This window comes from Silurus meridionalis, chromosome 7 (assembly GCF_014805685.1).
Source record: "Silurus meridionalis isolate SWU-2019-XX chromosome 7, ASM1480568v1, whole genome shotgun sequence".
Classification (NCBI taxonomy): Eukaryota; Metazoa; Chordata; class Actinopteri; order Siluriformes; family Siluridae; genus Silurus; species Silurus meridionalis.
The window spans coordinates 24,964,534-25,036,622 of NC_060890.1; the positions used below are offsets into that span (position 1 = coordinate 24,964,534).

Genomic DNA, 72,089 nt, shown 5'->3' on the forward strand with positions numbered 1-72,089 from the left:
CTCTCTCTCTCTCTCTCATTTTCTCTCTCTCTCTCTCTCTCTCTCTCTCTCTCTCTCTCTCTCTCTCTCTCTCTCTCTCTCTCTCTCTCTCTCTCTCTCTCTCTCTCTCTCCCTCTCTCTCTCTCCCTCTCTCTCTCTCTCTCTCTCCCTCTCTCATGGTTTTACAGTGCTGAGGGTCAATGCTGGAGAATGTGGAGGCCCAAAGCTAAACCCAGTTTATGAAGATGAGAAGAGCACCGATGGAGAGAAGTTACAGCTTCATGCAGAAATTCAGAGACTCACAGAGCTCCTGCACAACATCACTACAGGTTTCTCCCACTTTCTCATTTTAATCAATAAATATAAAAAAACAACACACAATAGAATCAACAGAAAAATCACTGTTTTTATGACTGCCTCATTCTTTCGATTTTTTTACAAGCCCTTTTTGAATGGTGCCAATATTTTTGCTGCTGATTTAAACATTTTAAAACTCTGGTGGGTCCATGTGTTTTTCACAAAGACCCTCTTCCTCTCAAGTCTACACACACACACACACACACACACACACACACACACACACACACACAGATAGATAGATAGATAGATAGATAGATAGATAGATAGATAGATAGATAGATAGATAGATAGATAGATAGATAGATAGATAGATAGATAAAATTGATACTAACCCCAGCCCTAAGCTCCAACCTGTACCCTACACTTTTAACCCTAACCCTATCTAAAATCCCCTAAAACTAACCCCTCGGTTCGATAAACCTCTAACCTCAACACTGTTTTAAACCTAATCCTAACCCTAAACCAACCATTTTTCCTTCTATCTACCCAAACCAGACGCTGTGATTCACTCACAAACCGTTAAACAGCATCTATATTTTCTCTCGGTCGTCTAGACTCTCGATGCCAGCTTTGCCCCAAGACATGGCACAGATATAAGGGTCACTGCTACTTCATCTCAGCAGGACTGGAGGAAGACCGTAAGTGGGTGGAAAGTGTGGAGTACTGTGCTGAGCACAACGCCAGCCTGGCCGTCTTCCAGCATGAAGCCGAGATGGTGAGAATGGCGTTTGTGTTAGAGATCAAAATGAAAGAAGGATTACAGTTTTTCTCAGTTGCTTTGGAGCGTTTTTCAAATCATCCTTAATATTTGCACACCAATCGATTTCGATTTCCATTCGATTCAACACAATGCGATTCAGTGGGAAGAAATACGATGCTATACAATTCGATATGGTACAGTGTACTTTTATTTCTTTGCTTCAGACAGACAGCAAATCATCAATTTACTTAAGAGCCTTCTAACTTCTAATGCATGGCCTTTTCACAAACAAGGAAAAAGATAAACCAGACATTCTTTTCCTGTTCTGTCTCCAGGAAGATGCAGCTCTACCTCTGCCATGTTAATCTGTATTCTATGTGACTCTGTTGTGATACGTCACATTCACGTAGCAGCAGCAGTGTGGAAAGAAAAATTGAGAAATTTTGAGAAAAAAATCGATCTACATAGAAAATATTGTTCACAAATTATTGGTCACTTTCTAAACCATTATATAGAAAATGTTCTATATAAAAGTATAGAACATTTACTAATAATGATCAATAAATAAATCAGTTTGTACTGATAGAAATTTGTTGTAAAAACGAAGCATGGCGATACAAATGCCACAATGCACAATTATTTTGCATCACATTGTTACCTTTTCAACGGGTTTCTATTATTCAAATTAAATAAATTCAAATCTTTTTTATGATAGGAGTTTATCCTCAGTCTGCTGAGCAGGTTTGAAGAGATGCCATTTCTCTGGCTCGGCCTTACAGACGCTCAGGTGGAGGGGGTGTGGGCATGGCAGGATGGAACTCTGTTACAAAACCACAGGTTGTAAGTATCCTATAATGTAGTTGTCTAATTAGATTTAAATAAATTCTAATTACATTTAAATTTTTGATAGTAACACTGCACACAATGGCATGTGTGGCATCAATATGTATATACATGACATTTATACATGTCAGTAGAAGAATAAACAGATCATAACAACATGTAGTTACTTTATTATTCATTTAATTATTAAAATATTCATAAAAGGATTCTTCAGTGTCAGCGAATCGTAAAGAACAGTGGGAAGGACTGTATTAAACGCAGAGCTAAAGTCAATGAACAGTATTATAGCAAGATCTCCTGCTATAGAGCTTCAACCTGATTGAAGTTTGGGATGAATGTGAACACCGACTGCACCCCAGGCCTCCTCACCTCACCTACATCAATACCTGTCTTTATTAACACCCCTGTGTCTGAATGAATGTCACACAAATCTCCACAAAACATTTTAAAAAATCTAGTGGAACATCTTCCCAGAAGAGTGGAGGTTATTATAACAGCAACATTGGATTTTTAAAAAGCATATACCAATCTTATGGGCAGGTGTCCACAAATAAATATATATTTCAGCGCAACACGCATTTATTCACGACGTCCCGTCTTTACTCAGATATAACGGAAAAATTATAAACTCCACCAAAAATTATTTTTAATCACTAAGTATTTGTTTTACTGATGCGCCGAGTCTCAAATCAAGCACCAAAATCCGCCATGATGCACACATCCGGCAATTAAAACCGTCCGTGTGGAAACATAGAAAAAGTTTCGTTTGGTGTCCTGATGTTTTGTCATTTGAAACACCGTAATTACTTTGAAACATTTACAAGAGCGTAACGTTGTACATTACAATGTACGTTTCACTAATAATAAACGTACGTTTGCTTAAAGCATCAATATTTGCGCACGTTGATTAAAGTATTGAAACCTTGAAAAGTATTAATTTATGGTACATTTAAAACAGATAAAAATAATCATGATTAATCACAAATTAACTCATGACAATCATGTGATTAATCACAGTTAAATAGTTAAATATTTGAATCGAATATATATATATTGTGTGTGTTTTTAGCATAAAGGTGCAGTGGGACTCGGAGCACAGAGACTGTGCAGACCTGAGAGGGGATGGAAGTGTGTTTGCATCTGACTGCATGTCCTACAGTCCTTGGCTTTGTAAGAAACCCATGGTGCCACCAGAGTTTTAAAATGTTTCAATCAGCTCCAAAAATATTCGCACCATTCAAGAAAATTATATTAATATTATTAGCAAAAAAATAATGAATCAAGAATGTATTCCTGGATGAAACAACACCACAAAGGATCTTTTTATAATGTCAAATAATGCTGACTTGGTCATATAAAAATAGTCGTTTATATAAAAAGTTTTTCTGTTGGTTTGGGTGTATGTTAGGGCTCATTATGTTCAGAGTTCCATATATAGTCAAACATCAGTGATGGGCGTCCATGTTCTCCAGTACATTTTACATGGTTTTCCTCATACTGATTGTAATTATGAGCAAACTATTAGATTTATCATTTCATATGCATTCAACGTAGAGTTCCAGTTGTATTTCCAGCGACACCTGATGATGTTAAAGAGCTCGAATGTTCATCTTCTTTCTTCGCTTATAAATGAAGTGCCAATACTTCTGGAGTTGACTACACATTTTTATTTATATATCACATGGATATTGTTGGGTAGTGAGATTAGATATATGCAGAAACAGCAAATAAAGTGATCTGAAGATTAATCCCTGTGTGTCATGCTTCATCTTTTTTATTTTTAAGCCAGTTCCAATCAGGAAAAAGCCATGAACTTTTGAACTTTTGATCACACCCTAAAATCATTTCAATGTCCAAATCCCATGGTCACAAATCCCTCTTTCACAGCACTGATATATAGTTAGCTTGGATTTTTACATCCGCTTTCAAAAAAGGGTAGAGATGCTCGCTTTATTGTTTTACTTTTAAAAAATTAAATGCTATTTTATTTATTTCAATAGTCTATAATATGTCTTGACGTGTATATTTCCCATTATATACCTTATGCTGAATATATATATATATATATATATATATATATATATATATATATATATATATATATATATATATATATACATAATACACATGTACACATGCAAATGCCATTCAATAATAATAAATCGAAGAGATTTCTAATAAAAACAAAACTCTGCTATCGTTCTCTTTATCGTGCTCCTCCTCAATATGTAAAATAGGATTTCTTTTATTAAAAAAAATTTCGACAGATATTTTGACTCACCATTGTGCAATAAATGCTCAATTTAACACATGAAGAGACAATAATCGCAAAATAAAGTGCAGTTCAGCAGCAATTAGTTCACAAACAAACAGGAATAGGAAGAAAAAGTATAGTAAATGCCTACACAGACCTGTGAAAAGCGTAAAAAAAACTGAGTCGTGGCTTATGGTTTTTGAGAGACACATGCATGTTCCTTTTTTTGATGCAACAAAGGCAAAACCACACACTGAACCGTCAATGAGTAAAAGAAAGTTGTGTGGAGTCTAACAGAAGAACTTGTGTGAGATGGAGAAGAGGAGAGAAGATGTGATCAGACTCCCTCACCCCCACACTTACACATGGAGGTGAAAGTTTAATGGTTTGGGGTTGTTTTGGAGCAGTGAAGATTCCGGAAAAGTGAAAGAAATCCTTAACCAACATGGCTGCCATTCCACACTTCAACACCATGCAGTTCCGTCTCAGCTGCGGCTCATTGGAACCGACTTCAGCGACTCACAGGACGATGAGCCGAAGCGCACGTCTGAGTTCTGTAAGTTCCTATAAGACAAACAGTCGTCTGGAGTGATAACTATCATAGGACAAGCTGCCCAGTCACCACACCTAAATCCTACTGAACTGCTCTGGGATGAACTAAGGAATGTTTGGAGAAATGAACTGTCCGATATGCAGAGTGTGTGTGAAGCTGTGAAGCTAATCATCATGCTAAGGGAGGATTTTTAAATGAAAATAAAGTCTGTACATTTATATATTTGTTTTGGCGAAAAAACAAAAGGAACATGCATATGTCTCTCAAAATCCATAAACGACTCAGTGTTTCCAGACCTTTCACAGTACAATATTTTAAGAAAATAAAACTAACAGCATAAATATATTAAATAATGCTACAATCTATGCAAAAATCTATTATAATTTAGGCGCAGGCCAATAAAGTGTTCAGTCTTATATGTAATAAGTTATTCAGTGCTGTAGTCTGTAGGACCAGACACTGTTATGACAGTCCTCCCATCCAATGGGGCAAAGAGAGGGTAGAGTTTTCCACGGAAATGCTCTGTGAAGGTGAAGATGTGTGATTTGGTCTCCACATTGTAGAAGGAGATCTGGCCCTCCTCGTAGTCGACGTATACGCCCATCTTCTTGGGCACCAGTGTCAGAGGAAGCGGCGTCTCGGGGTCCGTGCAGGCGTAGAATTGTCTTGTGCTCCTCCACAGCGTCCAGTAACCCTTGGAGGGCTTCATAGGAAAGCGCCCATTTCTCTTAGAGGATGATGTGGTGACTCCAACTCTCCAGTAGCCGTTGTTTGCTAAATCCACCTCCCAGTAGCTACGGCCTCTGGTGAAGCCCGTCCAGCCCAGAACACACGGCCAGCTGTCGAAGCGTTGCGGACTGTACGGCAGGTCGGCTTGCTCCAGACCCTCCTGAACCTTCTTCTGATCTTCAGAGAGAAGCAACCAGGGGTGGGCCGTCAACGGGTCGAGAGTGACATCGACTGGGGTTCGTAGACAAGAGCGTGATATTGATAAAAAATATGGTTAAAACAATATAAAGATATAATAAAACTTGATTTCTATATTGTTTTGTCAGAAACGTACCTGATGAGCTGGTGATCCAGTTCCACACTAGAACATATATGACACAAAAGATTGATGAATCCACACACACACATACCACACACACAATAATCTGCAATATCTCGTGTTTGAAACTTACCCGACTTGGGGATGTATTGTTGCATTCCTGTTTCAGGAAAAAAACAAAAAAAAAGAAAACATTTATGCACATTGTTGAAACAAACAAACAAACATTTAAAGCATAGAACTTTCATTAATTTCTGAGTCTGGCTTAGAGGATCTCAAAAATTTTGCTAGATGATTGCTAAGATGTTCTAGGTGTTGTTTCAGGTGGTTTCTTGGGTGTTCCAGGTGGTCTTTAAGGTATTTCAGGTGTGGTCTTTAAGGCAGTTAAGGTGGTTACTTGGGAGTTCCAGGTAGCTGCTTGCTGTTCCAGGTGGTTGCTCGGGTGTTCCCCTTGAATTGCTGAAGTGTTGCTTGGTAGTTTCAGGTGTTTACTTGGGTGTTCCAGGTGGTTTTTAAGGTGTTTTGCTTGATTTTTAAGGTGTTTTAGGTGGTTTCTGAGGTGTTCCAAGTGGTCACTTGGGATATGTTTTTTATGGTATCTCAGCTGGTTGCCAGGAAGTTGTGAATTAGTCTTGGAAGTCTTAATAGACTGGACTTAAAATGAATGGACTCAATCAGATCTAAACCTTCAGGCGAAAAATATTTATCTGGAGCACTTTCAGGAATTTCTGAGCAGATTTTCTTTGGATGACAGGTAATACAAAGGTCTTGCATTTTCTCACCTGCTTCCCATGAGCGCTGCTTCGCCAAAAGCCACAGCTGAGAAACCACGTCCTGGATTAATACAAGAACACAAGAACACAAAGTTTATGTAATGGTAACTTATGGTAACCTCGTTATTTCTGAGACGCTGAAATGCTTTTCTGCTCAGCACGGTTGTAAAGAGCGTTTATTTGAATTGCTATCTCCTTCCGGTCAGCTCATCCTCCTCTGAGACATAGCTCAGGTGTTTCAGCCATCTAGGATGTTTTTTGTTTTTCGCACCATTTTGTGTAAATCTGAAAATATATTCAGCTGTTTCTGGTGCCACAGTTAAAGTCACAGAGATCAGACTTTTTTCTTCATCCTGATGTTTGATATAAACACTAATTAAAGCTCAAGGTCGAGATCTGTGCTGCTACATGATGATTGTTTCTAATGAAATGGACGGTAAGTGGAATGGAATCATTTTGTTTTGTTTTAAACGACCTGCGTGATTAACGGACTGTATAAACTACAGTATCTTATCAAATATCATGCATGCGCAAAGGTCACACAGAGGTCGGTCAATCAGCCTGCATGCAGAACGACTAAACTTCGCCCAGTGTTTCCTAGTAATCAGGAGCAAACTTATCACCTCAATAAACTGTATAATAAAACTTGAATCAGCATCACTATGCTCCAACACACACACACACACACACACACACACACACACCTGTTCGCGTAGGACAGCGCTCTGGTATTCTAGGATAAAACAATAAATCTTTTAAAAAGAAATATACACACTGTTAAAACTTTTTTTTTCTAACGCTGTATTTATTAGCTGCTTTACATTTATTTAAATTATTCAATTAAATTCACCCAAATGTACTGATATTTATTAATATTTATGTAATCAATTCTTGAGGATAAATGACTCATATGGGTAAGTTTAAATTAAATATGTATAAATAAATCAATTAAAAATTATTTATAAACAATATAAATTATATAAATAAATAAAATCAGGTATTAAATGTTTATGTATTTAATAGAATTTATTACAAAGGAGATAATTAATCAGTAAATAATATCCCTCAACATTTACATTTTAATAGCAGTATTTATTTATTTATTTATTTAAACAATTGTATTACACACCAAAAACATTAATACAATAAAACATTAGACCGATATATTAACACTTTTAATGAATAATTATAATTTTTTTTGTAATTATAATTATTGATACAAATGAATGAATTAAGTCAATAACTGATGTTTTTATTCATTTGTTTATTAATGCATTATGAATAAATATCATGACACTGCTGAAATTTTTAAGTAAAAAATTTATAGTAAAAATGTACAAATATATTTTTATATAACATTTTCAGTATTTCAGCCTCGGCTTGCTGCGACCTCGGCCACAAAGACCAGGCCCCCAGCCCTCGGTGTTACCTGATGCCGGTGGCTGGGAGAGGAGACCTCGAAAGCGCTGTTCGAGGAAGCGGAAGCGCGGCAAGCGGGCGGGTGTCCGTGCTAGGCTAAATGCTAACCCTAGCCGGCCGGCTATCCCGTCCATTTTTCTTTCAAACGTCTGCTCCCTGGATAATAAACTGGACTACATCCGACTCCAGCAAACCACACGGCGAGAGTTTAGAGACTGCTGCGTCTTTGTTTTCACGGAGACGTGGCTCAGCGACAGAGTTCCGGACGCCGCCATCCAGCTCGACGGGCTAACCGTGTTTCGAGCCGACAGAAACACAGCTCTGTGCGGTAAGACTCGCGGTGGTGGCGTGTGTGTTTATATCAACACGGAATGGTGTAAGAACTCTGTGCTTGTTTCATGCTACTGCTCATCGCTAGTGGAGTTTGTGACTGTTAGATGCAGACCTTTTTATTTACCACGGGAATTCACCACTGTTTACATCGTCGGAGTGTACATTCCTCCCAGTGCTAATGCTAAGGAGGCACTGAGTGAACTCTACGGCGCTATTAGCGACCTGCAGAATGCTCACCCCGACGGATTGTTTATTATCGCCGGAGATTTCAACCATGCGAATCTCAAGACTGTGCTTCCTAAACTCCATCAGCATGTGGACTTTGCAACGAGAGGAGCGAACACGCTGGATCTTGTTTACACAAACATCCACAGCGCGTATCGTGCGGAGCCCCACCCCCATCTCGGATACTCAGACCACTGCTCTATGATGTTAATTCCAGCATTCAGACCGCTCATCAGACGCTCTAAACCGGTTCTGAAACAGGTGAAAACCTGGCCAGAAGGAGCTACTTCTGCTCTTCAGGACTGTTTTGAGTGCACTGACTGGGACATGTTTAGAGAGGCTGCAACCTACGGCGATTCCATCAACTTGGAAGAGTACACATCATCAGTGACCAGCTACATCAGCAAGTGCGTTGACGATGTGACCATCTCCAAGACCATCACTACACGCTCCAACCAGAAGCCGTGGATGACTGCAAATGTGCGTGCGCTGCTGAAACAAAGAGACTCTGCCTTCAGAACAGGGGACAAGGCGGCCTTAAAACAGCAAGGGCCAAACTGTCTCGTGCTATCAGAGAGGCGGCGCGACGCCAAGAAAATCCACGACCACTTCCAGGACAGTGGAGACACTCGGCGCATGTGGCAGGGCATCCAGGCGATCACGAATTACAAGACCACATCACCTGCTTGTGACCGTGACGCCTCCCTCCCAGATGCGCTGAACGACTTCACGCCCGGTTTGAGGTACAGAACAATGTGGTGGCGAGGAAGACCATCCCTCCTCCCACTGACCAGGTGCTCTGTCTAACCACAGCTGAAGTGAGGAAAACTCTATGCAGAGTTAACCCACGGAAGTCTGCTGGACCTGACAACATTCCTGGCAGAGTGCTCAGGGAATGTGCAGAACAGCTAGCAGATGTCCTCACTGACATCTTCAACATCTCCCTGAGCAGTAACGTTGTTCCCACGTGCCTCAAGACAACGACCATCGTTCCTGTGCCAAAGAAATCGACTGTCTCCTGCCTCAATGACTATCGTCCCGTCGCTCACTCCCATCGTGATGAAGTGCTTGAGAGGCTTGTCATGAGGCACATCAAGACACAGCTTCCACCCTCCCTGGACCCCATGCAGTTTGCGTATCGTCCAAACCGTTCCACGGACGATGCCATCTCCACAACCCTCCACCTGGCCCTCACCCACCTGGATAACAAGGACTCATATGTACGAATGCTGTTCATTGATTTCAGCTCAGCATTCAACACAATCATTCCTCAGCACCTGATCGAGAAGCTGAACCTTCTGGGCCTGAACACCTCTCTGCAACTGGATCCTGGATTTCCTGACTGGGAGACCTCAGGCAGTCCGGATCGGGAACAGCATCTCCAGCACCACCACACTGAGCACTGGAGCCCCTCAAGGCTGTGTGCTCAGTCCACTGCTGTTCACTCTGCTGACTCACGACTGTGCACCAACGCACAGCTCGAATCATATCATCAAGTTCGCTGATGACACGACCGTGGTGGGTCTAATCAGCAGGAACGATGAGTCAGCATATAGAGAAGAGGTGCAACGGTTAACTGCCTGGTGTGGAGCAAACAACCTGTCTCTGAACGTGGACAAAACGAAAGAGATGGTTGTGGACTTCAGGAGAGCACAGAGCGACCAATCTCCACTGATTATCGATGGATCCTCTGTGGAGATCGTCAAGAGCACCAAATTCCTTGGTGTTCATCTGGCGGACAACCTCACCTGGTCACTTAACACCAGCTCCATCACCAAGAAAGCCCAGCAGCGTCTCTACTTTCTGAGAAGGCTGAGGAAAGCCCACTTCCCTCCCCCCATCCTGTCCATGTTCTACAGAGGGACCATTGAGAGCATCCTGAGCAGCTGCATCACTGCCTGGTTTGGGAATTGCACCGTCTCGGATCGCAAGACCCTACAGAGGATAGTGAGGACAGCTGAGAAGATCATCGAGTCTCTCTCCCTCTATCGTGGACATTTACACCACACGCTGCATCCGCAAAGCACACAGCATTGTGGACGACCACACACACCCCTCACACACATACTTCACCCTCCTACCATCAGGAAAACGGTTCTGAAGCATTCGGGCCGTCACATCAAGACTGTGTAACAGTTTCTTTCCACAAGCCATCAGGCTTCTCAACACAAAGAACTGAACAGAACTCACACACACTCACTTACACACACACACACACACACACACACACACACACACACACTCACTCACTGTGTGTTACTGTTACCGAACTGTACAACCTGGACTAAACACAATCATCACTCATCTCGATCCACTCCACCACCATTTATATATTTATTATTATTTATACACGCACCTTATATTCAGTATAATGTTTACATGCTGTCTTTTGCACCTTTTATACTACAGTATAATGTTTACATGCTGTCTTTGCACCTCCTTGCTGCTGTTTTTTTGCACTACATTGCTCTGTTCTGTTTGTACTTTCTCCTGGGTATAGTTTTTACATTCACCTCACACAGTACTGTATATGTAAGTATACAGTAGGTTTACTAGTCGGCGCTATACTTGGTTTTTGTCTTTTGTCTTGTCTTGTGTTGTCTGTCTGCACTCTGTCTGTCTGTACTGTTCTTTTGTCTGCACTGTTTGCACCAGGCTGCACTCGATGCACTTTATGTTGTTTTGTTGTTTAGTGTAGCACCAGGGTTCCGGAGGAACGTTGTTTCGTTTTTACTGTGTACTGTGTACCACTGTGTATAGTAAAAATGACAATAAAAGCCTCTTGACTTGACTTGACTTCAGTAACTTAGTTAATTTTACTTATTTTAAATGAACCTTATAAATGAGAAATAAATGCATCCCAGGACAAATTCTGCTCTTTTAATAATTGTATATCCCAAACGGAAAACACAGGGTACATTCAGCTAAAGTTGTTATTAAGAGTGAAGGTTAATTTTCTTCATGGGGCAAACTTTCACCCCAATGCAAAATAAGTTGTTTTATACTAACGAGTAATTAGTTTGTGTAAGATGTTGAATGAAGAAGTGTACACTCTGTTGTGTTTTCTGACCTTGCTGTCGTCCTTCAGTAAGGACCAGGTGATAAACTCGAGCAGTGGCATCAAAGAAACCAGTTTTTTCTTCCTCAGGCCGAGCAGATGAAGCATCTGAGCCAGCTCATCTCCCAGCATGCCACAGCTCTGAGTGGGAACAAGTGATCAGTTTGGGATATTTGCCACATTAACTGCCGTGTTAGAGTTATAATGACCTGTACAGCTGCCAAGACTAACAGAAAGGAGTGAAGTAATTCATTACTGAGTAACTCAGTATACAGGTGAAGGGTTTCTTTAGGATATCTTTCATCTCGCTAACCTCTGACACACTCTGCAGCTCTTTGGCCCACTCCATGACTCTCTGCTGCACCACTTCTCCATGCTGTTCCTCCTTCTCCTCCTCCTCCTCCTTCTTCTTCTGCTCATCATCCTCACTGCACCTGAATCTCTCCTGCAGCCATGGGCTCGCTTTAGATACCTAGTAGACATCAGGTCTGACATTAACATCATCACCAGCATCAGTTGTCCAGCAAAACAGCATCAAAAAATTCATGTAAAAAAGAAAGTGTGAAAAGCGAGGCTGGGGCTAATTTCTTCCAAGCTCGGTTTATACACTGATTCAGCCAATCAGTGAAAGGCGTGTGGATCAGGTGATCACTCTGAGGGAAAAAATGTAATCTGGGATTTTTTTTTTTCCCTTATTTTTATTATACTTGGGTTCAGCATAAGTGCACCTAAATATGTATATATATAATATAATATAATATAATATAATATAATATTTTTTTAACAAATAAAAATTACCATCTAAATATGCTAAATAAATGCATGATTTAAGAAAATACAGAATAGAAACAAGTCAATTTTACTTAATTTAACACAGGATTTAAAGTAAAAACAAGATCTCTATTAAAATCAAGATCATGCATACATGCGTATTGTCAACAGTTATAGTAAATAAATATTGTCTTGTAACACGCAGAATTTATGATGCGAAAGCAAAAGCAAAATCATTATTTGCTGCTTCTCCAAACACAAACTCATTGCACCATAAAACATTAATGAATGTATTTTGTCGTCACTGAACACTGAAAAAAATTCAAGATGAGAAACCAAACTACAGAACAACAAAAAGAGTTTTATAATTTCTTATTAGTTTATATGTGATAATATCCTGAGCAGCTGCATCACTGCCTGGTTTGGAAACTGCACTGATCAAAAGACCCTACAGAGGATAGTGAGGACGGCCGAGAAGATCATTGGAGTCTCTCTTCCCTCTATTACAACATTAAAACCACACACTGCATCCGCAAAGCCAACAACATTGTGGACGACCCCACACACCCCTTACACACATCCCTCACACACACCCCTCACACACACTCTTCACCCCTCTACCATCAGGTAGGTACAGAAGTATTCTGGTCCTCACATCCAGACCATTTAACAGTTTCTTCCCTCAACCCACAGAACTGAACTCACATTCACACTCAATACACCCATATTATATTTTAACCATATTATAACTGTTTACATGCTTTTCTGCACTTCTCCATTGCTGTTCTTGCTGTTTTACACACATTTTGTGTTTAAGTTTGCAAAAAAACGCTTGTTAATAGTTCTCTCTTTTTGCACATTGTACTATTGAACACAGTGCTATTATGTGTCTTGTGTCCCACACTGTCTTGTATTGTCTTTTTGTCCTGCACTGTTTGAACTCGGTTGTGCACCAGGCACTTTAAGTGGCGAGGACACTTACTTCAGATCTGATCCCTCACCTGGTCGACACTCTTCAGCTCATCAGCCCATTGCAGGATGAGTTTGCGGCTCTCCTCCAGACTGCGCTCGGTTCGAGGGTCTTCCTGTCGATCACCTGAAGCACGTTCGTCTCGGCCGTCTCCTCCCTTCTGAAATCGCACAACAAACACACGCATCTAGTCAAGTCAAGTCAAGTTTATTTCTATAGCGCTTTTCACAACAGACATTGTCTCAAAGCAGCTTTACAGAATTTAACAGTGTAGGTGAATGGTGTGAATTTGTCCCTGATGAGCAGCCGTGGCGACTGTGGCAAGGAAAAACTCCCTTAGATGTAATGAGGAAGAAACCTTGAGAGGAACCAGACTCAAAAGGCGAACCCATCCTCACTTGGGTGACATCAAGAGTTTGATCATAAATCTTACAACCCTACAGAACACTGGAGAGAGAGAACTAACATGATTACTGAAGTATAAGATTATAAGTGATGTTCTTTCTACAGTCTTTGGTATAAAACTAGGAGCTACTGAGCTCAACATTTGTGATCTTTACAGATCCAGCATCAGCTTCTCCATGCCAGAGCCTTTAAACACTCCAGGAGGTCCAATGTCAAAACCACACATGTAGTGGGATCCAATTGGCACTGGAACATCTCTAGATGGTTCGGGATGTTTGCGAGTTCGGCATCTACTTCTTCAAAGGTCCATAATCTTCAGGAGGTGGGACGTGACTGGAGCTGGCCAAACCTCAGGGTGTCTCGGGATGGGGAGAGAAAGAGAAGCAGTGGAGAGGAATTAGCGTAGCTGCTGTTCATGATAATGTGCATGTGATCAGATGTTCTGGAGCACAAGGTTATGATGTGAGATTTATGTTATGTGTAGGCTTTGCTAAAAAGATATGTTTTTAATCTACACTTAAACTGGGAGAGTGTGTCTGAGTGTGTAGGAGCTATTCTAGGAACTACAAGAAGTCCAATATTTTTGCATCTGTACATTAATGTTATGTTTTTGGTTCAATTCTCCGGAAATTACCACATTATTTATTTATCTGTCTCTCTCTTTCACGATGTTTTTCTCAAACATGTCTCTTGAAAACGTGACTCGGGGATCAGAATTAGAAAAGTCTCATTTATATAGATAGAGAAATCCTCTTTTCATAATCAGCATGTTCAGCTTTTATACAACCACCAGATCATAAACGACGATATCAGTTCAGTGTCTCCAGCGAGACGGTTTATAGGTCAACTGTCATTGCACGCGAGCAATAAATGATACGCTCTGTTAATAAAACAGGTTTAACTGCTGAATAAAATATTCTTCTTCTTCTTTCATACTACTTTCGGTCACCACAGCAGATAATCTTTCTTTATATCACTCTGTCCTTTACATCTGACCGCCTGCATGTCTTCCTTCATCACATCAATAATCTTCCTCCTTCCTTCTTCCTATATAAATGCAATTTCCTTGCAAGTACTTTTATGGACCCATAGAGAACAATAATCCTTATACAGTTCTCAAACAAGCTACAGTTAGTTCAGAATGCGTCAGCAAGAGTTCTTACAAGGTCAAGAAAATATGATCACATAACCCCAATCTTATCGTCCCTACATTGGCTTCCTGTTAAGTTTCGAATTGACTACAAACTATTACTTTTTACTTATAAAGCACTAAATGGTTTGGCTCCCATGTATCTCTCCAGTCTTCTAACACGCTACAATCTGTCACGCTCCCTGAGATCTCAAAACTCTGGGCTTCTAGTAGTTCCTAGAATAGCAAAGTCCACTAAAGGTGGTAGAGCATTTTCACATTTAGCTCCTAAACTCTGGAATAGTCTTCCTGACAGTGTTCGGGGCTCAGACACACTCTCCCAGTTTAAGTGCAGATTAAAAACGTATCTTTTTAGCAAAGCCTACACATAACACACATCACATCATAACCTTGTGCTCCAGAACATCTGATCACATGCACATTATCAACTTGTGCTGTTAATATCATGAACAGCAGCTACGCTAATTCCTCTCCACTGCTTCTCTTTCTCTCCCCATCCCGAGACACCCTGAGGTTTGGCCAGCTCCAGTCACGTCCCACCTCATGAAGATTATGGACTTTAAAGAAGTAGATGCCGAACTCGCAAACATCCCGAACCATCTAGAGACGTACCAGTGCCATTTAAATCCCACTACATGTGTGGAGTTTTGACATTGGCCCTCCTGGAGTGTTTAAAGGCTCTGGCATGGAGAAGCTGATGCTGGATCTGTGATGATCAGAAATGTTGAGCTCAGTAGCTCCTAGTTTTATACCAAAAACTGTAGAAAGAACATTTACTTATAATCTTATACTCCAGTGCTCATGTTAGTTCTCACTCTCCAGTGTTCTGTATTGTTGAAAGATTTATGATCAAACTCTTGATGTCACCCAAATGATGATGGGTTCCCCTTTTGAGTCTGGTTCCTCTCAAGGTTTCTTCCTCATAACATCTAAGGGAGTTTTTCCTTGCCACAGTCACCACGGCTGCTCATCAGGGATAAATACACACCATTCACCTTCACTGTTAAATTCTGTAAAGCTGCTTTGAGACAATGTCTGTTGTGAAAAGCGCTGTAGAAATAAACTTGACTTGACTTCCTTTCTGGATGTCTAGGGCACTGGATATGGTCCATGTTCCTTCTCTTAACGAACCCCTAATGATTTCTAGACCAATCAGAATTGAGAATTCAGCTGCACTGTGGCATACGACTTTAAACACTTTACTGCCTCAAGAAATAGTTACCCCAAATACACCATCATACATTGCTAGTAAAAAGTTAGACCTCTAAAATATGTCCTCTTGCCTAGCTAGCCATAAATACTCCGGTGCAGAAGATCATAATCCAGCATTAGTGTAAATACAGAGCGTAACTGATGGACCAAATGAAGAAGAGCAACACTAATAGGACATTTAGTGTGTTTTACTTTCAGTGTTTTTTTTCTTTATCATTAAACAAATGCAAACAAATGAGATTCTTTTTTCTTTCTAAAGGTGAAATAAATATTCATCATTGTCTTATGTAGTTGTAGCTCGTGTGTAAGATCATGAAGCTATGACTAATCTACCTGGTTAACCTTTAAGGAGAAAACTGAGAAATAATGAAATGAGGAACTGACGGGGAAAACCCCAGTCATGCATGATCAGCATAGACCTTTAAGGATATGGATTTCCTGAAATAGGGGTCATGTGCTAGGGTTATTGCTCTGACTCACCATGCACACTCGTGCCACCTGTAGCTTCCAGTTGTTGAGAAAGTTGATGCACTGTTGCAGGCTGCGCAGGTCTTTCAGGCTCTGCTGATGATGTCTTTGCTACAGAGAACACAGACAAGGGCGTGGAAGAGAAGCCATTATATGACATTTACCAGGTAAAATATTCCAGTCAGATGTATTGCCATTAGATCACAAACTCTACAAAAATACTAAAATCTGATCTACATTAAAAAAGATTATGTCTGATTAAACTACATTTTTATAGACCTGGACATGTCCATGAAGTACGTTTTCTAGCTATTTCTGAAGGACCACAAATTGGTGGTGTCACAGATCCACTCGAAAACGAGAGAGAACCACAAAACCTTTGTGACGACAGCTGACTGAACCATTAGAAACCACACTGAGCTCTTGCAATAACTTAAAGAATATCTATGATACCTTTCCAAACTTCCACTTTATCAGAGTTCCTTTAGAAACCTCTTCATTCGATTAACAAATATCTATGAGGTCACAGTCACCCTGATGTACCCGTCTAGACCTCAAACCCCCTGAATGATCTGAACCCCCTGGTTTCTCTGAAGCTCCTTGATGGATTTCTACAAGACTACGTTCCCCTTTGTAAGCCTCCTTAGATCCGAAACAGATCTTGACCAGAGGAAAGAGAAATCAGGGTCCCAGTGTTCACCTGTGTGCGTGAAGAGGTGCTCTTATTGTTCTTGAAATGGCTGCTGGGAGCCGAGCTGTGAACCTGAACCGTTTCTTCAGGAAGATTCCAGCGCACAGCACAGATCGAGTGGCTCTGCCCTTCCACGTTGGCCACGGGATTCAATTCTGCCATGGACAGACGGATTATTACTATTATAGACAATGTTATTTTAATAATAGGAAACTTTGCATGCTTTAAGTTCAGGTATAATCAAAATATAAAAAATAAAATAATAATAATAATAATAATAATAATAATATTATTATTATTATTATTATTATTATTATTAATTTATTTGTATTATTATTTTCAAGTTCGATTTTATTTTATTATTAAAGGTGAAATAAATTTTCATGAAAACTAACTTTTTTTATCCTCTGGGCCTTTTCTATTTTCTCTCCAGGCAATAATGAGGATTGTTGCATGTTTGATTTTTAGCCCATAATAGGAAAAAGCTCCGCCCACCCAGAATTCAAATCAAACTCAATACTCATATTTATTCTTTTGATATTTGACTTCATCTATTTTCCTAACAAATGAATATAAATGTGCTTTATACATGTATTATATACGTATACTGTACATTTTAATAATAATTTATAATAATAATAATAATAATAATAATAATAATAATAATAATAATAATTAGTAGTAGTGTTATTATTATTATCATAATTTTTTTACACAGGAATTAAAAAACAAACGAAAACCCCAAAAGCTATCTTTCCAACTGTACAGAGTTTAATTTAGGATATAACATGTATAAATGTATAAATGTGTATATATATATATATATATATATATATATATATATATATATATATATATATATATATATAAATAATGTTATTTATACACTGAAGTTAATAGATATACAGTATGATATGAATATGTAACAGAAATCTAGTGTACGTACTCTGCGTTTTGTCTTTAAGAATCCCCTTCATCTTGTGCACTTTGAGAAGTTCTCCTAAAATATAAATAAATAAACGTTTCATTTACATGTTGCACATATGATATATAAAGTATAACGCATGCATGTCCTACATGATATTATATTTAGACATATAGACACATACTGGATTTGACATTATAGAGTGTTTTAGATAAAGAACTTCTGCATTCATGAAACACTTGATTTTCTGCATTTCTGCTCTGTGAGAAGCGAAACTCCCAGCAGGACTCACCTGTACTGTGTGACGAGGCAGGGGTTGTGTCAGGTCGAGGTGGCAGGAGAAGAAGAGCGAATGATCTCTCCGGTCTTGAGATTTTGTCTTTGAGCAGTGTGCAGCGCTGTGTGAACTCTGGACCTGTTTTATAATCCTGGTTTATTCATGCGTGAGAATCGCCTGCACTTCACTTATCTAACGTGTCATAAGACTCACAGGGCCGGAGCAGATTTACTGGAAAAGACAAGAGGTAATTCCCATAACACGTTTGTAAAAAAAAAAAAAAAAAAGCAGTAAGGCAGCTCTGAATGGGTTTAACAGCAGCAAATAAGCTGACCTTAAATATACTGCATACACTTATTATATCGGCAAAAGTATTGGGACACCTAGTTTTTCCAGCCATACTCAACTGTTACCACCAACTTGAAGGCACACAACTGTATAAGATGTCTTCAGCATGAAAAGATACGTTTTACATGGGCTGGAATGGAACATCTTTCCACTTTCCACATCTTTTAACTTTCATACAACAATAAGGACACTTAATAATCCATATCCTTCTCTTCCTGTGACCCTCTTCTCTCTCTCTCTCTCTCTCTCTCTCTCTCTCTTTCAGTCGAGTTAAACATGCTCCTGAGGCTCCAGTGACCACTGTCCGTGGATCTTCCCACTTCGTCCAGGTCTGCGCCTGGATAGTGTTCTCTTTGACTGGAGGCGACTCTGTGCAGCTCGGGACGGTTTCTCATCAACACCTTGGGTGGTTCCATGAAATTCGGGAGTAAGAACAGGAGTTTTGAGGATGATTGGACTGTAGTTAATGTCAACAGTCTCCTACACTGACTCAGGAATACAGTTCACTTCTGATCATCATCACTGTACCCCACAACATTGTATATATGCTTCAAATGGACATTTGGTGCAACCCAGATGAGGATGGGTTCCCTCTTGAGTCTGGTTCCTCTCAAGGTTTCTTCCTTATGCCATCTCGGGGAGTTTTTCCTTGCCACAGTTGCTCATCAGGGACAAACTTACTTATAAAGAACATATTTACTTTTAATCACCACATTATCTGTGTAAAGCTGCTTTGAGACAATGTTCATTGTTAAAAGCGCTTTACAAATAAAAATGAATTGAATTGAACATCTCCTGCTATAAAGGTTTGACTGATCTCATCCCTGATGAACCCCAGGCCTCTTCACCTCACCTACATAAGTACCTAATAACACACTTGTGTCTAAATGAATCTCACACATGTTCCAACAAAATCGAGAGAGAACATCTTCCCAGAAGAGTGGAGGTTATTATGGCTACTCAATGTAGAATGGGATGTTCAGAATTAGGCACATAGCAATTTTATGCTCAGGTGTCCACATACTTTTGCCCCTTTTATATATACATTTTTATAATGTGTGTAGATGGAGCACGATTTCAAGTCTATTATCATGATATACTAATTAACAATTAATAAAGCTTGGGACGTCTTTGCTCATATATGGACGCCAGAGGCATTTACGTTCCCGGGATTTGGCAGATCCAAAAACGCCTTATTATCTCATTCATACAACCGAGCATTTGAGGGTCTTTGCACAGGGGCCCGGCGATGCCAAGTTAGTGCTGATGTGATTTGAACTTATAACCTTCTGATCAGAAATCCAAGATCTTAACCCCTGAGCTATCACTTCCCCGAGCTACAGTACGATGACATGGATGTCCTATTCAGGTCACTGCATAAGTTGCAGACGTGGCAGAAATAACTGTGCTCTTGTTGCTTGAAAAAATCAAAAGTGTGTAATGTTTTTAATGATTCAGCACCTATGTTTTCCTCCTGCTCTTACTGTAAATGTAAAGCAAGCGAGGAACACCTAGATGACATTATCCAAAGGCGGTTCCTTGATTAGTAACTGCAGTCAGTTATGTAACAACGCCGGTGTGATCTTTGCTCTAGTTTCTGTTTTCTTAATGAAACGTACATGAAATATATCCTATTAAAATATTCCAATGTGAAATTGAGATCTTTTCGCTTCACCCTAGCATTCTTATGTGTCTAAAACATTGCATTTGGAAATGTTATATGGTGATATATTTAAAAATAAATCTCCATTACAGGTATAATACAAGCTGAATCGGAATGCACTGTATCACTCATACAAATTAACATTAATACATATTGAATACATATCAGTGTTAATACCTACGATTCTTTTATTTTTTTCACTTTTTTTTCCCACTCTGTGTGAGTTTCAACTGTGTGAGTGAGACTGTGTGTGTCCACACGAAACCCCCACCACACCTTCTCACACATGCAGTGAATCAGCCACTATCTCTGTTATTGTAGGCTAAATTAATAAAACCTCATTCCACTCTCTGATTCTGGGCTCTGATTGGTCAGAAAGGTGTGGATTAGTTTTCCATAACAGCATCTCAGTTTACACAGGTTTATGTTAATGCTTAATTCTGATACGGTATCGTTCCAGGGTAAGAAGTCTGGTCGATCTAAACCTGATAGTAAACTCGTTCAACAGGCGCAAGAATATTTGTGTAATTTCGATGCAATATTTTTGCTCAAGCCTTTGAATTAAAGCTATTTGGTTATACAGTGTCCAAATACTTACGAACCGGGGTGTATGTTTACACCGAGAATCAAATATACAATTTACATTTAGATCAACATGTTTTTACAGTTTATATATATATATATATATATAAACATTTATTTTAAAAAAAGTTTATAAGTTTATAATGTATTATAATAATATTTTTTGTATATTTTAAATATTATAATACATATAAATATTTATAAATAAATATAAACATTTATTTAAATAAATGTTTATTTATAAATATTTATATGTATTATAATATTTTTGGTATATTTTAAATATTATAATACATATAATTATTTATAAATAAACTTTTTATAATATAATATATAAATATTTATAAATAAATACAAACTTTTATTTAAATAAATGTTTATTTATAAATATTTATATGTATTATAATATTTTTTGTATATTTTAAATATTATAATACATATAATTATTTATAAATAAACTTTTTATAATATAATATAATATATAAATATTTATAAATAAATACAAACTTTTATTTAAATAAATGTTTATTTATAAATATTTATATGTATTATAATAATATTTTATGTATATTTAAAACATTATATACATATATATATATACACAAACTTTCTGCACACACTTGTAAATAATTATAACTTTATTCCTCATTTTTACTATTTTTACTTATTTCTTCTTCTCTTCATTGTTTAATATCGTTTACTGTTTAATATTTGCTGTAGTTTGCTGTAGTTTGCTGTAGTTTGCTGTAGTTTGCTGTAGTTTGCCTGCAGCCTCAATTAAGCCTCAATTTTATTTTTATCACTGACATCTGTACATATGACAAATAAACTAAAAACTTGAAACTATATTTTTGGGACCTATGCAAGTGATTTATTACATAACAAACAAAAAATAAACAAAACACATACAAACAAAAACCACTGTACATAAGAGACGACTACTACAAGTTCGAGGGTGAGTGCTGCAGCAGTGTTCGTCCTAAATGATACCCGAGATTAGTATATTTATATTCCAAATAGTAGTACATTATATTGCTAAAGGTTTGTAGACACCTGAGCATAAGACGGTGCTTTATACCTGTTACATGTCCTCTACAGTACAGTGAAATTCTTTTCTTTGCAATGTTAGGAAGCTGGGATCAACCATGATACATGATACCTGGAGCACAAAGGGTTAAGGGTCTTGCGGAACTGCTGCAAACCTTGGCAGCTTGGCAACACCACTACGTGTCAGCGAAACACGCTGTTCCTCACTACTCTGAAGTGAGAACATAAAGAGCCTTAAATGAGAAACTGTGGTGAGACTAAGAGCGTAACCCTACATACTGTGTATCAGAAAATCTGATGGCCTAAACATTATTAAAAGTGTTCTTTGTCCATGAATATGAATTAAATTATTCCCAAAAGTCTTTTCTCTTTAGTTCACAGCTTTTTTCTCAGTTGTGAAGCTTCTAGTAGTGTATGTTTATGTTAGAGTTTCTATCCAATCAGATTTCAGCAGTGAGCCTTCAGACTAAACAATGAGGACATCTGTAGCATTAAAAGTACATGCTGCCTGAAGGTGTTGCTTTAACCAATCAGATCTAGCAGACGTCCAATTACGTCTTTACGTCGTTTGATTGGACAGTCCGAGAGCGCACTAGTCAGAGCTCGTAAACTGCATCTGTAGCAAACTGCACGAACTCAAATATGTTTGTTTAGATTTAATAGCAGGTTTGTTTGTTTTTTCATTAAAAAAAAAGTCTGACAGAGGAGAAGAAATCGATTTGGTCACTTACAAGAACGTTTTTTACAAGATGGACTTTTCAAGAAAAGCTGGCCATCGTCAGGAAAGGTCGGCCAGAAGAGTTTAAAACGGTTGTTAAGCTTTTTTGTGAACCGTTTTCTGATGCCGTGCAGCTCAGAACACAGGTGAGGTGCGTTTTTTCGTTTCTGTTCGGAAATTTCATTGGTCTAATGTTATGGGGCTCAGTTTTTTGGCTTGAAGTTTGTAAAACCGGGAAAAACCCAGGAAAAATTCATTTAAACAAATTCATTTTTGTTTAAGCCGCGGGGTTCAAAACGTAGGAAAAAAGTAGCGGCTTATAGTCCGAAAAATACGGTACACTTACATATTTACCTCTGAACCTTTAGCAAAAGTACCTCCACATAATCTCATCATTAACTGCATTATCTAACCCTGTATATCTCCTCGTACAGAGACGCCCGCTTTCACGTCGTCCCTCTGCAACCTTTATATGACTGTTTACATGAGTTTACATCCATCTCATGTTAAACTCTGACGCCATCCTTATCCAACAGATTACTGACTCGGAGATAAACCGTATCACTCTGCGTAAAACAAAACTAATCAAACAAACAATAACCAACAATAACCATCACCACGTATTTTTGCTCCACTGTGACTTTTATTGCTTCGCTTTCAATTTAGCAAACAATATTAACAAACAAGAGGTAAAAAAGACACTCCATGATCACTGTTAAACATGATATTGGCCTGAATGTACTGGTAAATAAACACCTACCGAGCTCATCACTGGCAGTTTGTTTCGTTTATAAGTGCGTTTGGTCTTGCAATAAAAATAAAATAAAAAGGAAAATTAATTTTTACTATATTCCAGAATATTGTATCGTATATACTATCGTAATACTATACTACATATTGTATCGTTTTTTTTTTATTATAATTTATTATTATCTTTTTTTTTATTATATCACCATATCGTCGCAGCTCTGTGAGAAATATTTAAATTGAGGATTTATTTATTTATTTATTTTAAGAATAAAACACTACTTGAGTCACTGTGACATTCTTTTTTTTTTTTTTACTTTATGGTAAACCGAAGATTTTAATTCCAGTTTTGGAAGAACTGCTTGAAGATGATGGTCTCTCTGCCCTGTGGTGTGATCTCCACCTGTGGGAAAGAGACAGGAATCTCATCAGCCAATAAAATCACCCTGCTTCATTCATGTGACTTGCATATACTATTAACATCTTTCAAACAGATAATTCCAGAGGTAATTGAACCTGTTTTAAAAATAATAAACTCTTTCATTAGCACTGGTTTTGTACCCAAATCCTTCAAACTGCAGTTATTAACCCCCTAATTAAGAAACCTGACCTTGACCCATGTCAGTTGTCCAACTACAGTCCAATATCAAACCTCCCCTTTATCTCCAAGATTTTAGAAAAGGTTGTAGCACAGCAGTTCTGCTCAGATCTACTGAGGAATAACATTTTTTAAATGTATCAGTCAGGATTTCTGCCTCATCATAGCACAGAGACGGCGCTAGTTAAGGTGGTAAATGACCTGTTATTGGCCTCTGATCAGGGTTTTGTCTCTTTACTTGTTTTGCTCGACCTTAGTGCAGCTTTTGACACCATTGATTACACTATACTACTTGCTAGACTAGAAACTGTTGTTGGAATAAAGGGAACAGCTCTCTCTTGTCTCAGGTATTATTTGACTGATCGCTATCAGTTGATGTAAATGGTGAGTTCTCCACACTCTCTGAGGTAAAGTTTGGTGCTCCGCAAGGATCTGTCTTAGGCCCACTGCTTTTCTCGATATATCTGCTGCTTCTGGGTGAAATTATACATAAGCATGGTATTAGCTTTAATTGCTATGCTGACGATACACAGCTGTATATTTCAGCGAGGCCAGATGAGAGCGATCAGTTTGAAGAGTGTGTAAAGAACATTAGACAGTGGATGCTTGATAACTTCCTTCTGCTCAACTCGGATAAGATGGAACTACTTTTACTAGGACCACATGCAGCTAGAAGTAAACTTTCTGATTCTGTAGCATCTCTGGATGGTGTTTCTGTCTCAGTGTGTACAGCAGTCAAAGACCTTGGTGTGATTATTGACCCGAGTCTTTCCTTTGAGGCTCACGTGAATAATATCATCAGGATCTCCTTCTTTCACCTTAGAAATATTGCTAAGATTAGAAATATGATGTCGTTACAGGATGCAGAAAAACTAGTTGATTCTTTTGTAACATCTAGATTAGACTACTGTAACACTTTACTGTCTGGATGTTGGAGTAAGTGCATAAATAAGCTTCAGTTAGTTCAGAATGCAGCAGCAAGAGTCCTCACTAGATCTAGAAAATATGAGCACATCACCCCTGTTTAAATCATCTACACTGCTCCCAATCAAATCTCGCATTAATTCTAAAATATTACTACTGACGTATAAAGCACTTAACGATCTTGCTGGAGTCCCCAAATGCACAGTGTAGTTAACTATCACACAACAATAAGGACACAAAATAATCCATATCCTGTCACCCTCCTCCCTCCCTTCCTTCCTGTCGGTCGAGTTAAACATGCTCCTGAGGCTCCAGTGACCACTGTTCCTGCCCCTCTCCCCTCTGTAGATCTTCCCACTTCGTCCTGGTCTGCCTCTGGATAGTGCTCTCTTCGTTTGGAGGCGACTCTTTGCAGCTTGGGATGGTTTCTCATCAACGCCTTGGGTGGTTCCATGAAATTCCGGAGTAAGAACGGGAGATTTGAGGATGGATTTGTACTGTAGTTAATGTCAACAGTCTGCTACACTGACTCAGGACTACAGTTTGCTTCTGATCATCAACAATCTACCTCAACATCGTATATCTGCTATAAATGGACATCCGGTGTAACCCAGATGAGGATGGGTTCCCTCTTGAGTCTGGTTCCTCTCAAGGTTTCTTCCTTATGCCATCTCGGGGAGTTTTTCCTTCACCACAGTCTCCACCGGCTCGTTCATCAGAGACAAACTTACACTTATAAAGAACATATTCACTTTTATTTACCACATTATCTGTGTAAAGCTGCTCTGAGACAATGTTCATTGTTAAAAGCGCAAAACAAATAAAAATGATCTAATTTGAAATTGATATTTCAAAAGTGTTAACATTTTGTCTTTATTTAATTCAATAATTTGTATTTATTTATATAGTGCTTTTAACATATTCTTCATCATCATCATCATATTCTTCTAAAAAAAACTCTTTACCCCAGTGTAAGCAGTGTTGTTGAATTCTGTATTCCGATTGGTCAAAATGTGTTCATTTCAATAAATGATCTTTATTGCAATAGACTGCACAATTTAATACATTTAATCAATTAATAAATACATTACTGCAAAATAAATCAATAATTTTGTTTCTAATAGTGATGGAATTAGAAAATGAATGGCGAAATAAGTCTAGTTGTTGATAGGTTTAAATTTTCGACAACGTTTAAAGGAGTCTCCACTGTCAGGGCTGTTTCGTAACAATCGGAGATAAAAAAAATAAAAAAAACCTGTGAGTGTTCTGACATTTCCGGTCCGAGAGTTATTGGTAAAGCATGGCAAGCCTTGTCTTGCTGACTTCAAGGAAAAATATATATACAGCTGTTTCCAGTTACTATGATGTAACTGGGAAAAAAGGAACTAATGCGTCCCGACATTAAAAGTTACCATAAATGCATAAAAAAAATCTGTGTAAAACAGCTGTAATTATTGGCAAATTGTGGTGGTGTAAGAGGAATAAAACACTCCGGGACATGTTCTGATAGGAGAATAATCAAATAAAGTTTTATACGGTAAAAATCTGGGTTAATCAGCAAAATTGGGAGAGATACAGTAGATGTTTTATACAAAATTGAAAGCTAATTCACTACATGTTATTTGCTAACAGCAGATAGAAAAAGTATTGGGACACCTGATATGTGGTTCTTCCCCAAACTGTTACCACACAATTGTTCAGAATGTCTTTGGGTGCAGCAGCATGACATTTTTCCTTCACTTTAACTATTAGACCCAATGCCACAAAGCCAGCTCCATGAGATATGAGATAAGCTTTACATGGGATGGAGTGAAGATCTCCTGCTGTAAAGCTCCAAAACTATTAAGCACTGGAACTCTGACTGCACCCCAGACCTTCTCACCTCACCTACATCAGTACCTGACTTTACGAACACCCTCGTGGCTGAATGAGCAAAAATATCCACAAAATCTAGTGGAACATCTTTCCAGAAGAGTGGATGTTATTAGAACAGCAAACGAGGACTAAATGTTGAATGGGATATTTAAAAATCTCGTGATGGTCAGGTGTCCCACAAACTTCTGGTACTGTAGTGTATTTGTCACGTTTTTTTGGGTTTTTTTTGTTTTTTTACCAATTAAGGCTATGTAAATGCTTTTGAGCAAGTTCAGAATTAAACACAATGTTTGTGCAATCATTATGCTGAAACACTTCAAAAAGAGCATCTTATGAAACTATTTAGTCAGCACTATGAATTCAGGATTCTGATTGGTCAGAAGCTGTTGAGTCATTTGAAATCATTGTTTCTATAGCAACCTTTCCCTCATACAATTACATGTCTACAAAATTATAAGACCTTCTTGTGCAATCAGTCACGACTTAAAACAAACCTGTGTTTTCATCCTGGGGTAGTTCATCTTCTCGATGAAATCATCTGCAACCTTCAGGGCCGCTTTCTTCTCTTCAGCATTGGCGCCACTGCCTGTGGAGAGAAACATCGACAATAGGGTTATTCTTAAACAACAACGATGACAGCAATGGAAGTGGCAGCTCTGTGGTTTACTGATCGGAAAGTTGGGGGTTCAAACCCTGGTATCGCCAAGCTGCAGATTCTGGGGCCCTTGAGCAAGACCCTTAGCCCTCAGTGCTCCAGGGGTGCTGTAACATGGCTAACCCTGTGATCTGACACCAGCAAAGACTTTAACTGTGCTATAATGCATTTTACTTGTACATTACATTGTGACATGTACATAGGTCTGTCTGTCTATCCAATAATAATACTACTAATTTTAGTATAATGACTGATGTTTTAAAAAGGTTTCATCTTTTCCCAGGATTTTTTCCCCTTTTATAATATTGTATAAAAGTTTTTGGTAGGTTTTTAAAAAATGCTGTACAGTAAGAATGTGTTAAAAAAAGAGAAGTGTTAAAAGGTAAACATTTTTATCAGTTAACAAAATGGAAAGTAAATAAACAGAAGAGAAATTCAGATCAAATGGATGTATTGATTTATTTATTACTTCTACTACTCCCTGTTCTTCTCTACACAAAAGACAGATCTTAATGCCTTTTGCTGTATGTTTGGGGTCGGTTTCCTGCTGCAGAATAAATTTGGGGCCAATCAGACGCCTTCCTGATGGTATTGCATGATGGTCAAGTATCTGCCTGTATTTCTCAGCATTGAAGGCACCACCATTAATCCTGACCAAATCTCCAACTCCATTTGTAGAAATGCAGCCTCAAACTTGCAGGAAACCGCCACCATGCTTCACTCTTGCCTGCAGATACTCATCAGTTCTTGTGGCTGAATAAGCACGAATTTCCAAAATCTAGAGGAACATCTTCAGAGGAGAGTGGACGTTATTATAAGAGCAAATAGGGACTAAATTTGGAATGGGACGGTAAAGAAGGAGCACATACCGGTTATATGCAAAGATGTTAAAAAACGTTTGTCTATATGCTGTATAATGTGTATAAAGGGCCATTTGTTAATCGCTCTCTCACCTTTCCAGACAAAGATCTTGCCATTGGCTCCGTTGTCCAAGATGAAGCAGTCATCACGTACAAGCAGGTCCTTGGCAAACGGACTCTTTTCAGGGATTTTGGTCAGCTTCATCGACCCTGTCGCATCTGAAACCTGCAGGAAAACGACAATAAAACAGCGATTTCGTGATTTCCAGTGGTCAGAACTTAAATAGAAAGACACAAATAAAGACATGCTCAGGGTCTACCTTGTAGAGCGAGGCCACGTTCAATGCGTCTGCTTGGCTGTCTTCCTCTGGACTGCTCTCTTTCAGTGCCGGCATCGGACCTAGAACCTGTTCATCACACAGCGAGAAAATACAACATTACGACTCACAGCATCGCAGGGGTACATCTTTAATATAGTGTATTTTAGGGATGGAAAAATTCACCAATTCAGTGCATCAGATACAAGTTGACATTTGTATCGAATAACATTTTTGCATCAGTAAAATTTTTTTAATTTATATATAATTATTAGTAGCAGAGGTGGAAAGTAACGAAGTACAGATACTTCGTTACTGTACTCAAGTAGATTTTTCTGGTATCAGTATTTTACTTTACTAGTTATTTTTTGGACAAATTTTTACCTTCACTCATTAACTTCTTACTCAAATATCTGTACTTTCTACTTCTTACATTTTCTTATCAGACTCGTTACTTTAGTTTGAATCTATTTGCTGGTACATTTTTTTCTTCTGCGCCATTTTCAGCTCATCAACCAGTCTCTTGTTTCCTGCTTTTTCAATCCACTGGTGTATCATTTCCTGTCTCTCACACCACAGACGTAGACTAGTTTATGAAGCTCACAATGAGCAGAGCAGAAGGCAGTAAGAAGTCTGGGTTTAACGTGGATGAGACAGAGGGAGTCAGTGATGAGAACATGACTGAGAACACCTGATCACCTGATCATCAGCATCTTTTCTCTGCTTGTGTTCTACATGGTGGATCTTCAGCCTGAATACATTCATTAGAGAACAACATTTTAAATTCACAACACTAATCGCCCAACGCATCACTGGCACCCAACCACCTGCCACTGAGCACCTTCTCCACAGCAGACGTCTGTGAAGAGCTCACAACATAAACACAGACTCCTCACATCCCAGTCACAAACTGTTTAACCTCCTTTCATCAGGAACGAGATACAGGAACATATGTACCAGAAACAGCAGGTTCAGGGACAGCTTTTTTCCCATCCACTATCACACTACTGAACTCCACACTACACCATTAGATCACTGTAAAAAACAGTGTATAACTTCTGTACAGTTATACATCCAATGTACTTATTACATGTTGTATTTTACATACCCCTTCTATTTCTCATTCTATACACATTGTGCCCTACATACAGCTGCACTATTTTATTTGTGTATCTATATACTGTATACCTTACTGTACATTCTGCCTAATATTTCACATGTATGCATGTATATTATATATATAGTGGACTTGTTTATTCAGCTTGCACATTTTTATCCATCCATCCATCCATCCATCCATCCATCCATCCATCTATCTATCTATCTATCTATCTATCTATCTATCTATCTATCTATCTATCTATCTATCTATCTATCTATCTATCTATCATCATAGAGTACAGATTGACACGGCAGAGGTAGAGCTGCATCTTCCTGGAGACAAAACAGGATGTGTGATTTTATTTAAACTTTTTTCTTTTATTGCACTACAAAGGCGTGTGTGTGAAGGGGACATGCGTTAGAAGTCAGAATGCACTTCAGTAAATTGATGATGTGCTGTCTGTCTGAACCAAAGAAATAAAAGTGAACTTTCTGTACCATTCTGAATTGTGTAGCATCGCATTGCATCATATTACATTGAATCGCATTGAGTTGAGCTGTATCTATTCACCTGTCAATCATGTTCACCATCAATTCAACCCGAGTCCTGCCTTTTTTGGGTGGTTTTCTCACCTGAATCCTAAATGTTGGCTTAAATTATTGGAATTTGAATTTCCCAATAAAATAAATTTGATTAAAGGAAGATGTGCTTTTTTTTTTTTTTTTTTTATCATATGAATGATATCAAAGAATTATATTAAATCTAAGACCTATTACCATAATAGCATGTTATATTATATCATATTATATTATATTATATTATTTATTTAATGTTTATTGTATGAAAACAAATTCAATATTTCTTGTTCATTTATAAATTGATTTATTTTTTACTTGAAAATCCCATTTTTTATTGAACCATTTGCTGTTATAATAAACTCCACTCTCCTGAGATGTTCCACTAGATATTTTTGGAGATTTGTGGAGATTCATTCAGACACAATGGTGTTAATAAAGTTAGGTTTGGGGTTCTACAGCAGGAGATCTTCCACTCCAGCCCATGTAAAGCAGGTCTTAGCTTTGTGCACTACAGGTTTGTCAAATACGTCTGATGCAATCGGATGACTCCAAGTTTGTGGTAACAGAAGCACATAAGGCTGGAAGTGGCAGGTTTCACAAAATATTTGGCCACATAGTGCATGTACTTAAAAACTCAACGTTGCAGAACAACAGGTCGTAACCTTTAGGACACAACCATGCAGTTCTGTCAGCCTTATGATTCACTTTCTCACCTTCAGCATCTCAGGGGTCTCCTCTCCCTCTCTGATGTTAGTGATTTGAGCTTTGCCGTGTCTCTCAGTGTCTCGGATGAGAGCAGCGATCTCTTGCACCTTCTGCTTCTCAAAAATATTGGCCTGAGAGCCGACCCATGACACGATAGTCTGGAGACACACACACACACACACACACACACACACACACACAAGGTAGGATACAGGATTAATGAATGCAAAACACTCACTGCTTATTCAAATCTTTATACACACACAAACACACACACACACACACACACACACACACACACACACACACACACACACACACCTGTCCCAGGTCGAGGATGAAGCAGTCGCCCTTATTAAAGCTGGACCAGTTCAGTTCCACCTCCTTCGCCCTGATGTTCTTCTTTCCCTTAATGCAATACAACCTCTGAACCGGACCAGAACCCGTCTGCTGTTTCCTAAATGCTGAATCCACTCCTCCTTCCTGAGAGAGAGAGAGAGAGAGAGAGAGAGAGAGAGAGAGAGAGAGTACACAAAAAGAGAAATTTAGACACATGCACAAAATCACACAAACACAAAGATCATGAGGGAGAGAAGAGAATTGAGACAATCTCACATACACCCACAGAAAAAAAGACAGGGAAAGAGAGACAGAGACAGAGACAGACAGGCAGATGACAGAGAAAGAGTTAGGAAGACAGAGACAGAGACAGTCAGACAGACAGATGACAGGGAAAGAGTGAGGGAGACAGAGACAGTCAGACAGACAGATGATAGGGAAAGAGTGAGGGAGACAGAGACAGTCAGACAGACAGATGATAGGGAAAGAGTGAGGAGACAGAGACAGTCAGACAGACAGATGACAGGGAAAGAGTGAGGGAGACAGAGACAGTCAGACAGACAGATGACAGGGAAAGAGTGAGGGAGACAGACAGTCAGACAGACAGATGATAGGGAAAAAGTGAGGGAGACAGAGACAGTCAGACAGACAGATGATAGGGAAAAAGTGAGGGAGACAGAGACAGTCAGACAGATGACAGGGAAAGAGTGAGGAGACAGAGACAGTCAGACAGACAGATGACAGGGAAAGAGTGAGGGAGACAGAGACAGACAGACAGATAATAGGGAAAGAGTGAGGGAGACAGAGACAGTCAGACAGACAGATGACAGGGAAAGAGTGAGGAGACAGAGACAGACAGACAGACAGACAGACAGACAGACAGATGATAGGGAAAGAGTGAGGGAGACAGAGACAGTCAGACAGACAGATGACAGGGAAAGAGAGACAGAGACAGACAGACAGATGACAGGAAAGAGTGAGGGAGACAGAGACAGTCAGACAGACAGATGATAGGGAAAGAGTGAGGGAGACAGACAGTCAGACAGACAGATGACAGGGAAAGAGTGAGGGAGACAGAGACAGTCAGACAGACAGATGACAGGGAAAGAGTGAGGGAGACAGAGACAGTCAGACAGACAGATGACAGGGAAAGAGTGAGGGAGACAGACAGTCAGACAGACAGATGATAGGGAAAAAGTGAGGGAGACAGAGACAGTCAGACAGACAGATGATAGGGAAAAAGTGAGGGAGACAGAAACAGTCAGACAGATGATAGGGAAAAAGTGAGGGAGACAGAGACAGTCAGACAGACAGATGATAGGGAAAAAGTGAGGGAGACAGAGACAGACAGACAGACAGATAATAGGGAAAGAGTGAGGGAGACAGAGACAGTCAGACAGACAGATGACAGGGAAAGAGTGAGGAGACAGAGACAGACAGACAGACAGACAGACAGACAGACAGATGATAGGGAAAGAGTGAGGGAGACAGAGACAGTCAGACAGACAGATGACAGGAAAGAGTGAGGGAGACAGACAGTCAGACAGATGACAGGAAAGAGTGAGGGAGACAGAGACAGTCAGACAGACAGATGATAGGGAAAGAGTGAGGGAGACAGACAGTCAGACAGACAGATGACAGGGAAAGAGTGAGGGAGACAGAGACAGTCAGACAGACAGATGACAGGGAAAGAGTGAGGGAGACAGAGACAGTCAGACAGACAGATGACAGGGAAAGAGTGAGGGAGACAGACAGTCAGACAGACAGATGATAGGGAAAAAGTGAGGGAGACAGAGACAGTCAGACAGACAGATGATAGGGAAAAAGTGAGGGAGACAGAAACAGTCAGACAGATGATAGGGAAAAAGTGAGGGAGACAGAGACAGTCAGACAGACAGATGATAGGGAAAAAGTGAGGGAGACAGAGACAGTCAGACAGATGACAGGGAAAGAGTGAGGGAGACAGAGACAGTCAGACAGACAGATGACAGGGAAAGAGTGAGGGAGACAGAGACAGACAGACAGACAGATAATAGGGAAAGAGTGAGGGAGACAGAGACAGTCAGACAGACAGATGACAGGGAAAGAGTGAGGGAGACAGAGACAGACAGACAGACAGACAGACAGACAGATGATAGGGAAAGAGTGAGGGAGACAGAGACAGTCAGACAGACAGATGACAGGGAAAGAGTGAGGGAGACAGAGACAGACAGACAGACAGATGACAGGGAAAGAGTGAGGGAGACAGAGACAGACAGAAAGATGGTTTTGATATAAAATTCACGTTTATTTTAGAATTTTTTTAATAGAATTTTTGCTGTGCCACATTTTTTTATTTAGATGTAAGTTTGAGACACGTGGATCTACACTTGGACACTTTTTTATACGCAACTTTCACACAGTGTCATATTTGAATTACTGGATAACACATTCACACCATGTGTGTTTCTGTCATAGTGACAACTTTGAACACAAAACTGAGACTGAGAGCGCTTCACTTTACCCTTCTTTACTTTAACCTCTTTTATTTATTATTATTACTGTTATTTATTTATGTATTTGTTTGTAAAAAAGGAAGAGAAGGAAGAAGAAAAGGGAAAAGGCTCTTGTACAGATCCACTCAATACCTCACAATAATGTCCATTAGAGTGTTCTGTCTAGTGGGGGGAGGGGGGACAGGGGAATGTGTGACTTGTATTTGTATATTGAACTGATTCTGTAAATTGTTGATGTGAAAATAATGAATATATTGATAAAAAAGTAAACTAAAACTAACACTGGGCTGAAAGTGGTCACAGAACGAGAACCGAGACGCCCAAAGTGCAGTTTCATCGCCACTTTCACAAACACTTTCACAAGAGGAAGACATGCGTTCATCGAATTTCACACCGACACTTTTTTCTGTTGGTGTCTGTAATACTGAGAGTTGCACTTTCTCACAATACACACTGTTGGCCAAAAGTATTGGGACACTACTTTTAGAGCCTTATGTGGCTTTTTCGCAAACTCTTTTGCAGACACACACACACACACACACACACACACACACACACACACACACACACACCAGTGTACCGGCTGTCTGTGAATGTAACGTGATTTTCCCTTCACTTGAACTTGAAGATCCAAATCTTTTCCAGCAGGATATTTACATTACATTTACATTCACGGCATTTGGAAAACGCCCTCATCCAGAGCGACTTATATTTATCTTATTCATACAACGGAGCAGTTGAGGGTTAAGGGCCTTGCTCAAGGGCCCAGCAATGCAGCTTAATGGTGGTTGGAATCGAACTCACAACCTTCTGATCAGAAGTCCAACATCTTAACCACTGGACAATGCGTACATGTTATTTTTGGGCCATATAGTGTATTAATGAAGGAATATATCTGGATACAGTTGATGTGAGAGATCTCAGTTTCCCACCTTATAGCTGATTCCTCTGGGGAACAGACCCATGAACTCAGGCGACTCGTAGCCCTGCACCTGCCTGTGCTGGACCGGATCTCCACCCAGGAAGTTATCCAGCTGAGTGGCCAAGACGGCACAAGCGACCTGCTCATCACGGGTCGACTTTTCACCTGAAAAGAGAGAGAGAGAGAGAGAGAGAGAGAGAGAGAGAGAGAGAGAGAGAGAATACTTCCTAGCTTATTTCCATCGTTATTTGTCTGTATGTTCTAGAACCTTGGATCTAAACTTTGTCAATACTAATGGTAATATTTGTCAATAAAGCAAGCTTTGATTCATGAGAGAAAGAGAAAGAGAGAGAGAGAGAGAGAGAGAGAGAGAGAGAGAAACAGATAACAAGCAAGAAAGAGATGGAAAGAGTGTGTGAGAACAAAAGAGAAAACAAGAGAGAGACACATTGAGAATGAAAATGAGCAAGAAAATAAGAGTGATTAAGAAAAAGACAGAAAGGGTACAAAGAGAACAAGCTTTGAATAATGAGTAGGTGTGTGAGAGAGAGAGAGAGAGAGAGAGAGAGAGAGAGAGAGAGAGTGTTGTACTCTTTTAGCTCTCTTTTAGTTGACTCTCTTTAGAATGAATGCACAAGGTTGCAATAATATGATGATATAGTTATAAATTATATATATATATATATTTAATTATATAAAATATATTATATTACAGTTTTTCTCAGTTACAGGTGCCTGCTTTTTCCTACATTATCATATGTTTATGTTCAAACTGATTTAAATGTATTATACTGGTTTCATAAATACCAAACAGAAATAAAACTGTTATATAGTAAAAATAAAATAAAAAAATATTGCATCAATTATTTTGTTGTTCTGATTACTGTGAAACAGAAGTTACTTCAGAGGAACACACCCAGAAGCCATATTTAGAGATATGTGCTATGATTTGCTCCACTGGTTTTAATGAGGAGCTGTGAAGGCCCAGGGCACAGGGGTGGATCATGAACCTGCGTGCTGACAAGCAGATCAGTGATGTTACCTAAAGCAGCTGATACACACCGAGCCAACAGGCCAAATGCTGCACTGTAGCTACTGAAACTTTAATGACTCGCACCACCCTCCCCCTGGGTTGTCCCTTTTATCCCTCTATCATCCACTGATCATCACAAATGTACCCCACCTGAGAGGTCATAACTTCCACACTTCTGGGAAGATGTTCCACTAGATTTTGTGGAGATTCTGATGTAGGTGAGGTGAGGAGGCCTGGGGTGAAGCCAACAATCACATATATCCCACAAGTGTTCAATAGGGTTTTTAGCTCTATAGCAGGACTTTTGTGCTGGAACAGGTTTGGGTCTGGCCGTTTACTGAGAAACCCCACACAGCAGTATTTTTTAATTCTTGGCCCTGATTGGTTGGAAGAAAATTTACATAGTATCAAGGCAGTTTGTATAGTGGTAGCTAGCTAATTAGCATTTGGCTAGTTTACATATAGTTATGGTTGTCATGCTGCTAACCAGCATTTGAGAGATTCTGCGTGTCTGTTTAAAGATGCAAGACCTTTTTTCCTTTAATTGACCAGATGTTTTTTTGCTCGTGGAGCCTCAGCTCACAGGATGTTTTTTGTTTTTTGCGCCATCCTGCACTTTTGTGTACATTCTTTTATCTTTGTCTTTATTGCAATTTCCTCTGATTTCATTCACTATTCACTGATCAATCAAATAATTCATGACCTAAACATGACGTGTGTGTGTGTGTGTCTGTGTGTGTGTTTTTCTTTTCAATAAAGTCTGTTTCGACAGGTGTTTATCTCACCGATCCACATATGCAGATCAGCTCCTTCATCTCCTCTGTTTTGCAGCACCAGGTAAGAGTCTCCGTTATAGAAAGCTCCAACTTCAGAAGCCGCCAGTGGGACAGCCTTCAGCTTCTCCACCCTCCAGCAGTGCAGCCCCACCTCCCTCACCTTAGGTCCAAACTGATCCGGATCTGCCTGGAAAGGAAGCATTCTGCAGGAACAGAGGGACACAACATGAGAAAAAAAGATCTCAAACTTACTCTCAAAACGTTTTTCCCACAACAGAAAGTTTAGATAAACTTATTGGTCACGTTTATTTTAATGCGCTCGTTTTTACGATAGATAACTCGTTATCGTTTCCATAGTGACCACTCAGACAGCGATTTGAATAATGGACAAATTTTTCATTCTTTCTACAAATGTTCAAAAGCGACTGTAATCATTAAGGCTTTCCTGTACAGAAGGAGCCTCCAGGGTTTTGTAACCACAGCGGTTTCACTGCAGTGTGAATTGCTTACAGCTGCAGTAACATAAGCCAGAACAGGAACTTGTGTCTTTGTGAATGGAGATTTTACTCCATTAAATGCAACTTTAAACGCCTATTAGCTGCTGTGTATGAGGATATATTTAAGAGACTTGTAGTTCATATTCACGTGAGTCTAGAAAACCTCAGCAAAGAAGAAATGACAATAAAATGGACATTCGGTGTCACCCAGATGATATAAGTTCCCAGTCTGAATCTGGTTCCTCACAAGGTTTCTTCGTCATCCTGTCTCAGGGATTTTTTCCTTGTTTCCTTTTTACTGTCTCCACTGGGTTATTCATTAGGAATGAACTTATATAGCTGATTTGTTTGTAATCTGTTTATTTCTGTAAAGCTGCTTTGGGACAATGTCCATTGTTAAAAGTGATACACAAATACAAATAAATCTATACAGAATTAAAAGTGAGATGGAGAGACAGTGTGATCAGGATCAGTTTGTCTCACTCTTTTTGTCTTTGTCTCTCTCTCTCTCTCTCGCTGTTTTATTTTCTGTCTGTCTGTCTGTCTGTCTGTCAGTGTACCCCTATCTCTCTCTCTCTCTTTTTTACTCAGACAAACAGACAGACAGACAGACAGAAAATAAAACAGGGGGAAGAGACATTGACAGAGACAGAGAGAATGTCTGCCTGTCTGTCTCTCCCCCCTGTTTTATTTTCTGTCTGTCTGTCTGTCTGTCTGTCTGTCTGTCTGTCTCTGTTTCTCTGACTGTATGTGCCACTCTGTCAATACCCCCCCCATTTGACTCTAATTTTAGTAGAGTAAAGTTTTTTACTGTCTATGTCTGCCTCTTTGTCTATCTGTCTGTCTTTCTCTCCCTCACTGTTTTTTCTCTATAACCGTCTCTCTCTCTGTCTCTCTTTCTTCCACTGTCTGTTATAAAGGACACAGAGGTAAAAGAGAACAGAGACATGACATGCCACTGAAACTACAGACAATAAGCCACTTTAAGCCCTGATGATTACTGAGGAGCAAAGAGCAGCTTCATTGTTACGTAATTTGCGTTTAAAGACAGACTCGAGTCAGGACGAGTTCCTACTCATCCAGGGTGTTCCCTACAGCATGGAACATCGTAGATAATATCATACATGTATCATATGTGTTTCAGGGCAAGTTTAATACTGAAATGCTCAACTGATCATAAAAAAAGTCTTACCGGTGAGAAATGATCAAATAGAAATATGTCATATTAGGGCTGGTCAATATCATCAATTTCATGAATCATGATATCAATATCATCAATCATGATATCATGAACATGGTAAATATTGTGGGGTTTTAATTACATATACACTTTTTACTAATACAAACTGACTGGGAGGAAAAAAATTTAAATAATAGGAATAAAAGGTCATGTGTTTAGGATCATGATATATAATAGTCATGTCATATCGCTCCACCTGTACTACTGATTTTCATTATATTCTGGTTCTGTGAAAAGTGTGGAAACACCAAGTCTTATAGTGAAACACATGGACAGTGAATGACTGGAAGAAAGGTCTGTGGAGAGACAGATGAGTCAAAATGGGAAACTTTTTTGTTTCTTAACAGAACTTGTGTAAGACATAGAAAAGAAGAGAAGATGTGATCAGACTCCCTCACCCCCACACTCACACATGGAGGTGCAAGTTTAAAGGTTTGGGGTAGTTTTGGAGCAGGGAAGATTCCTGAAAGAAATAGTGAACCAATATAGCTCCCATTCTATACTTCTGTCTTTAATTCTTTTTGGACTTCACCGTACAACAAGACGATGAGTCGAATCGTACGTCCGAGTTCTGTGAGTGTTATTTAGAGAGCAAGGAGTGATATTTATCATTGAACGACCTGCACAGCCACTGCACCTCAATCCTACTGAACTGCTCTGAAATGAACAAAAAATCTCCAACAAGTGAAGAACATCTTCAGTGAGTTTTACAAGACACAACGCAAAATATTTCAACTGAATGTTTGGAAACATGAAACACTCAGAAAAACATACTATATATGTACTAGAAGTCGACCGATACTAGATTTAAAAAAACACTCCAAGTAAAATAGTACTGATCTTTATTACAAAAAAACAGTAATGAATCAAGAAAATGTGCTAAATTAAATAAACATGAATATATATTTTAGATTAGATTAATGTACATTAAGGAAAATTAAAGATATGCATTCAAACTAAAACAAAAAGTAACACTTTAAATAAATAAATAAAGTTACATTAAAAAAAAAAAAAAACCCACTTAATAAACAGCCTGCTCTCGTACTGTAGAACACAACCTGGAAAAACTATCAGTATGGATATTTGCCAATTAATTGGTCGACCTCTAATATGTTACAGGATTTAAAACAATGATAAATACACACAAGTAGCTATTATATTATATATATTATTAGATAGTAATGAAAAAGTCTCAAACAGGAAGTAAACAGGCTCTTGACCGCATCTGACAAGACAACCACAGAGCACATGATTAAAGTTGAATCATGAGAAGCACCACTCATGATGGTTTTTTTCATCATGACTAGAAAAAGCTCTCAGTGTTCAGACTTACATGCCGATCTGCTTGTCGACTCGCCCACGGGCTGCCATCTTACATCACGCTAATGCTCTCTGGTTTAGCAGTGTTTGTCAGAACAGCAGCTTTGTTATCAGTGTCTGACGTTTCAAATTCAGCACCAAAGTCTCGCTTGCCACCAAATGTACAGCAGCAAACACTAAAAATACCAACATGCAAAACCTGCTCAAGTTTCAGTCTTCTGGTGATAATCATTTCCAGTCATGCTGCATCAAGAGCTGCAGCTTATCTTCACATCAAACATCAGAATAAAAAGTGTAGTCAGAAACTGCAGTTCATTTTCTGCGATTTTCACATAAAACACACCCTGGTGCGAAAAACTAAAAACATCCAGTGATTGGATTGAGCATTTAATCACTTTTTACATCTACGGTGACCATAAAAGCATGTCAGAATGCACAAAACAATCCAGAATCATCATCTGTGTGGTGCGGGTGAATCTGTGACGATTATGGATGGTGAGATTCACCAATTCGCCTCAGTGCATCAACATAAAAGTTAACAATGTGATGGAGCGTTTTAAAAAAGTTGCCATGTGTATCGTTAAGGCAGAATTTTGAACATATTTGCATCGGGTAAAACTGATTTATTTAAATTATATATAATTTTTAATAGACGTGCTACACTTTTATTATTAAGTATTTTTAATTGATTTCTCCTCGCTAAACAGTTTCTCGAGCGCCTTCTCTCAGCACCAGAGCTGCTACCTGAAAATGCCCATCACAACACTACGGAGAACGAGGCGTGTCCTGAGTGTTACATTTAATACAGATTAACATGGCAGAGGTAGAGCTGCGTCGTCCTGCAGACAGAAGGGGAAAAAAACGCCTGGTTTGATTTAATCTTGCACTACAAGGGCCTAAAAGTGAACTCTCAGTACCATATTGAATCGTATCGTATTGAATCGAATTGTGTTCATTTTAATCGAATCACTGCATCATAGTAGGGGTGAGTCATATTGCATTCATATCTATCTTTAATCGTATCGTTGGCTATGCATCGACATGCAAATCGCATCGGCCTCAGTTATGGAGATGCACATCCCTGGTTGTAAAGAGTGATTATTCAAATGACTATATCCTCTCTGTCATCTCTGATCTCTCTCCTCAACCAAGAGTTTCAGCCTGCAGACCATCTGCTCACTTTGCGTTCTTGCACTATTTTGTATACATGGAAATCCACACTTGCTGAAAAAACGCATGCAGCCGTGCTACAGGTAAGAGATCCGACTTTTTCTTTATTCTAAAACTCGGTGTGGACATTAACCGAAGCTTTTGACCCTTACCTGTACCATCTGATAAGATCCTTCAGATACGATTACCAGCATGAATGAGCAGGTGCCCAGGTAGTTCCTAATAAAGCGGACAGTGGGAGAACACTGTATAGAATTATATCTAGGAATTATTTTCAAATGCCTTTCTTTTGTGTTTGTCTCCCTGCCAATGATTTTTCCTGAATACGCAAAGGACTTTTGTAACACACACACACACACACACACACACACACACACACACACACAGACGTTTTACATCAAAGTTGTTAGCAGGATGAGGTTTTGAATGTTACACCTCACTGTATGTGTGTGTGTGGGGTGGGGGACAAAACAGGAAGGAAGAGAAACTAGAGCAAAGCCAGGGAAAGTGTGGCGAGACCTTGCAGATGTAGGGTGTGGCCACAGAACATCTTAAACACACACACACACACACACACACACGTCTAATGAAAGAAAAAACCCTGCAGAACAGAACAGGTCTGTGCACTTAACTGCATGATCCCCTCAGGTAGTTCAGGCATGTTTTCTTCTGTCTCAAGCTCCATCTTGCCGGTGTTTGGTCTGTGTGTGTGTGTGTCTTTTGTGTTTGGTGTGTGTGTGGTCATCTAGCCTGGTTAAGCTTACATGTAGCCAGTAACTGGACCCGAGGGAATAAAACCTGAGGACGCCCCATGGCGAGGAGAGTCGGGTTGCCTGACTGGAACGACATGCCGTTCGGATCGTTCCTGCAACTCGTCCGTCTTCACCCACCCCTCCTCCTCTATCTTTCTGTTCATCCATCCGTGGTTTCTCTGAGGTGTACGCTTTGATTGACCGAGCGATCTGGAGATGACTACGTGTACACCAGGCGGCCAGAGGCCACGTCGGTGGAGAAATTAAATATGGCCTTGTCTGGGAGTGCAGTGAAAGGAAGAGAAAGATGAGGAGATTGACAGGGGTCAACAGCGCCATGTCTGAGACACCTGAGGCACGACCCGGGGCACATACAGCTAATCAGAGAAGGGAATATGAGAGCCATAATAAAACAATAACCACCCCAGGGGACACTAGAGAAGCCTGATACTGATATAAGTGCTGAATGACATGCAATATAATTATCTGACATGGTCCAGGAAAAACAACAACAACCACAACAACAAGCCTCAATGAAAGTTGGTTAAATGTACAGAGAATTTTGTAGATTTTTTTTGTTGTGTTCTTGTTGTGTATCTTTAAAAGGAGTCAAGACAACAATAACTTCAACTTTTTTTTTTTTATGAGTCTAAACAAGTTTTCTTACCTTTCTGTAGTGAGTATCTGTGAGGGCTTGAAGATAAACAGAAGAAAAGATTTAGTGGAGGAGGAGAACTTTTAAGTAGAAAACACTTCCTGTTTCTCCTCTGAGTCACTGCTTGCAGCACACCCACCTAAAACCAAAAAAAAAAAAAAAAAAAAAAGCTGTGAGGGTAAAAACGAAGAAAGATAGAAAAAAAAACAAGGTAGGAGTAAAAGAAAAGAGATGGGACTTCATTTATAACTTTAATTGTACCTTTTCAACCTGATTCATTGTTTGATTTGGTGTTTCCTCATGTTTAATTGATTATAGCAGTTCACACCTCGTGCTACAAAAAAAAGAAAAGAAAAGAAAGAAATGCAGGTCTGAGATGTTTTTCTGCTCACCACAGTTGTAATTAGTGATCATTTAAACGTGGTGGATAAAGTACACAAACCATGTGGTTTTTTTAGAGTTAAAGTAGAGATAAACTCCCATTTCTTCCATTAGGGGGCGCCACAGCGGATCATCCGTCTCCATACCCCCCTGTCCTCTACATCTGCCTCTTTCACACCAACTACCTGCATGTCTTTCCTCACCACATCCATAAACCTCCTCCTTGATCTTCCACTTTTCCTCTTTCCTGGTGTCTCCATCCTCAGCATTCTCCTACTGATATACCCCATGTCCTTCCTCTGCACATGTCCAAACCATCTCAATCTCACCTCCCTCACCTTGTCTCCAAAACGTCCTACATGCGCTGTCCCTCTAATAAACTCATTTCTAATCCTGTCCATCGTCATCACTCCCAACGAACATCTCAACATCTTCAGCTCTGCTACCTCCAGCAACACCTCCTGTCTTTTACTCAATAAAATGTGACTCCAGTAAAAGTAAAAGTTCCTTTAAACTTTCATTTGAATAAAAGTACAAAGGTTTTTGCCTTCAAATGTACTCGGTATCAAAAGTACTATGATTTATTATAACTATAATGTTCCTATTAATCTCAGTTGATGTGAAAAGACTCGAATGTGACTCTCAGCACACTGATCTATTAATAGAATGATATTAATGACTCAAACACTGATTGATTTCTGTTACAATGATCATGAGCACAAAACCTTTTCGAGTCTGGAGTTTCTTGATCATTTATTCCTCTCTCAATGTTCTGTTGAACTGATGCTCAACTGTATGTTGGTGATCAGTAGAACGAGTTTAAAACAGAGCGAGCGCTCGATCCTGATTGGCGGGTCGACCCTGATATTCGCAAAATATAATTGAGTTAAAAGTGAGATATTTGATTTGGAAATTCAGTGCAGTTAAAGTAAAAATCTCTTCAAATGGAAAGTACAGAAAAAAAAGCTACTTAAATACAGTAAGAAATTACATTTACTTCCTTACTGGATTATTTGAATGTCTCCTTATCAGCTCTGATTTCTCTTCAACTAACAGTTTCAGCCTGCACACTCGATGTTTTTAGTTTTTTGCACCACTCTGTGCATACGGGAATCCACAGAAAATTTTTATGATCTGAAATTCTGTTAAGCTGCTTTGAGACGATGTTCATTGTGAAATCGATTTAGAAATAACATTGAATCATCAATCAAAACCAAAGAACGCAGCTATAATGGAAATAAACACTAAATGTCAATGTGTAATATTTCCTGTCTGTTCGCAGTAACGTCGTACTACAACGAGAAAAGAGGATCCCGAAACTGAGAAACGTGCCGTCTTCTCGATCTCAGCTCGACTAGCATGACCGCTGGTATTATAGTAAGTACATATTATTAACGGCCGATCGTAGGGATGCTTGGACAAGTTTGCATTTGTATCGCAACGCACCGTTTTTCACATCTGCAGATTTGCTTATATAATCATTCATTTGTGCTCTGCTTTTCTTTAGAAAGTCACCAATATTTGATATGCATGTTTGATATTCTTCTTAGTCGTTACACATTTTTCTTAAAATCAATCGAGCAAAAACCCATAGACAGCAATGATTTATAGGCAAACATTTTTTTATTGTTTTGTCATCAAGTCAAAAACAAACAAATAGATACAGAGAATTAGAGAAGACCTCTTCTATACAGTGGCAATTTAAGTTTAAATCTTGCTTTATTACCCCCTTTTTGCAAACCCGGCCCAGCTGAAAGAAACCCTGTCTCAATTTACTCACACACTCAAACATCCTCTTTCTCTCACACACACACACACACACACACACACACACACACACACACACACACACACACACACACACAGGAGCCTGGGCACGTAAGTGACTGGAAATTTAAGAAAACATTGTTGAAGGCAATCTAGGGCAGAGTCTTTGACGAGCTGACGGACCTGCTCCGAGGCTTTTAGAACGCACAATGCTCGCACAAAGCCACCATGACTGACATCTACAGAGCAAGGTGAAGGCTTCTCATGAACCCTGGTTCCACCTGTTTATACACAAAATGATCTGCATATACGTTTCCAGTATTGTACAGTAATTTTCACCCGCCCTCTCATTCCCTTAGGAAAAGACATTTATAAAAAAAAAAAAAGGATTGGGGAAGAAAAAAAACAAAAAGTATAAACACTGATTAACTGATCAGAACGTTACGTTTGGATTTACAGAGAGAAGGACTGCGTTGAGAACTCAGAAATGACGAGCAAGAACGCTTGCTAGTGGAGACGTTTTAAAATGATCAGTTTACAAGAATACAAAATTCGCTCTGCCGCCTCCTGCTGGTCACACAAACAAACTGCACGGGGCTGGGCAAGAACGCTGCGGTTAAAAAGAATTGAGCTGAAAGAATTTCACTAAAGCAGACAAAAAGAAAACTGATTAAATTTCCCTTCAGTAACGTACTGGGAGTTTTTTTTATATAATTTAAATAACATTAAGTAGAAAGGAAGTCAAGTGCGGGGGAATATTTTTACAGGGACGGATAAGGATTTTGGGAACATTTGAAAGGGAGAGAGAAAAAGAAAAAAAAACATACTTGCCTTCCTCATCATCCTGTTAACAAAAAAAAAAAAGGGGGGGGGAAATTTTTCACATTCCTCTAGTTAGAGGGAAGCTATTGCTGGCTATAACCTCACTTTGTGGTTGTTTGAAAATGGAACATGATGCTGGTGAAATATTAACTACAAATTATAACAATAATAATAATAATAATAATAATAATAATAGGAAGGATGGTAGATAAGCCCTTAACAGGGCAGGTCACTACATCGCTTTCTAATACGCTAAGACCAGCATACGACCCTCTGGTCAGACTATACATCTGAATCCAGATCTGAACCAATAGATTTTATCCGAGAGAGAAAAAAAGAAATGGAAAAAAATCTAATCTGGCTCTAAACACTCATTAGAGTTACAGTTCTTTCCATATGCACAGAGAAACAAACTGAGTGCAGCATATATACAAAGCAAGAAGGGGAGGGGGGGAAAAAAAAAAAAAAAATGTCAAGGTTAGATTTCAGTACATTTTTCAGGGTTTTTTGTTTCCAGTTCCATCTGCAGTAGATATGATCCACTATTTGCTTTCTAAAGGCTTTTGGCAAAAAAAAAAACAATAAATATGCTCTCAAATTTCCATTATGCTTAACACTGAATTAGAGATGCCTAAATAAAAAAAAGGGCTGGGTTTTCATTTATATCTCTCTATAAAAACACCTCGAAACCCCTCTCTCATTCAAAACAGTCAAAAAGCTGAGAGCTTCTACAGTTCACACCTATGACAATATCATAGTAATTAGAGCCTGTTTGCGGAAACGATGCGAGAAATATCTGAAAGTTTATTTCACACGTAGGACCCCGGAGTTTCGTAGTTTCCCCGTCACTCGAATCGAGGACGGCGACGTCCAGCCGCGACATCTTTTTCGAAAAGGGACGAGGCGGCGTCGTGACCGAGAGTCCGATCGGGCCGGCAGCGCGCGCTTCAGTTGTTTTCCTCGTCGCTGTCGTCGGGGCTGATGGCCGGGCTGTAGGTCGGAGACGTTGGACTGTACCCCGGCGAGGTCGGGCTGTAAGTCGAGCCTTTGGGACTAGTAGGCGAGTACGTCGGAGACGTGGGGGAATATTTCGGAGACGTCGGCGAGTACGTAGGAGAAGTGGGCGAGTACTTCGGGCTGGTCGGGGTGTAGGTAGGAGACGTAGGAGAGTACGTGGGAGACGTAGGGCTGTATTTGGGCGTGGTGGGCGAGTAGGTCGGGGACGTGGGGCTGTATTTGGGAGAAGTAGGCGAGTACTTGGGTGAAGTAGGAGAGTATTTGGGTGAGGTTGGGGTATATTCCGGAGAGCTGGGGCTGTATGATGGAGAGGTGGGGGTGTATTTTGGAGAAGTGGGGAGTAAGACGGGAGCTCGGGCTGTAAGAGGGTGAGCTCGGGGTGTACGTAGGGGATTGGGGGTGTAACGAGGGCTTGACGGGAGTATGATGGAGAGGTGGGGAGTATGATGGCGATGTGGGGAATAGTTGGGACTGGTGGGTGTGTAATTGGGAGACGTGGGAGAGTACGAAGGCGAGGTGGGGCTGTAAGACGGAGACGTGGGCGAGTAGCTGGGCGAAGTGGGCGTGTAATTGGGTGAGGTCGGGCTGTAACTGGGAGAGGTCGGGGAACACGAGGCGACGTTGGAGAATACGAAGGAGAGGTTGGGGAGTACGACGGGAAGTGGGCGAGTAGGATGGAGAGGTGGGCGAGTACGACGGAGAGGTGGGGCTGTAACTGGGGGACGTCGGGGAGTAAGAGGGCGACGTCGGGGAATACGAAGGAGATGTCGGGAGTAAGATGGAGAGGTGGGCGAATACGACGGGGACGTCGGGGAGTACGAGGGCGACGTGGGTGAATAGCTTGGGGAGGTCGGGGAATAAGACGGAGAAGTTGGAGAGTAGGACGGAGAGGTTGGGGAATAAGATGGAGATGTGGGACTGTAGTTGGGGCTGGTGGGAGAGTAGGAAGGAGAGGTGGGAGAGTACGATGGGGATGTGGGGGAGTAGCCGGGGCTTTGGGGGGTGTAGCCTCCAGGGGAGCGCGGCTCGTACGCCGGAGACGTGGGGGAATAGTTAGGAGACATGGCGCCACCTGGAGGTGAGAAAGCACAAAAATAAGATTCAAGCTGAAAGTAAAATTCACATTTTATATTAAATGTAACCTGCAGAATAAAAAAAATAAAATCCTGACTTTAATCCTAAATATGACACAAAAGATCCTAAGATCACCTGGAGAGGGAATGTAAGGACTGGCAGGACCAGGAGACCCAGGTGAGCCGGGTGTAGGAGACCAGGCAGGCGAGTACCCCGGAGAGAAGCCGCTAGCATCGGAGGCGACACTGGGTGAAAACCCGGCAGCTCCGGGAGTCATTCCACTTCCTGTTCGGAGGAAAAAGTGCAAGAATGAAGCACAGAAACAAAAATAATAAACGCTGTAACAGAGCACTAAAGTGAAACAGCCGCCTGCACGCACCGACGCTGGGAGACCATGAGCCGTACGCCGGGGTGGCCCCAGTGTTCCAGGGCGTCATGGATGGAGACATGCCACTCATAGGGCTGGGGGCGGAGCCAAAGAACATTCCGGTTGCTGTAAAAGAAAGAATTAAAACACGTGAATTGATATAATTAAGATCACATTTGTTTTCGTTTGGCTCAGAAAACCCAAACAAGCCCACTTACGTCCGGCTACGCTGATTCCAGGAATGTTGGTGGGAATCTCCATGCCGTATTTGCATTTTTCGGCATCCAGGAGCAGGTCGAAGCAGCCGGTGCCTGCAGGAGCCAGCTGTCCGAGCATGATGTTTTCAGACACGCCCTTCATGGGATCGCATTCTCCGTGAGACGAGGCTTCCATCAAGACATCCACCTACAGAAAAACAAGAGAAATAAAAAAAAAAAAAAAAAAAAAAAAAAAAAAAAAAGGCAATGTGAATGCTGTCTAATTTCAAAGCCATGACCGAAGGAAGGCAAAAAATATATATATATTTAATAAACAATAACAGTAAACGAAAATAACTTTTCATTGCAGTTGCAATTAAAATACTTTATTATAAAAAATGGCAATGTTGTGTTCTAACCGTCTCTTCAAAAGAGCACTTCATGAGCGGGCCGGTGTCCTGTCTGTTGATGCCGTGACGGGTGATGGCCATGAGGTGACCTCTGCAGGTCATGGTGTCGCACAGGAGGGCAAGATGGCGATAGTTCACGTAGGAACCGTCAAAAGAGATGACGTGATACAACTCTCTTTCCAGAGCCTTACGCACTGCCTCGATCCCCAGGACCTAGCAAAAAAAATAAAAAATAAAAAGTATATATAATATTACTACTTTAAAGATCAACATATCCTTTATCGGTTCTAAAACACCATCTTACAGTGAAAATCTCCACGATATCGTTGGAAGTGGTCCTGACTGGGTCGACGTCCTTCTCACTGAGGACTCTCATGAGACTGACGCCGTCCGTCTCGAGGATCCATTCCTGTAGCGCTTTAAATTCTCCCTCCTCCGTTATTATGGTCTTCTTTTTGTTCTCTGTTTGAGGGAGATGCATGTAGACCTTAAGGAGAAGGAAAAGAAAAAAAACGAGTAAAGAGTCAATAAACATGAGCTTCAGACTTTTACACGGGTAAGGTCTCGGCGATTTGCGTCTTGTCCCACCTTGCTGATCTGCTCGATGCCTTGTAGGGTCATGTCTGTCAGCATGTTGGACTCAATGCACCGCAGAAACACGTCATCGTCCATCTTGTCCACCACCTCCTCGTCCTGCCAAAGAATTTAACCAGTTTAATGAAATGTGCGTGTAATGCGAAGTAGAGGTCGACCGGTTTGTCACTGATAGTTTTTCCGGGTTGCGTTATACAGTACACTAGAGGCGAATCACTGACGCCACGTGCTGTTTAATTTGTGTGTTTTTTTTTCTTCATTTAATTTTTTATGTACCCATTTCAAGTGTTCCTTCGTTCGAAACCACATCTTTTCATTCTTCATTTATCCTGTAATTCATTCATTGCATCTTATTTTATAGTCCTATCTATATCCTCTGTATATACATCGTATCACTCCATCTTAAAAACTATCAGCTGATTAATTGGTTATCGGCAACGCATGATCCAAGTACGGTCTCTAGTCAAGAGAGACGTCCTGATGGGGGAAGGGTGATTTATTCATTTTATTTTTTATTATTATAAACCTACTAGAATCCAGACTCACCTCCTGGAACTTGTTCTCATCGCTGTTCATGATTCGGATACGCAGCACCAGCTTTTCAGCGTTATCGTCGTTGAAGATGCAGTTCAGATCGTCACCAAAACCTGCAACATGGAAACAAGGAGCGAATTATATAGGGACCATGTTTATGTTTTTTTATATAAATAAATAAACAAAACTCTTCCTCACCTGCATTAATCTTCTCTGCGATCTGCTCCATGGAGAGCTTGCGGTCAGTCATGTGTTTCCTGTCCAACTCAATACGCAGAAGCCAAGGAGAAATACGGGTCACGTCGAAGTCGGGCATCTCGTAGTAAACGTTCACCCACTCCTGGTCCTCGGACACTACCGTGCTCTGAGGGTTGGGGTCGTAGTAGATAGCCGTGTTGGCCGTGACCTTGCGCAGCGTCGTGTGCTCCAGGCGACACAGGATGTCTTTGGCGCGCTCTGCGTCGCGGGCCGCCTGGCCCAACAGGAACACTGTCAGAGACGGAGTTTTGGGACGCTTGGAGATGTTGATCAGCTCTTTTAGACGAGGCACACCCAGGGTGACGTTCTTAGCGGACACTCCAGCGTAGTGGAAGGTGTTCAGGGTCATCTGAGTGGCCGGCTCACCCAGAGACTGAGCAGCCAGAGCACCCACCATCTCACCTGGGTGAACCTAGAACATTTCAAGAATTAAAATCTAACCATGCTCTTTAAAAAGCAACAGGCTGGGATTTTGGTTTTGCTCACAATCGACTGGTTGAACTTCGTCTCGATCTCTCCCAGGAGCCATTCGAAGGCCTCAGAGCTGAGTCGAAACTCCTCCGTCATGCGTCTGGAACAGAGGGTGGAGCGAAGGTGGATGTTGAGGAGCAGCGTGGCGTTCTGCTGGGCCTGCTTGCTCAAGGGATCGTCCCCGTTCACGATCACCAGCTTCTTGCTCAGTTCTTGCACGCCTGCGTGGGGAAACGAATGTAATGAATCCAACGCTTCAAAATATTGAAATTTGTCCTATAGAAATGTTTCAATTACAATAATACAAGTTACAATAATGGACATGAGTACGGATTCCAAACCACACAAGCTTACACACCTTCCACTACTCTTAAAGGGTTGAGATCGGTCGGAGTTCGCGGGTTGATACGGAAAATCTTTTGCGCGTTCCAGATCATTCTTGCAAGATTGCACGGCAGCACTACCTGCAGAAAAATGCAAGAAATGACACAGATGACCTGGATAATACGGCACGATCGTCTTTTATAGTGTCTGTAGCAAACAATTTGTCATTCTATAATTTTTTGCAGTGGTGATTCTCCCCCCCTCCAAACATACATTTATTGAATTTGATATGATTTAATTTCTTTATTTAAAAAAAAACAAAATCAAACCTTGCTGTCTCCAGTAGGGAAAATGGCCCTCAAGACCTCTCTGTCCTCCTTCATTTTCTCAAACTCCTTCTCCAGAGAGCTCTGCACGTGCGCATTGGTCATCACTTCCTTCAACACGTCCTCCTGCAGCGTGCGCCGGAGAGCTCGCTCGTTAGCGTAGTCGAACTTGAACCTGGTGGATTGGACGGTTTAAGGTCACAATGTTGACAATCGTGTAGGCTTGGAAAGTGATGCGAACCTGAATATGACCAAGTGACTCACTTCTTCTCAAATGCTTTATGGGATGGTTTAAGCGTAGCCATGTTCTGGAACTCGACAGCCTCTCCAGCCAGGCCGTCCTCTCCGTATCGCAGCTGCACCACCTGGTTAATGGAGTTCCTCACAGTGGCGTCGTATTTCACCATTACAGACTCCATAGATTTGATCAGACGACGCTGGATATAACCTGAAAAGAACAAGACACGAATAGAAGTCGTGAAGGTGGTCATGTCCAACATGGGTACAGTAAATGCAGCTGTTTAGGTTTTATATCATGTATATACCTGTCTCAGCTGTTTTGACGGCTGTATCGATCAGACCCTCTCTACCTCCCATGGCGTGGAAAAAGAACTCTGTAGGTGTCAGACCGGCGAGGTACGAGTTCTCCACAAACCCCCTGCTCTCAGGACCGTAGTCGTCCTTTATGAAGTGAGGAAGAGTGCGGTGCTTGAAGCCAAAAGGGATTCGTTTACCCTCAACGTTCTGCTGGCCCACCACAGCAATAACCTACACAACAAAAGCATGCAAGGTCGACCTTTTAGAACATATACCGAAAAATAAATCGGAAATAAAGCTCTATTAAGGACAAGTGTCTGACCTGTGAGATGTTAATTTTGGAGCCCTTAGACCCGGCCACCACCATGGATTTGAAATTGTTGTACTCCGACAGCGACTTCTGAGCAGAAGATCCAGTCTTGTCTCGAGCGTCGTTCAGGATACGGTTGACCTGATTTTCAAAGGTCTGTCTCAGAGTGTTACCTGGAGTTGGCTCCAGTTCGTTGTTGTGAGCCTTTTCGATGACCTGGGAGTGAAGTGTAATGAGAGTAAGTGCATATATTTAAAAAAATATTTAAATAAGCTCCACCCTTTTGCAATTGCAGTTTGGCTCACGGCCAGCAGGGGGCTTTAAAAGCCAACAAAAATGAACAGCTTTCACAATTTTTAGACTAAAGACACTAATTGGGCTCACCTCTATCACATCCTGCTTGGCCTTCTTGATCGTGTTCTGGATGTCAAGATACGTCTTCGCGTCAGCGATAGAATCACCGATGCCGATTGAGTGACCTAGAAAAGGAGTAAAATAAAAATCAGCTGTCTACATAAACCAAGCTCATAATGATCAAACAATTCAACACAAGTACTTACCCTCGATGAGCAGCCAGTTGTTGACGACAGTCTGAATGTTGGAGTAGAAAAGACGGGTGATGTCATGACCCATTTCCAGGTAGGAGATGTGGACAAGAGAACCGGCAGACGTACCGAGGGACTTCTTACACAGGATCCCCATGATCAGCTCTCCGTTCTCCACGATCACCTGCAACAGGAAGATGCAGCTTTTGTCCCATACAATACAGTGAAATTCAGTTGAAGAACTACTCCTGCGAGACATCCATGTGGTCTTTAGGTTTTCCAAACCCCCTAATGTAATGCAGGGTGCAGTCTCATGTAAAACCTCTACTGTCGGCCTTTACTTATAAGTACTAATTAAAACCAGGCCCACCTTTGTGTCTCCAGGAGAGATGTGCTTATACGGGCCGCTGTCCTCGTCGTCCGGATGCGTGCTGTGCGTACGGATCACGTTGATGTGGCCGGGAATGATCAAGCTGAAGATCTGTTTGCCGGTCCACAGCGGGCGTGGCTTCAAGATGGCAGGCTGGGGCACTTTGCCGTCCCAGGAGGACAGGAACATCAGTAGGTTCATAACTTCACCCTGATTGAAGGAGAGAACCTTCAGTCTAGTGTCAACACTCGTCTTTCCGATCATTGAGGAGGAGTTTGACCGATACACACCCTCTCTAAGAAGACGTCTCTTTTGGTAAACTTGCGCACGGCTGTAAGCGTGTCCTGCACGATACCCATGACGGGTCTGTTGGACTGCGGTGTGACGATCATACGCGGTACCATGGCAAGCTCCTGGATCTCGGCACGGGTCTCGAGGGACTGGGGCAGATGCAGGTTCATCTCGTCTCCGTCGAAGTCTGCGTTATAGGGAGTCGTTACACTGTGGGGGAAGGAGAGAGGATTTTTATTCTGTTTGTGCCGCATTAAAAAAAAATCCAGACTGAAAAATTAAAGATGTAGTGTAAAGTTTTTTTTTTTTTTTTTTTTTAAATGGTTTCCTACATTCATACACAATCACAAAAATCTGCGATTTGGACAATATACAAAGAATGTTTTCACTTGAAATAAGCCCCGCCCCCATCCAGAACAAGCGACTCAACAAAAAAAATGTCCGCTTTGTGATGTAATTCACCCCCACAGCCAGCAGAGGGCTCCAAAACACACACCTGAGATTGAGTCGAAAAGTAGACCATGGCAGGATTCGAACCCTGTGGCCCATCATAGACATCTTGTGCAAGGTGGGCTGTCTGTTAAAGATGACAATGTCACCGTCGCACATGTGCCGCTCCACCTAAAGGAAAGAATCGAATTTACGTTCGACAAGAGTTTAAAAATGAATAAGAAGATTTAAAGAACAGCGTTAGTTTACCTTATAGCCGATCTGAAGGTGAAGGTCGCTCGGTTTCGGGTGGAACCGGAGGTCGATCCGGTCGCCGTTATCACGGATGATGTATTTGGCTCCGGGATACTGACTGTTTCCTCTCCGAACGAGCTCCTGCAATCTGAAAAGGAAATCAAAGTCCATCAGTCGATACAATATCCGATACAATCGTAGAAGTATAACAGAAATTTCATGGAAGTGTCTATCAAGCAACATCAAAGCATTGCTGCTAAACTGGGAGATGAAGCAGAGATGAAACTGTTACCTGTCGATGTTGAACGGAGTGACGATCTCAGGGAAGGTCATGTTAGCGGCGATGGATCGGGGCACGCCCACCTGGTCGATCTGCAAGTTGGGGTCGGGTGTGATGACCGTTCGGGCGGAGAAGTCCACACGCTTTCCCATCAGGTTTCCTCGCACACGGCCTTCCTTCCCCTTCAGCCTCTGCTTGATGGATTTGAGCGGACGACCAGATTTTTGCATCGCCTGAAAGAAAGATTTAACACTTTATTTACTATTACAGAAAAACAAAAGGAAAAACTCATTCAAATTCAGAATACACAAAAAGTGTGCGTATGTAATTTTCAGATGTTAAATAAATAGTGTTGAAATGGTCATCAGCTTGTTTATGGATGGGAATTGAAGTGACAGAGCAGTTAGGGGAAGATATGAATGATGAGTAGGAGTGGACATTCCAAATACAATAATCAATAAATAAATAAAATAAAAAAAACACGTACACTGCTGTGTCTCAATACTTTTGTCTGTGTGGTGAATTATACAGTGTGAATAACATCCATGTATAACATTTATTTAAAATGATCTTACTCGGGGCAGACCCGGCAGTTCGTTGTCCACCATGGTGGCCACGTGGAACTGCAGGAGCTTCACGTCTTCAGCTATAACGTGAGCCGCAGCGCCGCTCTGCTCGTTCCGCCGCAGCTGGTTATTGATTTTCACGATGTCTGCTAGCTTGTGAGTCAAATCATCCTGAAGAAAACCCAAAGAGCGGTTTAATGGTCAAATTGCGAGCACGGGCTGGTGACGTCATTTACACACGTTCTTTTTTTTATACAAAAAAAAAAAAAAAAAAAAAAAAGTAAAGTTGACGAATACAGAAAATTACTCCATAAATTATTGGATTCAGTTTAATTATGAGATTTAACACCAAAATATTAATTGGGAAAAACGGAAAAAATGTTGAAATTTAAATAAATTTAAATGTAATAAATTTAAATAAAAGACCTGTAGTTATTACTTTCTCTTGGACAAGTTAAAGAATTGTAAATCCAGGTCTCTTCAGCCTCTCACCTGGTTCCGGGCCGAGCCCTGCATGACCACAGCCGGTCTGACTGCAAGCGGTGGTACGGGCAGCACCGTGACGATCATCCACTCGGGTCGTGCGTACTTGGGATCCATCCCCAGGATGAGATCCTCCTCGTCCGAGATGCGTTTAAAGATCTCGTGTACGCGTTCGGGGCTGAGGAGGATCTTCTTCTCCTGAGAGTCTTCGTTCACGTGCTTCCACTCGGCGTACAGCTCCAGGCCCGAGCGCCGGATACGAGGCTGGTAGCGTCCGCATCCGCCGTGACCCTGAACACGAGCGCGGGAAAAATCAATACATTTCATTCTTTGAGTAAACAAACACACTGTTCTTGGATCAGCCAGGGGTTTTACAGCTCACCTTTTCTTTCGTGAGATCTTCGTCATTCTCCTGCTGCTCAACTCCGAACTTGTTGTCCATCTCCTCTCCGCCTTCGCAGATGTTTTTACCTTTGCACAGGTCATACACGTGCATCAGGCGCTTTCGAGGCTGGCCTTTCGACTTGCCCAGGATGTCTTTGATCTTTGGGTTGTTCTGCAGCACGGACACGCAAACAGACGTTGAGCAACGTTACACGTCTGAAGAACTAGAATGTTATATAAACAACCGGTGATGTATAAGAATTAAACTACACACCGCATCAACCAGCAGCTTGGAGCAAAAGAAACACACACAGCGGAGGACCTTCATGATCTTCGTGATGAAGCCTACGTGAAAGACGGGCTTGGCCAGCTCGATGTGACCGAAGTGACCAGGGCATTCAGTCATGTTCCCTAAATCATAAACAGTTCAAGATCAGAGATTCAGACATCAAGGTAAAATCAGTGCATATTTTCTTTTTTTAAATCGCTGATTATGTGCTGATCTGTTGTGTTATTTTATCCTTCAAATATTACAACTTTAACTTTCTTGTTTAAAAAAAATTAATCTTAACTATATTTTATTACACACATTTCTTGAATGGTTTTAACTTCCCAAATGTTTTTTAATTTCTTTAAAAAAAAATACAAAAATATTTAGATCTTATAATGCAATCTGTTTATCCAATTATTACGAGTTGTTTCCCCCAAATATTAAATTAACTTTAGAAAAAGTTTAGACGTATTTAGAATAAACGTGAGAATTTTATCTACTCCAAATATTAGGTCTTGGTTTTATTTGTAAGTATTTCAAAATTTACCACTCATAATAAAATGACTTGTTTAAAAAAAAAAAACTGAATTATTATATATTCGGAAAGATTTATGTTCCAAAAACAGAACATCTGTAACAAAAAATCTGTAACATCCAAGATCCTGCAATAATTGTGGATTAAACGAAGATCAGCTTCAGCGCTGGTCTCGGACACAAAACCCACCTGCACAAGTCTGACATCTCCCCGACCTCTCGATCACGCCCTGCCGAGGGTCCATGAGCCCACCCAGCTTGGGCCGTCCTCCCTCTGTGGTCTCGGGGTACTTGATTCCCCCTTCTGTGACGGACATCCGTTTCTGCAAAGAGACCATATGAATAAAAAAATAATCCCCCAAAAAACACACTGTTCCTTAAGATTCTTATTGACTATCCATAACAGCCATTTATAAACACTGAAAGTGCAACATGCAGATTTGTCTTCTAATAAGAGAGCATGAATTATTCAGTCTTGCATCCATTCGTTCATAACTAACCAATCATAACCCAATTACCAAAACACCTCTTCTGATCACCTTGAACCCTTTCCAGATGTGCACATCATTGCATTTTTTATTTCTTCATAAACCCCCACCTTATTAAACCTCTTCCTATCCCATATCAATAATAATTCATCATTCTCTCTCCTGCATTTGCACATCTGAGTGGATTTAATTAAATATTGACTCATTTGAAAGACGTTTGCTTCGTGCATTGGTTTTGCATGATCAATAATAAGACAAATAAAGTGCACAAAGTGTGTTTTTTCCTACAATAAAAATAAATGCATGCCTTGGATTCCATTTGCAACAAAAACAGATTTTATTGTCATGAGATGAAAAGGGAGTTTGACAGCTAGAAACAGTGACTCGGTTGTAAAACAGTAAAGAAATGCAGCCTATTTTATGTATAGCCCGAATTTGTGCAACTTTCTGCACGTGCGCGAGTGCGCGCGGTTTAGCCAGCAATGCTAAGCTAACGCTAAAACATAAAGCGCGGCGGAGGGGGAGTATAATAAAAATAAGGAAAACATAACTAAGATTTCGGGTCAAAACTGATTTATAAGTGGTTAGGATGTTAATAAGCAACAAAAGAAACCGTATAAAAAACACCTAACGCAAAGGAGAAGACCTACAAGCTCATCAGGGCTGATGATGCCGAACTGAACTCTCTTGATGAGGCGCAGTGGGCATGCGCTGTCGCTGGAAGGCGGTCCGTGCATCCTGTCTATTCAAAGAGACGCGTCCTCCCCTCGGCACGCCGCTTTTCAACCAGAGCTCTGAAACGCCACCAAGACCCCTCTTCCTTGCACCGAGGGGTGACCGGAACGTGTCCGATGGCGCTTTCCAAAGCGAACCACGTTTGTTATCACTCAACGTGCGTAGTAATTCACTACTAAAACCTATAATAAACCAACCCGCTAACTCTTCTCCTCCCCTTGATCTGAACTCTTGTGCGCTCTAAGCGCATCTGAAAGAAAGCTGCTCGCACACGTCTTTATATAGACTGAAACACAGCTACGGGTTAAACCACTCTCTTTCACAGGGGTGAACGTGTCCGAGGGTGGGTTGTCCTGCTGTACTCCTAAACGCTAATTGGCTACACGGACGTTGGCGATACATATTTCATAAGGAAACACGCCCAGCCAATCAGGAAACACGTTTTGTTGCTCAACCAATCCTAATACGAAGAAGGCGGAACGTCTTGAAACGACCCCTTTATTGGTCTACATAAGGTAGTCCGCAAGCACGCTTATGAATATGTATGAGCAAAGAAAGCGCTGGCCAATCAGAACAAGCTACAGCGCGCTTCGTAGGCGTCCCGCCTCTTTCACGGAAATTCCCGAAGTTTGCCGAACGCTGTTTTACCCCCGTCTAAGCAAAAGTAAAAAAACCCTTCTGTGCCGTCCGTCTCGCGCCGACCAGCTACGGGTGCTGGGAAAGAAGCTCGCACGAAAGGCCTACCTCATGCACTGAAGAGTCACCCCTATTTATAAGACTTATTTTTTATTATATATGGTTTCAAATGCCTATAACGACATTTAATGATATTTTGAACACGATTGCCGTTTTTTTGGTAGCGATTTTTAAACATTTGCTTCTATTTTATGGGAAAATGCAAGAAGCCTCGGACTCGAGTTAAACCAATGACCGGACAACTGACACTGAATTTCGGTATGCGGAGTTGGAAAGCCCCCGGAAAGCCTGAAGCTTTGTCCCAACTATATTTTAGGATATTCTTGATATACAAAATGTCGGAATGTATTGCTTAGTGTTTGTGAGACGATTGCTTAAAAGTTGTGGTACGTATTTTTAGCTTTTATACTTTTATTTCCGCGTGTTAACCTGTAGGCCGCGTTTTTGGTCGTGGATAGCTAACGTTGGGTAACAGAAGAAAAAAGAGCTGTTTGAGAAATATTGAAAGGATTTCCAATAATGCGGCTTATTTAAGTGTAATTGGGGAAATATTTACATTTTATTGTCGTCTTTAGCAAAAAAAGTGCGTTAGGTAACGGCGGGTTATAACTATAAGGTTATAGTGTGGAATTTAGGTTAAATATATTAAAATATATGCGATCACTTGGTTAAAACTACGATGATCAACTAATATTTCTTTTAATTATACGTGTTTGTATTTTTTTATATATATTTGTTCGTGTACAGCTTGCTTTCATTAGAAGGAGAACGTTAATGCACAATATGGCCGCCGCGGTTGTTAGCTTCCTAGCTTAGCATAGTTCTGTCTTCTCACACACACACACAACAGCGGATTGAGGAGAAGAAAAAGAAATAATCCGAATGTTTAAATCGTCTACTAATAAATATGCACAAGTATAATCTAAATTATAAATTTAACTACCATAAAAATGTAATAGTCGATTTTACACGTAATCTTTTACCTGGTGAGGTGAAATTTCTTTATTTTAGATTGAGCCCCTTTCCTCTCTTTCTTTTATAAAAATCTATTTCGACACGTGAATCGATTATTAGTCGATTAAACACTAATAATCGGTCATTTATTATGTAAGAAAGTGAATCCTAGTAAACTATAGGCTAAGGCTAGTTGCCATGGTGATTGTTTTCACCCTGAAATGTATAAATATAAGCATATATACATTTAGAATTAATATAATACGGTGTTTTATTGATACGTGTGTGTTAAACGATTTTATTTAATTTAATCAAAAGATAAACGAGTGCTCGCGCGCAATGCTAAGTCCGGTAGCTAGCATCATGCTGGACTAGCATATAGTCTTGAGTTCGACATTAAATCGGTTTATTTGCTTTTAATGATTTATATTAATTATACGGTTTGTTCGGGATTAGTGTTTTCTTTTAGCAGTAGTGGATAATTAAATTGTTATAGCAGGTTAGTTAGCTAGAGGTCTTAGCTAGCTAAGAGTAAACGCTTTGTTGCGAGTCGTGTCTTTATATCAATATATTTCTGTATATAAATTAATTATTTATATATTCATACATCCATGTTGGTGGGAAGAAATAATATTCTTAGCTAAATGTATGTTTATTGTCGTTAAAACGGCTGTAAACGGTGTTGAGGGCTGCTGTTGGTGTGTCAGTATGGCGGATGAGACTCATGAAAATGGAGTCTGTTCTGTTGCAGGCTTGTTTTTGTGTAAGGAACAGAGGAACCAGGCTGAGTCATCTACCCCAGCTACCATGCCTCCTTCCGTATTATTATTATATTCACCGTCCAAGCAGTCATCTCAGGCCCGACTATCAAAGCACTGAATATAGGAGCTAGAACCAGAGAAGGAATTCCCGTCCTGTGAGGGAGGTGAAGATCGTGTATTCTGCTTTACCTGTAAGTCAGGTCCGTGAGGTCTTTTCAGGGGAAAGTACCCCGGGGATAGAAGTCGCTCGGTGATGTCACGTGTCTCCGGTTATTGTACGTTTGTTGTGCGGATGCACTGGAGAGGATACGTGAAGGATTGTATTGGACAGGTCCAAATACGAGGTAGTTTTTATTTCACGACAAGTTATTTTGGCACCGTGCCAAACACAAGTGAAATTTGTTTTTGGAATATTTTATACTAAGAATGCAGACACTAAAAAACAGACATGAAAGTATTCTGGTGATTAGACATTGGAAACTGTTGTGTTGGAGAAGTTCAATTTCAATTCAATTCATTATTTGTATAGCGCTTTTAACAATGAACATTGTCTCAAAGCAGCTTTACACAGATAATGTGGTGATTAAACATAAATATGTTCTTTGTAAGTATGTTTGTCCCTGATGAGTAACTGTGGCAAGGAAAAACTCCCCGAGATGGCATAAGGAAGAAACCTTGAGAGGAACCAGACTCAAGAGGGAACCCATCCTCATCTGGGTTGCACCAAATGTCCATTTGAAGCAGATATACAATGTTGTGGGGAAGTGAAGAAAAGAGTGCAGGCAGGGTGGAGAAGAGTGATCGCAGGAGTTATTTGTGACAGTAGAGTATCTGTGCGAGTGAAAGGGAAAGTTTATAGGACTGTGGTGAGATCTGAGATGATGTGTGGATTAGAGATGGTGGCATTGAGTAAAAGACAGGAGGTGGAGCTGGAGGGAGCAGAGCTGTAGTGACAACGATGGACAGGATTAGAAATGAGTTTATTAGAGGGACAGTGCATGTAGGACGTTTTGGAGACAAGGTGAGGGAGGTGAGATTGAGATGGTTTGGACATGTGCAGAGGAGGGACATGGGGTATATCAGTAGGAGAATGCTGAGGATGGAGCCACCAGGAAGGAGGAAAAGAGGAAGACCAAGGAGGAGGTTCATGGATGTGGTGAAAGAAGACATGCAGGTAGTTGGTTTGAAAGAGGCAGATGTAGAGGATAAGGAGGTTTGGAGACGTATGATATGCTGTGGCGACCCCTGTGAAGCAACCGAAAGCAGAAGACGACATTGGGAACTATGGTGATCACCGATTAGTTGTTGGACATTGGGAGATGATGTTTGGAAATTTGAGAACTAGGGTAATTCGTGCTTGGACATTAAGAATAATGTTTATTAGACATAAACAGTGGTGACTAGAGGGTGGACATTGGGAGTAATAGTCAAGTCAAGAAGCTTTTATTGTCATTTCAACCATATATAGCTGATGCAGTACACAGTGAAATGAAACAACGTTCCTCCTGAACCCAGGTGCTACATAAAACAACATAAAACAACAGTCACAGAACAGAAGAACACAGGGCCAGGAACTAAGATCCTCGCCACATAAAGTGCATGTGTGCAACTGGTGCAAACAGTGCAAGAGACAACACAAGACAGTGCAAGACAACACAGGACAGTGCAGGACAATACACAAAATATAAAAATAAAAACAGCAATAGCTCCGCCAGTAAAACCTGTCGTGACCAGAATAAGGTGCACAGTAGCAGAAAAATGTAAACAGAGAAATGTAAACAGACACACGCAATAGTGATCTGTGATTAAAAAATTGGGAATTATAGTGACTAGTGATTGGACATTGGGAATAATGGGGCTGTAGACTGTACATTTGGGAACTATGGTGATCACTGGTTAGACATTGTGAACTGTGGTGATTAGTTGTTGGACATTGAGATTAATGGCGATCAGCGATTGGACTTTGGAAACGATGATCAGCGGTCTACGTTGAGAACTATGGTGATTAGCGGTCTACGTTGAGAACTATGGTGATCAGTGGTCTACGTTGAGAACTATGGTGATTAGCGGTCTATGTTGAGAACTATGGTGATCAGTGGTCTACGTTGAGAACTATGGTGATCAGTGGTCTACGTTGAGAACTATGGTGATCAGCGGTCTATGTTGAGAACTATGGTGATCAGTGGTCACGTTGAGAACTATGGTGATCAGCGGTCGTTGAGAACTATGGTGATCAGCGGTCTATGTTGAGAACTATGGTGATCAGTGGTCTACGTTGAGAACTATGGTGATCAGCGGTCTACGTTGAGAACTATGGTGATCAGCGGTCTACGTTGAGAACTATGGTGATCAGCGGTCTATGTTGAGAACTATGGTGATCAGTGGTCTATGTTGAGAACTATGGTGATCAGTGGTCTATGTTGAGAACTATGGTGATCAGCGGTCTATGTTGAGAACTATGGTGATCAGCGGTCTACGTTGAGAACTATGGTGATCAGTGGTCTATGTTGAGAACTATGGTGATCAGCGGTCTACGTTGAGAACTATGGTGATCAGTGGTCTATGTTGAGAACTATGGTGATCAGCGGTCTACGTTGAGAACTATGGTGATCAGTGGTCTATGTTGAGAACTATGGTGATCAGTGGTCTATGTTGAGAACTATGGTGATCAGCGGTCTATGTTGAGAACTATGGTGATCAGTGGTCTATGTTGAGAACTATGGTGCTCAGGGGTCTACGTTGAGAACTATGGTGATCAGTGGTTGGGATAATGGTAATTAGAACAACGCAGTCACTCACTGACAAAGAATTGAACAAACCTGGTCTCTCGTCTCGTTTATCAGCAGCCGGAAAGCACAAAAGGAATCCCAAGTTATCTTCTTGCCCTTGGAGCAGGGTTTCTTGGAAGTCCATATACATCTCCTAAATAAACTTTTGACAGTATGGGGAAAAAGTACAGTCCTAATACAGATGATCTGAGCAATTCCCACACGTATACATGCAAATTACATTCTCAAGAAATGTCAGTGTTCTGAATGTCTTTTACAGCACAGGTTCCTGTACTTGGAAGACTGCAGCACTGTAGGGTTTCTAGGAACAGGGTGAAGAACCAAGAAGTGTCCAGGAAATGTATCTTCATGAGAGAGAGATTTTGTAGCTCTTTTTAAGATGGTGTTTGGTCTTGAGTCAGAAGTTTGCTAGGGGTTTTTAGTTTGCTTCCTGATTTCTTATGCATGTTTGTCACACTAATGTTTCAGATCATCAAACTTATAAAAAAATTAGTAGAAGATAACACAAGTGAACTCAACATGCTGTTTTTAAATAAAGGTTTTTATTATTGAAGGAAAACAAAATCCAAACCTACATGGCCCCGTGTGAAAGTGTTTGCCCCCTAAACCTATTAATTGGTTGGGCCGCCCTTAGCAGCGTCAACTGCAATCAAGAGTTTGTGATAACTCGCACTGAGTCTGTTTCAGCGCTGTGGAGGGATTTTGGTCACTCATCTATGCAGAATTGTTGTAATTCAGCCACATTGGAGCGTTTTCGAACATGAACCTTCTTTTTAAGGTCATGCCACAGCATCTCCAGCGGTTTTGGTCTTGAAACTCTGCCATGCGTCTATTTCTTAAGGTGGAGTCATGAACATGGACCTTAACTGAGGCGAGTGAGACCTGCAGTTCTTTGGATGATGATGTTGGGTCTTTTGTGACCTTTTGGATGAGCCACTCCTGGGAATGTTCTTCACTGTTCCATGTTTTTGCCCCGTGTGGCTCTAACTGTGGTTTGCTGGAGTCCCAAAGCTTTAGAAACGTCTTTATAACCTTTTCCACACTGATGGATCTCAATTACTTACTTTCTCATTTGTTTCTGAATTACTTTGGATCTCAGCATGATGTGTAGCTTTTAAGGATCTTTTGGTCTACTTCACTTTGTCAGGCAGGTCCTATTTAAGAGATGTATTGATGAACAGGTGTGGTAGTAATCAGGTCTGGGTGTGGTGAGAGAAATTTAACTCGGGTGAGATAAACAGTTTTAACAGGGGGGCAAACACTTTCTCACACGGGGCCATGTAGTTTTGGATTTTGTTTTCCCTCAATAATAAAAATCATTTAAAATCTGCATGTCGTGTTCACGTGTTATCTTTTACTAATATTTACATTAGTTTGGTGATCTGAAACATTAAAACAAAACGTGTACGTATTCACGTGTAATTTTACCTCATAATGGAGAAAACACAGCCTTTTTCTAAGCGTTGCTTTGAGTTTCCTTAAAACCTTGAGCAGAAATGAAAGGAATAACTCGTCCCTGTCTATTTTAGATCTTCCTAACAGCACATTTGCATGTCGGATCATGTAAAGTAAGCTCCACTGTAAGTCGGGAAAGGTGAGACCGTTCCTGATCATGTTCTGTTGGAGGAGTTTAGGTGCTTTACGTGGGCGTGTAACAACTTGTGATCCTGTGTACCTGCTGAAATCAGTGTTCGGGCTGGTGAAAGGAAATGTGTTGATTAAACATGAATTAAACTTTTATTTGATCAGGAATTACTTTGATAACTCGTAACATACATATATATATATATATATATATATATACACACACACACACACACACACACACACACACACACACACAACAATGAGAATAAAATCTTACTTTCACACCAGAACTTCTCCTGTCTTGCTTATAATAACTTGAAATTGATCCCCTCAGGTGAACCCTGATCCTGATAGCAGCATGAACTCCTCTCAGACGTGTTCCTGTTAGGTTTCAACTCAAAAGCGCCACCTTGTGGCTAACGTCAGAAGTTTATTACACAACTTTTTCCACACTCAGAGCCTCCTCTGCTGGAGTACACATGCTACTGATGGGACTACAGAGACCAGTCTCTTCCTGGTACAAGATACTGTGAGGTTTTAGAGCTACTTTAAACTTAACTTATGTGCAGAATTATAAGAGAAAATATTAGCAGATATTTATCTCGACGTAAACATGTGGGTTTTTTTTTTTTTTTTTTTTGGAATAGAGCATTGTGTCACAACCTTCATACGAAGAACTCAAACTTGATTGTGGGCCGAATCCTGCATTATGTCATATATTTATATTAAAATTAAAGTCGCTAAAAATTATTTACAAAGTTGTAGTTCAGTGAAATGTATAGTACAACAGAGATTAATGACTAATACACCTATTCAGTGTTCTCTAATGAGAGATGTGTAGCTAGTCTGTAATTTCCAGAAGTGGAAAAATATTCCCTATTTTGGGAATATCTGGAATATTTTGTGCTTCTAATGATCCCATGTAGAAACCTGGACCTTATTAACCTATTAACTGACAGCAGGTTTGATAAATGTTTAATGTTCTGTCATTCCGACTGAACTCATCTACGGTTGAAGCTGTAAACAGAGGTCATCAATCCTATTGTTTGGGAGCTAAATGTCCTTCAGATCACAGTTTCAGCTGAAATGTAGATTATAATAATAAAAAACAGAAGTATATGTCAAAATGAGAATTTTTACAGTATAAATGAACTATATTTTATATTCCCTGACACACTTTTGTCAAAACCTGACTTTTCGACACATGCTTTTTTCCCCCCATAAACAGTTGTACAGGATGTCTTTCGATGCAGGAGCATGAAAAACTCCCTTCACTTGAACTAGGAGATCCAAACCTGTTCCAGCATGACGATACCCCTGTGCACAAAGCCAGCTTCATGAAGCTCTGCTTTATGAGTTGGGAGTGGAAGATCTTCTGCTATAGATCTATGACCTTAACGCTATTGATCATAAATGAATGTGAACACTGACTGCACTCCAGGTCTCCTCACACACATCAGTACCTGACTATATGAATTTACCTTGTGGCTGAATGAATCTAGTGGAACATCTTCTCAAAAGAGCGAAGGTCATTATAACCACAAACAAGAACGGAAGGGATGGGATGTTTGTTTAGGTGTCTACAAACTTATGGCTATAGAGAATACATGGTAATGTAATTGAAATGCAGTCAGTAAGAGGAAGGCATCATGTGAGTGATGAAGAGTGTGAAGATTTGGTTTGGTTCCTGTATAAGGTATTTTTGGCCCCTCTTCACACCTGCAGAATTCTATGATGTCATCAGTATTTTTAAGAGTCAGCATGAAGAAGAGAAATCGCTGTTGCTCATGTAAACATTAGATGAAGACTGATTTTTTTATAATCATATGCATGGTAAAGTGAGTATGTGCACAACTGTATCAATCCCACAATCTGATGAAGAAGCAGACGAGCCTCGGTGGTATTTAAGAAGCTGCTGGGGTAAACACACTCCTCACACACAGGAAAAGGACACGTGCTCTGAGACACCTTCACGTTTACGCCCGTGATCGAAATCCTGACTAGAATAAAGACACGTGGAAGTAGGAAATAAAGTCGTGTGACTTCAGGTTGTAAGGGTGCGAGTTTAACGCTGCACTTTGTATAAAAAATAATGAAACAATAATAATAAATCTTAGGTAATATGTATATGTCCAGTGTAAAAAAATAAATAATTATATATATATAAAATTATATCAGTTATACATTATCTGACCAAAAGTATTGGGACACCCACCCTTATTTATTTATTTATTTTCCATATGTTGTTCTTCCCCAATGTGTTACTACAAAATTGAATTACATTTTCATTTACCTGACCTCAGAGATCCAAACCTGTTCCAGCATGACATTTGTGCACAAAGCCAGTTCTCCATGAAGGTCTGCTTTATCTGGGTTGGAGTGGAAGATCTCCTGCTATAGATCTCCACAACCCTAATGAACATGAATAAAAGTGAATGCTGACTGCACCCCAGGAACCTCCTCACCTCCTCCCCTACATCTCTACTTGACTTTACCAACAGCCTTGTGTGTGTGAATGAGCACAAAACTTAATAGAACAGTTTCCCAGAAGAGTGGCACTTATTATTATAACAGTCAGTAGGGAGTTCATGTGAAATGGTCCAATAGAAGAATTCATGATCAGGTGTCAACAAAAACATTTTTTTTTTTAAAAATCCTAACCTTTTTGCACTGAAAGTGTAGAACAGGAGTCGAGGAAGAGCCTCGAGTCACAGCTCAGGTTATTGATTTACAGAGCAGCTCACTATCGTGTGTGAGAGAGGTCCAAGGTCACGTCGCTGAACGGTTCCCCCTTTAATAAAAGATATGGTTTATTTAGTAAATATCGTGGTTCAGATTATGAATCTAAAATCCACGTTCGAAAGCGTGCCAATTCTAAATGACAATTCCACCGGCTTTTTGTTCCCCGTTTGTCCGTTTGAGACGTGATTCCTGATTAATAATCCTAACAATGAGAGTGAAATAGATGACGATTAACTGATTATTATTTATTATTTAAGAAAAAGAGAGGAGAAAAAGCCGTGTGTGAAATATAATGCCGGATTGTTGTGGTGTGTTTCTGAGAACAGGCCTGTGGTGTGCAGTTACAAGAAAAGCACAAGCTCTTCCTGCAGGAACTGCATGTCCCCTAGTGATGTCACTAGCAGCCTAGTGTGTGTGTGTGTGTGTGTGTGTGTGTGTGTGTGTAAACCCAGAACACAGAAGAAGATGGCCACTAGGGGGGAAAGACAATCATCTGCTCAGCTCTTCACCTCGAACTCATGTTTTATTTCATTTTACTACTCGAAGAACAGGCAGTTACTTCCCTCAGCTTCTTTATACACAGTGTGACCAAAAGTATTGGCACCTGACTTCTCCAGCTGTATGTAGCTCTTCTGCAATCTATTACTCCACAGTTGTATAGGACGTATATCCTCCATTTTAACTTGAACTTTGTGCAAAGCTCCATGAAGATATGATTTCCATGGGGGTTTGGAGTGGAAGATCCCCTACTAAAGAGCTCCAAACCCTATTGAACATGAACGAATGTGAACGTTAACTGGCTTTTCACCTCACCTACATCAGTACCCGACTTTACTAACTGTTATGAGTGGATAAGCACAAAATCTAGAGGAACATCTTCCCAGAGGAGTGAAGGTTATTATAAGAACGAACGAAGACTTAATGAGGAACGGAATGTTCTAAATATCCATACCAATCTTATGGTTAGCGGCCCACAAACTTTTGTCCATATATATTTTAATTAGTAGTGAACGTTCTCCATGTTCACCATGTTTTGTTGTTGTGGCAAGAATGATTGCATTCTCATTCTTTTCCTTCACTTAAACAAGGAGACCTAACCCCGTTCCAGCACATTATATTGCCAAAAGTTTGCGGACACCTAATCATAAGTATTGTGCTTTTTCAGCTTCGCATTCCACATTCAATCCCAGTTTTAGTCCCAACTCTGCGTCCGGATTTGTGCTTACAGTTTGGGGAAGAAGCACATATGGCAGGAAAGTTCAGGTGTCCCAGTACTTTTGTTCACACAGTGTATATTTATTTGAGGTTAAATCCAGCGCATCAACAGGTTTCATTTGTGCAAACCCAAAAAGAAAAAGTATGAAGTTGTGAAATTCCTCGCTTTGTTCCCCGTGACATTAAATGTACGGAGCAGGGTTTCATTTGGGAAAAGTATTAATGCTGCTCCAGACGTTGTCGTCCATCCTGGCATGTCCGAGACTGTGTTTTTTTTTTTTTTTTTTATCTCTTTCATTACGCCCCCACCCTAGAAATGCACCATATCCATGTGTGTCTGTTTTGCCCACCTTCTTCTGCCCCCTCAATTTTTTTTTTGCTCTTGTCCGTTGGTGTTGCTGTTGGCTGGCTTGCTGCCATACGGCCCTGACCATCTGCCTCCTTCTTTCTTTCTCTATCTTTCTCTCAGTCTGTCTCGCTTGCAGTCTTTCTATTTCTTCTCCTCCTCTCTCTCTCTCTCTCTCTCTCTCTCTCTCTCTCTCTCTCTGTCTCTATCTGTCTCTGGAACCCCTCCTCCACCCCTTTCTCTTCCCTGCATGGCAGTTCATGCTGTTTTTTTCTCTCTCGGCGATTCTGGGAGAGGGATCTATTTAAAGAGGCATGACAGGAAGGAGAGCCTGAGCCTGCTGATGATGCGCTGAAAACCGTACAGCCGAGGATTAAAAGAATATATATATATATATATATATATATATATATATATATATATATATATATATATATATATATATATATAAAACCGCATCCTGTCAAATAGTTTGAGTCGTTCTGGTCTCGCTTCTTCCTCTCATCTTCCTCCTAACCTTCAGTCTTATCTAATGTTCACCTCCCGCTCGTCGTGACTCACTCACTCGTCTGCACCGAAAAACAAGGCGTTCACGCCTCACCCTGATCCAGTGTCTCACACACGAACAAGCTGTCCTCTCTCTCTTTCTCTTTCTCTCTCTCTCTCTCTCTCTCTCTCTCTCTCTCTCTCTCAGCATGCCCGCTACAGTGCGCCTGATTCGAGGCCGTCAGATGAAGAAGCTAATTAATTTGATTTAGCCGTTCTTTCCTGGCAGTGGAAAAACACCCCTCCTGCCGATTAGGTGCCCTCCCAGTGGATTTTCCATCCTCTCTCTCTCTCTCTCTCTCTCTCTCTCTCTCTCTCTCTCTCTCTTTCTGTCTCTCTCTCTTTCTCTATTTCTGTCTCTCTCTCTATCTCTGTTTCTCACACCTCTTTTCTTTGGCACCTTCCTTTTTTTATCTTTTTTTTTATTTTTTAGCTTGTGCCAATTATCGACACGTTTGTTCCCTTAATCAATATCATTCACTCTTATAGTTTAAAAAGGAATATGTTTATTATCTACATCTAACCCTGATACTAATGGTTATTACACACCAGTGGCGGGCGGTCAGGGCCGGTAAAGCTTCTCTGCTGGTCTAAACACTATCAGAAGCACTGACCTACATTTACAACCTAAATTCTAATATTTGTTTCATGAAATTGTATTAATTTATTCCCAACAGTTTATTCTCTTCATTTTGTAGTGTTTCTCTCTGCTGCACTGCTTCCAGTACGTGTATGTGGATGTTAGATTTTTTGTCCGATCAGATTTCAGCCTCTATGTGCTGCCATAGCGATCTAATCTGCCCAGAGCCTTCAGAGTCAGTACTGCTGGACTTTTTACCATAGTCTCTATCAGCAAGGGTCTGTTTCTTTAACCAATCAGATTTCAGATTCGCCTCACAGGGCAGCTAGCTGGCCCAGAATAGCGTCAGCATTTTTCCGTCCTCTGATTGGTTGTTCAGAGGGAAACTGTTACAGTCAAGTTCGACTGGTAAAACATGTGTGTAGCTCTGCACACGTTAATACATCTGAGTTAGACTTTATTTTGCTAACGGAGGAAAAAAAATTTGTTTGGTCTTGAACATACTTAAAAATCCATTTTGAAGAAAAGCTAGACATGGTGAGGAGGTCGGCCAACCCTGAAGCTAGCTAGCGTGTCTCAGCCCAGGAAAGGGTTTGTTCTCCACTTCCAGACCAGTGAATACGAGCGGTACCACTGGATTACAGCCTCAGAGGAGCGCTGCACATTATGAGTCTGCATCTCTGGTGAGTAGGTTGTATTTTATTAACATTTTAATGTTTTTGTCATGTTATTAGACAAATATTGATTCTGAACTGCTCCAGATGATGTAGGTGCACAGTTGTGGTTGTAGTGTAGAGGTGTTTTTAACATATATGTATATGTTATGCATATGCATAATATATATGCATATATTTATATGTTATGTTAATAATTATTAAATATAATTTATTATAGATTACTTTATTATTATTATATACTTATCTGTGTTTATTATACACACTCACTAATATGTTTATTACACACACACACATGTTTATTACATAAATGTAGATGTAATCCTGGAGCTTTAATGGGTTTTAATGTAGAAGTTGATTGTTATTGTTATTGATTTATTATGACTATATAACAGATTATAGCTGAATGTATTAGTTATATAAAGAGACAGGCAGAATGGTCAGATTATTTTTGGGTACTGGGGTGCTCAGGTACTGGGGTACTGGGGTACTTGTTTACATAGCTACTTAGGTACTGGGGTGCTCAGTCACTGGAGTACTTAGTTACATAGCTACTTGGGTACTGGGGTGCTCAGGTACTGGGGTACTGGGGTACTTGGTTACATAGCTACTTGGGTACTGGGGTGCTCAGGTACTGGGGTACTGGGGTACTTGGTTACATAGCTACTTGGGTACTGGGGTGCTCAGTCACTGGGGTACTTAGTTACATATCTACTTGGGTACTGGGGTGCTCAGGTACTGGGGTACTTGGTTACATAGCTACTTGGGTACTGGGGTGCTCAGGTACTAGGGGTACTGGGGTAATTGGTTACATAGCTACTTAGGTACTGGGGTGCTCAGGTACTGGGGTACTGGGGTACTTGGTTACTTGGTTACATTGCTACTTTGGTACTGGGTACATAGTTACATAGTTAATTGGGTACTGTGGTGCTCAGGTAACTGGGTACTGGGGTACTTGGTTACATAGCTACTTGGGTACTCTGGTACTTGATGAAAAATTAATTGGGTACTGTGGTGCTCAGGTAGTTTGGTACTGGCGTACTTGGTTACATAGCTACTTGGGTACTGGGATGCTGAGGTACTGGGGTACTAGGGTACTTGGTTACATAGCTACTTGGGTACTGGGGTGCTTGATGAAAAATTAATTGGGTACTGTGATGCTCAGGTAGTTTGGTACTGGGGTACTTGGTTACATAGCTACTTGGGTACTGGGGTGCTTAGGTACTGGGGTACTTGGACACTGAGGTACAGTACAGCTTGGCTCATGTGGGAGTTGAAAAGAATAACATCGGAATAGTTTGTTATAAATTGTTTGTTGGACTGACTGTACCTCTCTGTTCAGTGGAAAACGGTTAAAATCAGTACATTTACATTTTCAGACCCTCCGTGCCTACAGGCGAACACACACACACACACACACACACACACACACACACACACACACACACAAACACAATGACGCATCATCACTCCCCTCATCCCCCAAACCTTCCCAGGACCTCATGTGTGTGTGTGTGTGTGTGTGTGTGTGTGTGTGTGAGTGAGTGAGTGAGTGTGCATGCACGCACACGTGAGCGTGCGCGTGTGTGTGTGTGTGTCTCTCTCCAGATGTCCCAGGCTCTTTGTTTCCGTAGAGATTCAGCTGGCCACAGCTCGCTCATTAGTGTCCACTGATCCATATGTCATACTGACGATAGGCTTTGATCAGCACCGAACGTGAGAACGTTCACCCGAGTCGTGTTCACCAAACTATGACACGATCTCCATCGTGACCGGCCGACCGACGGATTAAAAACACCCTCAGATCTGTTCAGAACAACATGAAGAGAGAGCATGGCTTTGTGTTG

General features: G+C 40.5%; 4 protein-coding genes across 6 annotated transcripts in view; 1 reads left to right on the forward strand and 3 right to left on the reverse strand.

Annotated features, from left to right (window-relative positions):
- The window catches only part of LOC124388445 (natural killer cells antigen CD94-like), a 5,592-nt gene extending 1,598 nt beyond the window's left edge, over positions 1-3,994 (forward strand). Inside the window, exons 3-6 of one of the 3 annotated variants that reach the window (XM_046853060.1) lie at positions 168-308; positions 894-1,054; positions 1,755-1,876; positions 2,952-3,994. In XM_046853060.1, coding sequence (XP_046709016.1) covers positions 168-308; positions 894-1,054; positions 1,755-1,876; positions 2,952-3,084 — 557 coding nt within the window. In that variant the 3' untranslated portion in view covers positions 3,085-3,994. Of the gene's footprint in view, positions 1-167; positions 309-893; positions 1,055-1,754; positions 1,880-2,951 lie in introns of all 3 variants that reach the window. The other 2 variants (XM_046853062.1, XM_046853059.1) reach the window with 2 other exon arrangements.
- Positions 3,995-4,824: 830 nt separating this feature from the next.
- si:dkey-219e21.2 (E3 ubiquitin-protein ligase TRIM39) lies at positions 4,825-18,684 on the reverse strand. Its single transcript, XM_046853039.1, has 11 exons — positions 18,430-18,684; positions 18,159-18,212; positions 17,222-17,367; positions 16,534-16,632; positions 13,318-13,446; positions 11,859-12,017; positions 11,558-11,686; positions 6,520-6,571; positions 5,871-5,897; positions 5,753-5,779; positions 4,825-5,649 (listed from the first exon to the last, which is right to left on the reverse strand). Exons 2-11 carry the CDS (start codon positions 18,187-18,189, stop codon positions 5,117-5,119), a joined length of 1,332 nt encoding a protein of 443 aa, XP_046708995.1. The 5' UTR covers positions 18,190-18,212; positions 18,430-18,684; the 3' UTR covers positions 4,825-5,116.
- Positions 18,685-23,395: 4,711 nt separating this feature from the next.
- On the reverse strand, positions 23,396-42,471 carry capgb (capping protein (actin filament), gelsolin-like b). The gene is made up of 9 exons (XM_046854659.1): positions 42,345-42,471; positions 36,708-36,901; positions 34,900-35,054; positions 31,455-31,616; positions 31,142-31,291; positions 28,752-28,838; positions 28,525-28,657; positions 27,411-27,502; positions 23,396-23,922 (listed from the first exon to the last, which is right to left on the reverse strand). Exons 2-9 carry the CDS (start codon positions 36,898-36,900, stop codon positions 23,857-23,859), a joined length of 1,038 nt encoding a protein of 345 aa, XP_046710615.1. The 5' UTR covers position 36,901; positions 42,345-42,471; the 3' UTR covers positions 23,396-23,856.
- Positions 42,472-44,317: 1,846 nt separating this feature from the next.
- Positions 44,318-57,614, reverse strand: polr2a (RNA polymerase II subunit A). The gene is given in 33 exon segments (XM_046854657.1): positions 44,318-46,670; positions 46,672-46,780; positions 46,783-46,929; positions 46,932-46,979; positions 46,982-47,092; positions 47,095-47,391; positions 47,529-47,678; positions 47,773-47,886; positions 47,979-48,165; positions 48,377-48,580; positions 48,672-48,854; positions 48,956-49,060; positions 49,508-49,608; positions 49,694-50,165; positions 50,240-50,445; positions 50,583-50,688; positions 50,878-51,049; positions 51,139-51,322; positions 51,420-51,642; positions 51,734-51,937; positions 52,106-52,200; positions 52,282-52,450; positions 52,637-52,846; positions 52,927-53,137; positions 53,424-53,548; positions 53,627-53,759; positions 53,904-54,124; positions 54,467-54,628; positions 54,950-55,231; positions 55,323-55,496; positions 55,599-55,735; positions 56,320-56,452; positions 57,268-57,614. Coding segments are annotated over 33 exon segments (5,883 nt in total). The 5' UTR covers positions 57,355-57,614; the 3' UTR covers positions 44,318-46,249.
- Between the last annotated feature and the right edge of the window lie 14,475 nt (positions 57,615-72,089).

Bases quoted from the DNA above. Each gene is read 5' to 3' on its own strand.
- capgb (XM_046854659.1), bottom strand. From the start codon at position 36,900: ATGCTTCCTTTCCAGGCAGATCCGGATCAGTTTGGACCTAAGGTGAGG. The intron at 31,292-31,454 runs GTGTGTGTGTGT...GTGTGTCTCCAG, and splicing joins TCATCCTCGACCTGGGACAG to ACTATCGTGTCATGGGTCGG. The intron at 23,923-27,410 runs GTTTGTTTTAAG...TCTTTCCCACAG, and splicing joins ACCCCAGGATGAAAACACAG to GTGGAGATCACACCACAGGG.
- si:dkey-219e21.2 (XM_046853039.1), bottom strand. From the start codon at position 18,189: ATGAAGGGGATTCTTAAAGACAAAACGCAGA. The intron at 13,447-16,533 runs GTGAGTCAGAGC...GTGCGATTTCAG, and splicing joins AGGTGGCACGAGTGTGCATG to AAGGGAGGAGACGGCCGAGA. The intron at 11,687-11,858 runs GTTAGCGAGATG...GTTCCCACTCAG, and splicing joins AGCTGCAGAGTGTGTCAGAG to AGCTGTGGCATGCTGGGAGA.